The sequence below is a fragment of the Vipera ursinii genome (genome assembly GCF_947247035.1).
Source record: "Vipera ursinii genome assembly, chromosome: 11".
NCBI classification, from domain to species: domain Eukaryota; kingdom Metazoa; phylum Chordata; class Lepidosauria; order Squamata; family Viperidae; genus Vipera; species Vipera ursinii.
Genome location: NC_139524.1, coordinates 2,436,867 through 2,508,142, shown reverse-complemented (window position 1 = coordinate 2,508,142; position 71,276 = coordinate 2,436,867). Strand labels below are relative to the sequence as shown.

The 71,276-nt window shown below is 45.7% G+C and overlaps 1 protein-coding gene and 2 long non-coding RNA genes across 11 annotated transcripts; 2 read left to right on the top strand and 1 right to left on the bottom strand.

Annotated features, from left to right (window-relative positions):
* Positions 1-9,509: 9,509 nt before the first annotated feature.
* On the top strand, positions 9,510-17,500 carry LOC310645410. Its single transcript, XR_014493487.1, has 5 exons — positions 9,510-9,577; positions 12,995-13,052; positions 13,240-13,431; positions 15,853-16,500; positions 17,307-17,500. It is a non-coding gene; the product is annotated as an uncharacterized lncRNA (long non-coding RNA).
* LOC310645411 lies at positions 12,704-19,270 on the bottom strand. The gene is made up of 3 exons (XR_014493488.1): positions 19,111-19,270; positions 14,773-14,810; positions 12,704-12,769 (listed from the first exon to the last, which is right to left on the bottom strand). It is a non-coding gene; the product is annotated as an uncharacterized lncRNA (long non-coding RNA).
* Positions 19,271-40,822: 21,552 nt separating this feature from the next.
* ANP32A (acidic nuclear phosphoprotein 32 family member A) lies at positions 40,823-70,613 on the top strand. 9 transcript variants are annotated; one of them, XR_014493520.1, is made up of 9 exons: positions 40,823-41,077; positions 60,652-60,801; positions 62,585-62,707; positions 66,231-66,429; positions 67,868-67,965; positions 68,176-68,236; positions 69,037-69,105; positions 69,596-69,725; positions 70,249-70,613. XR_014493520.1 is itself a non-coding variant. In XM_083371281.1 (8 exons), the coding sequence occupies exons 1-7, from the start codon at positions 41,024-41,026 to the stop codon at positions 69,096-69,098; spliced, it is 729 nt and encodes a 242-aa protein (XP_083227407.1). In that variant the 5' UTR covers positions 40,823-41,023; the 3' UTR covers positions 69,099-69,105; positions 69,596-70,613. The 9 variants fall into 9 exon arrangements, 7 of the variants coding, with proteins under 7 accessions (XP_083227407.1, XP_083227404.1, XP_083227409.1 ...); XR_014493521.1 differs by having other exon boundaries at positions 69,037-69,725; XM_083371281.1 differs by having other exon boundaries at positions 67,868-67,947; positions 69,596-70,613.
* The last annotated feature ends 663 nt before the right edge of the window (positions 70,614-71,276 follow it).

Here is a 71,276-nt window from a genome sequence, read left to right as displayed (position 1 = left end):
TTATGAGGTAGATACAAATATGCATAGCTTGAGGTTCAATCTTCAAGTTTGGTCTTCCTCAACAGCAGTAACAGGTCAGTGATCAGTCAGGTGTAAAGCCTTTTAACAAAAGTCTGTGAATCACGACCTGACTCTTGTTGCTTCGTCATCTGGACTTCAACTTGATGAACTAGTCCATCAGAATCCCATGGGCCACGAGTTCTGGTGCGTGTCCTTGTCTCTCAGTAACCTTCTTCTAGGTTAGGCTCTTTGGTCTTCCATTTGTGGTGATCCTGAAGAGCAGACAAGTGCTTCCAGCACTTCCAGAAGGTGTTGGCAAGCAGTTGAACTTGTCTCCACTGTTGTTTATACATATTTTTGAGAACAAAGTTCCCTAATGGTGCTGGCCAGTCACCTGTCTTCTGGGTTAGCAGGCTGGCCAGGGTGAGAATAGTTGGATTTTCAGGATCCGAGGAAACTGGAACCAAAGGTCGAGCATTGATGATAGCTGCCACTTCCGCTATGAGGGTAGTGAGGATCTCATGTGTCAGAGTGGGTGTCTCTGTCAACATGGAATCTAAGATTTTGCGGGCTATGCCAATCATATGTTCCTCATATGGGATGCATGGGTAGGGTTAAATGTCCATACACAGTTTTTGGCATTTAGATATTTGTCAATTACTGAATTGAGGCAAGTGCCTTCATCAATCTGTAGTTCCTTGCAGGCTCCTACAAAGTTAGTTCCGCGGTCAGATCTAAATACCTTAACTGGGCCTCTGTAGGCTTGGAACCTTCTTAGAGCATTGATGAAGCAAGAAGTGTCCATGGATTCGTTGACTTCAATGTGAACAGCTTGAATGCTAAGACATGTGAAAAGGACAACCTAACATTTGCTGTTAGCGTGACCACCTCTGGTCCGACGAACAGTCACGGACCAAGGCCCAAATATGTCTAGGCCCAAGTTGATAAATGGCGGTCCGAGATTAAGGCACTTGGGTGTCAGGTCAGCCATCAGCTGGTGTTGTATCACACCTCGTTGTTTGCGACAGTGCAGGCACCAGTACAAAACAGTAGCGATGCATTTTTTGGCTCCCACGATCCAGAATCCAGCAGCTCCGATGGCACTTTCTGAGAAGTGCCTGCCTTGATGGTGGACGGTATCATGGTAGTGTTGGACCAGAAGGTGCATGACATATTGATGAGCGGGAAGGATGACAGGGTGCTTGATGTTTTGGGCTATTTTAACTTGTCTAGACACCCCTGTACTCGAAGTAAGTCATGACTATCAAAGAATGGGTTCAACTTCAGCAGTAAACGAGACCCCAGGATAGGCTTCTTAGCTTCCAGACACTCAAATACCATCTGATATGCATCTTGTTGCACATTTTGTAGAATTCCTCTCTCAGCTTGGAGATAGGGGAAGCTCATTTCACGATGCAGAAAATGAACGATCACTGCTACACCCAATACGAGAGGTCTCCATCTGGAGAAGCGTCCAAAGCGAGCCGAATCTAGGGGATGATTATGAGGCAGTTTCTCTGTCTCCTTGATCCTTGTCAACAAGAAGATGGCCGGGACAGTCATTTTTTTGTCCTGTCTGAGTGATTTGGTGGGCACCTGAGGTTGAACGTTATCATCTTGATCTGGGTCTAGAAGCTCGTGATGTTCTGGTGTCTGGACAAGCCAAGAACTCAGGACTCTTTAGCCAGATTGATTCTGCCAACTGTGATGCAGGAATGGACCGCGTAGCCTGGTCCGCTGGATTCTGATCTGTTGGCACATATTGCCACTGCTCAGGATTTGAAGATCTTCTGATCCTTTCCACTCTATTGCTTACACAGACGTAGAAGCGTCTGCTTTGGTTGTGAATGTAGCCCAACACCACCTTGCTGTCCATATAGAAGGTGGTGGAGTGTAGCTCAAGGTCTATTGTTTTTGTTATCAGGTCTGTGAGTTCTACAGCCAAAACGGCACTGCAGAGTTCCAACCTTGGTATGGTGTGACTTTGTTGTGGTGCCAGTTTTGCCCTTCCCATAGCAAAACCTAAGTAAATGTGGCTCTCCCCGCCGTAGACTCGGATATATCCTACAGCTGCTATTGCCCTTGTTGAAGCATCTGAGAAAACATGCAACTCTTTCTTCGTTGCAGCGCCAGGTGAAATGGGAACATATGTGTGCTGTACGCAGACACTTTGGAGACAACTTAGGGATCTACGTCATGTCTCCCAGTCTTGCTTCTGCTCTGGTGGAAGCGGCTCATCCCAGTCTGTGGTGCTTTGGGAGAGTGCGTGCAGAAGGAGCTTCCCCTGGACTTACAGGTGCAGCAAACCCTAGAGGGTCGAACACGCTATTTACTGTTGACAAAACTCCCCTTCTTGTGAAGATGGTGTTCTGTGCTGGAGCTCTAAAGGTGAAAACGTCTTTCTTCAAGTCCCAACACAGACTGAGACTGCCCAAGAGGGGCAACTGTGCCAAAATCGAGGTCCTGTAAACCCTTAGCATGGTCTTCAAGACTGAAGGCTTCCAACACTTCTTCACTGTTGGATGCAATTTAGCAAGGGAATGGTGAGTCACCACGTACTGATGTGCAGTTGACCTTGGCGGTCGACTCTGGGTGACCTTTGGAGCTATGCTGAGGCTCCTTGGTCGAAGGAGTAGAACTTGCTCGTTGTGACTGCTCAGAGTCTGGATGAAGGGCTCCTGGGTGCTTGTCACTCTTGTATAGGTGGCATTTCACCTTAGTTGTGCAAGCTTTGGCCATGTGTTCTGTAGACTCACAGCATTTATAGCAGACCTTGTACTCCCTGATCAAAGCTTTTCTTTCATCCAGAGACTTCTTTCCAAATTCTCTACACTTGTTCAGAGAATGTGAGGATTTATGGAATGGACAGATTAGGTCTTTATTTGTTTGCAGAGGTTTAGTTTGAGCTTTCTTTGCCAATTGCTTGTCTGAACTCTTTGTGGGTAAGGTAGTGACCTCTGTCTTATGCATGGATACAAGGGTTTTTCCCTTTGCAGTTTCCAATGGTGCTGTATAGGGGTTGTAGTTATTAGGAGCACGATTAATGGCTTCTCGTTGATCCTCATAGGCATTGCTTCCAAGAGTAGGGGCATGTGCTGAAAACAGCTGATAAGTTTTCTTCAGAGTACTTACTGATGAGGGTATCTTCCCATGACCCAGTCAGGGGTTGTTCTTCTTGCTGCCGATCCATTTTCGAATCACCTTGAAGGTTTGGTCGGAGTTCCTCTGCCTTTGCATTGAGCTTAGGAATCATGGCTTCTTGTGTGCCCACCTGCTGAGGAGTCTTCGTTGTTGCAGATGAGCTAATCTGATTAGCCCTTGCTTCTTGGTTTTTTGGGGTGAGTTTTACAGATCCAAGGGGGAGGTCTCATGATTCAGATGCTTTGATGTCAGCTTTCTGACTGGTTTGCACATCTGGTGGTTGAGATTCCCCTCCTTGTTCACTTGGTTTCGGGAGATTTGTGGTCAACCACGTCGCTCCTTCCTGCTCATGTCGTAGCGTGTTCTGGTTATCCATGTAGGCCTTGACGTGGCTGTATGAGCTTCCACTTTCTGTCCTTCCAAAATTGTTCAGGAAGGTAGTGCCTTCACTCTCCGCCTGTAAAGCCCTTGTTGCTATTTCTGCTGCCTCCTGTTTGCGCTGTAAAAACTCAAGGCTGGCCTGAGCTTTGGCCATTTCTTCCCTTTGCAGTTGCTCTGCTTCTGCCACACGTAGAGCTGCTGCAGCCTGAGCTTTGGCCATTTCTTCCCTTTGCAGTTGCTCTGCTTTTGCCACACATAGAGCTGCTTTGGCCACTGCAGCTTTGATTTGTGCTTGTGCCGCTTGAGCAGCAAGGCTCTCTGCCCTTGAGACTCAGAATGAATGACTGTGACGAGAAAATGCTTTAGAAGGATGGGAGGAGTCTGAGACATAAGATTGCTGTGACATGCTGGTACATGCTTCAGACTGTTGTGACTTGGGACGAAAGGACGAGGCTTTCTTAGAGAAGAGGAAGCTACATGTGACTGCTGGGATGGCGCATGCGAATGATGGTTCACTTCGGACTCGGCCTTCTCAATCGGTGTGTCCTTTGCCTGAAGATACGCTTGGAACAGGTCTTTACTACTTTGTAAGAACTTCTCATGCTTTTTGTTTATCAGCTTGAGGTATTGTATTTCCTCTTTGAATGTTGGATCTCCTAGCTGCGACTGGATGTCTATGAGGCAGCATTTATAACCTGTCCATTGAATGAAAAGCCTTTCCATATCCTCTTCCAATGAGCCAATGCGCTCGGGAGAAAGCTCATCTTTGGAAGCGTCGCAGAGTTTCTGCAGCCTCTCCCAGGATTTTTCATGACTTTGGTACAGCCTATCCCAATCCTCCATCAGGCTCAAGCGCATGGCTTCAGTAGGCTTTCTTTGTTGCCTCAAGACATGCGGTTTCTGAGATGTTTCTGCCTTTTCTAAATTTTGGACATCAGGTTCTGCACACAAGTTGAGGTTAGTTGGTTGGACCAGCCCTTCTAGCCCATTTAGAAGACTCTGCCATGACTAGGGAAAATTTCCTGAAGTCAGTGAATTTCACTCTTTGACCACCAGGGTGCGTTGTTTGTGGTAAAGAATTCAGAAAAATTTACTCTTTGAACACCAGGGAACCCTGTATGCGGGTAACATAAATACAAGCTTGTTGTTTGCAGATTAGCCACCAGAGGGTGCTGCACCTAGACTACACTTGGAAACAATGGTGGCTGCTGGTTCCCCTCTGATAAGGATTGCCAGCTGGGATGATGGCTTCAGTTAAACATAGGGTTGGATTCATTTATCTCCCTGTAACATTTCAATCCCCTTCATGGATTACTGCCTTGTCGTGGCGAAGGGGCTTGCATAATTCAATGAAGCTATGAGCTATGCTGTGCAGGGCCACCCAAGATGGAAAGGTCATAGCAGAGTTCTGACAAAACGTGATCCACTGGAGAAGGAAATGGCAACCCACTCCAGTATCTTTGCCATGAAAACCCTATGGACAGTACTAAAAGGCAAAAGGATATGACGCTGGAAGATGAGCCCCTCAGGTCAGAAGGCGTCCAATATGCTACTGGGGAAGAGCAGAGGGCTAGTACTAGTAGCGCCAGAAAGAATGAAGTGACTGGGCCAAAGCCGAAAGGACGCTCAGCTGTGGATGTGTCTGGTGGTGAAAGAAAAGTCCAAATGCTGTAAAGATTTTTTCTCCATAGGGACCTGGAATGTAAGATCCATGAATCAAGGAAAGCTGGACGTGGACAAACAAGAGATGACAAGACTGAACATCGACATTTTAGGTATCAGCGAATTAAAATGGACAGGAATGGGTGAATTTAATTCAGATGACCATCAGGTATACTACTGCGGGCAAGAATCCCTCAGAAGAAATGGAGTAGCCTTCACAGTCAACAAAAGAGTAGGAAAAGCAATACTGGGATACAATCCTCAAAATGACAGAATGATCTCAGTTCAAATCCAAGGCTAACCATTCAATATCACAGTAGTCCAAGTCTATGCCCCAACCACCAGTGCTGAAGAGGATGAAATTGACCGGTTCTATGAAGCCCTACAGCACCTTATAGAACTAACACCCAAAAATGATGTCCTTATCATCATGAGGGATTGGAATGCTAAAGTAGGGAGCCAAAAGATAACCGGAATAACAGGCAAGTTTGGCCTTGGAGTACAAAATGAAGCAGGGCACAGGCTGATAGAATTTTGTCAAGAGAATACGATGGTCATAGCAAACACTCTTTTCCAACAACCCAAGAGACGGCTCTACACATGGACATCACCAGACGGTCAACACAGAAATCAGATTGACTATATGCTCTGCAGCCAAAGATGGAGAAGCTCTATACAGTCAGTAAAAACAAGACCAGGAGCTGACTGTGGCTCAGACCATGAGCTTCTCGTTGCAAAGTTTAGGCTTAAACTGAAGAAAGTAGGGAAAAGCGCTAGGCCACTCAGGTATGAATTAAATCATATCCCTGTTGAATATACAGTAGAGGTGACAAATAGATTTAAGGAATTAGATCTGATAGACAGAGTGACTGAAAAACTATGGACAGAGGTTCGCAACATTGTACAAGAGGTAGCAACTAAAACCATCCCAAAGAAAAAGAAATGCAAGAAAGCAAAATGGCTGTCTGAGGAAGCTTTGCAAATAGCTGAGGAAAGGAGGGAAGTGATAGGCAAGGGAGAGAAAAAAAGATACACCCAATTGAATGCAGAATTCCAGAGAATAGCTAGAAGAGATAAGAATGCCTTCTTAAATGAACAGTGCAAAGAAATAGAAGAAAACAATAGAATAGGGAGGACCAAAGATCTTTTCAAGAAAATTGGAGAGATGAAGGGAACGTTTAATGCAAAAATGGGCATGATAAAGGACCAAAATGGCAGGGACCTAACAGAAGCAGAAGAGATTAAGAAGAGATGGCAAAATTACGCAGAACTATACAAGAATGAGCTTAACGTCCCTGATAATCACAATGAGGTGGTCACTGACCTCGAGCCAGACATCCTAGAATGTGAAGTGAAGTAGGCCTTAGAAACACTGAGCAACAACAAAGCTAGTGGAGGTGAGAGTATTCCAGCTGAGCTATTCAAAATCTTAAAAGACGATGCAGTAAAAGTGCTACACTCAATTTGCCAGCAAATTTGGAAAACTCAACAGTGGCCACAGGATTGGAAAAGATCAGTTTACATTCCAATTCCAAAGAAAGGCAGTTCCATCTCTCTCTATGGGGGGTGAGTTATTACCCCCCGTAGATAAGGCTCGCAACTTGGGAGTTCTCCTAGATTCACAGCTTTCTTTAGAAGATCATATAGTAACTGTGACTAGGGGGGCCTTCGCCCAGGTTCGCCTGGTGCGCCAGTTGCGGCCCTATCTAGACCAGGATGCCTTGCGTACAGTCACTCATGCGCTCGTGACCTCTCGGTTAGACTACTGCAACGCTCTCTACATGGTGCTGCCCTTGAGGACCTCTCGGAGGCTCCAACTGGTGCAGAATGCAGCTGCGCGAGTTGTGTTGGGGGTCTCCCGATACTCCCATATTACACCTCTGCTCCGTGAACTGCATTGGCTTCCGGTTACCTTCCGGGTGAGATTCAAGATACTGGTAATGACCTACAAAACCCTACATGGCATGGGTCCGGAATACCTTAGGGAGCACATGTGCTTCCCTCTGCCCAGTGTGCTCCCACAGAGAGGGCCTCCTTAGGGTGCCAATGGTCGGAGAATGCCGTCTGGTGGCCCCCAGGGGGAGGGCGTTCTCTGTAGGTGCGCCTGACCTTTGGAACCGTTTACCGGTTGAGCTCCGGATGGCTCCCGACCTTCGCTCCTTCCAACGTGATCTAAAAACCTATTTGTTTGAACAAGCTGGCCTGGTCTGATGGGTTTGGGTTTTAATTATTGTTTTAATGTAATTTATTTTTACATTTGGACACTAGGGTTTAATTTGTTTTTAATTTTGTATTTTGGTTATTTTGGTATTTATGGCCCTGTTCACCGCCCTGAGTCCTTCGGGAGAAGGGCGGTATACAAATTAAATAAAATAAATAAATTAAATAAATAAAGAATGTTCAAACTATCGCACCATTGCACTCATTTCTCATGCTAGTAAAGTTATGCTTAAAATCCTAAAAGCTAGACTCCAGCAGTATGTGGATCGAGAACTACCAGAAGTACAGGCAGGATTTCGAAGAGGCAGAGGAACTAGAGATCAAATTGCCAACATACGCTGGATCATGGAGAAAGCTAGAGAGTTCCAGAAAAACATCTACTTTTGCTTCATTGACTATGCTAAAGCCTTGGATTGTGTGGATCATAACAAACTGTGGCAAGTTCTTAAAGAGATGGGCGTACCAGACCATCTTATTTGTCTCTTGAGAAACCTATATGTGGGCCAAGAAGCAACAGTGAGAACTGGACACGGAACCACTGATTGGTTCAAAATTGGGAAAGGAGTCCGGCAAGGCTGTATACTGTCGCCCTGCCTATTTAACTTATATGCAGAGCACACCATGAGAAAGGCAGGGCTAGATGAATCAAAAGTTGGAATTAAGATTGCTGGAAGAAACATTAACAACCTAAGATATGCAGATGATACCACTCTAATGACAGAAAGTGAAGAGGAACTAAAGAGCCTCTTGTTGCGAGTGAAGAAGGAGAGTGCAAAACTTGGGTTGAAACTAAACATTAAGAAAACCAAGATCATGGCATCTGGCCCTCTCAATTCCTGGCAAATAGATGGGGAATAAATGGAGGTAGTGACAGATTTTATTTTCCTGGGCTCCAAGATCACTGAAGATGGGGACTGTAACCAAGAAATTAAAAGACGCTTGCTCCTGGGGAGGAAAGCCATGGCAAATCTAGACAGCACACTAAAAAGCAGAGACATCACCCTGTCAACAAAAGTGCGTATAGTCAAGGCTGTGGTCTTCCCAGTTGCAATGTACGGCAGTGAAAGTTGGACCATAAGAAAGGCTGAGCGCCAAAGAGTTGAGGCCTTTGAACTATGGTGCTGGAGAAGACTCCTGCGAGTCCCTTGGACTGCAAAGCGATCAAACCGGTCAGTTCTAGAGGAGATCAACCCTGACTGCTCTTTAGAAGGCCAGATCCTGAAGCTAAAACTCAAATACTTTGGCCACCTAAGCAGAGTCTCTGTTTGAGCAGGTAATTAGCTTTTCTTTCTTGGGAGGTGGTTTTATCTCTTTTAACTTAGAGCAAAGATGCAATCCACTGTTGGGAAGGCAATATCTCTCTTTTTTTACTGTTCTGGATACAGGCAGCTGCTTTTGCCTGAGACTCAGACAGTTAAAACTCCACAGAAAGGATTACATGCAGATAATTCATCAGGAATTCTCTAAACATTAACCCACAGTTATTACAGAAATTCTTCTGAGGCACATTTCAAAATACATTTCATAATCTAATGCAGGGGTCTTCAAACTTGGCACTTTAACGACTTGTGGACTTCAATTCCCAGAATTCCTCAGCCAGGCACACTGGCTGAGTAATTTTGGGAGTTGAAGTCTACAAGTCATAAAAGGGCCAAGTTTGAAGACCCCTGATCTAATGGTAACAACATGGCAATTTCCCCATGTTGTACAGAGCAGCAGAAATTAAAGGACAGCCCCCCTACAGGTATGCAGGAAAACCAGCTATCCCAGACAGAAGTCCCACCCAGTGGCCAATCCGAAACACAGATGTGACCAAGCAACTTAAAACTACATTTCCCAGAAGGCTACCCCTTAAAGGGACAGTTCTTAATTCCTAAAATTCTACTTGCTCTAACAGCACAGGGGGAAAGAACCAGCTAAAGCGGTGCCACACAGACTTGGAGATCAGCTGGAGCTGCAGAGCTTGGCAGAAGCCCCAGGATCGGCACACGTGGCAACATAATAATTGGAGCTTACAGCACACCCAGAAGAGAAAAGGAGGAGGAGGGCGGAGAGAAGGTATAAAAGGGGCAGGTTTTGGCAGGAGAGGGAGACAAAGAGCGAGAAGCTAAGAGGTTTTTCTTAGCAAAGCTGTGAGGAGAGAGAGAGAGAGCGACGTGATTTTGGAGGAAGGGTGAGCGAGCGAGCGGCATTTTTTTGGAAGGGCGAGTGGGGTGTTTTCGAAAGGGTGAGCGAGCAGCATGTTTTCGGGGGAAGGGTGAGAGTGTGAGCGAGCTGGGCAGGAGCCCCAGGATCAGCGTGCGGTTCTGTAGGGCTATGGGGACTCGGCAGAAGCCCCCAGATTGGTGTGTGCAGCTACAGCTGATCTGCTGAACCCCCCAGAAGCGCCAATCAGCTGGAGCCCAGCGCTGATCCTGGTTCTTCAGCTGAGCCCCCCAGAAGTGTCGATCAGCTGGAGCCCGGCACTGATTCTGGCGCTTCCTCTGAGCCGCCCAGAAGTGTGGATCAGCTGTCAGGGCTCAGCAGAAGTGCCAGAATCAGGGAAGGAAGGAAGGAAGGAAGGAAGGAGATGGGAATGAGGAGGGAGGCAGAGTGGAAGGAAAAAAGGAAAACACCCCCCCCATGGTAACCACAATGCTAATGCGGGTCTCAATGAAACTGAGTTTGACACCCATGATATAAAAGGTTGTTAAGTGAATCTGGTTTCCCCATTGACTTTGCTTGTCAAAAGGGGGTCACATGACCTTGAGACCCTGCAGTCATCATAAATATGAATCAATTGTCAAGCACCAGAATGTAAATCACATGACCCTGGGAATGCTGAAACTGTCATAAGTGTGAAAAATGGTCATAAGTCACTTTTTTCAGTGCCGTTGTAAGTTCAAACAGTCACTAAGCGAACTGTTGTAAGTCGTGGACTACCTGCACTTTATCCTTTTTTTCCTTTTTTTGGAGTCATCAAATTTTTGACCCCTTGCTAGGCGACTGGTGGTAGTCGGATGTTGCCATATCCTAAAAGTGGTACAATGGGTGAAAAGGTTGAAAAGCCCCGGACTAGAAGACTTCCAGGGTCCCTTCCAGCTCTATTCTGATTGATTGAATGGTTGTGGGAATTGAGTATGTCTAATAAAAAGAGAAGGACTAGGGATGTCATGACAGCAGTCTTTCAATACTTGAGAGACTATCACATAGAATAGGTGCTTGATCCATTCCCCAAAGCACCTGAAGGCAGGTCAAGAAACAATGGATGGAAACTAATCAAGGAGAGGAACAACCTGGAATTAAGGAGAAACTTCCTAACAGTGAGGACAATCAACCAGTGGAACAGCTTGCCGTCAGAGGTTGTGGGTGCTTCCTCACTGGAGTTTTTAAGAAAAGAATGGACAGTTGCTTGTCTGAGATGGTATAGGTTCTCCTGGTTGAGCAGGGGTTGGACTAGAACAGGGCTCCCCAACCCCTGGTCTGTGTACCAGTACTGGGCCGCAGTATGCCAGCAACTGGGCAGCACAAACAAGCAAAGCCCCATCTGCAAGATGCAGGCAGCACACAAAACCAGGCCCCCTCCGGTCCGTGGAAAAACCCACTCCACAGAACCGGTCCCTGGCGCCCAAAAGGTTGGGGATCTCTGGACTAGAAGAGTCTCTTCCAACTCTATTATGCCATATTCCTTATTCTTGAACTAACCTGCAAAATAAATCGAGGCTTTCAGCAGCAGAAATAGATGATGGGCAGAGGCACGCTGCTAGGGAATGGCAGAAAAAAATCTTTTATTTCTTGAAAGACAGGAAAGATAGGCATGAACCGGGGAAAGGAAAGTGGGCAAGTATGGCTGGCAGCAGTTGGTACATTTACCAAATGTGATGGCCTCAATGATTTTATGATTCCAACTTGGGAGGTCTGGTTATTCTCTTTTCCAAAAGATTCACTTCCTGATGTGCAACTCTGCAGTTCAACAGAATCCCACCCCCTTCTCTTAGTCTTCTTTGGGTTGAGATCCTGCCAGGATTCCATAAACAGTCCTCAGCAGTCTGGCTCCATGTTGCCCTCATTCAGTTTTGTTTCCTGACAAATCCCCGAAGCCTCTTCACACAATGCTTTTGCTGACTACATGCACCACGGACCAAACTAGTCCTGTGCTTAACCGTTCCATGGACTAGGTGCAAAACAAGGCACAGTGAGGTAGTGCCAGGACCAAACCTACCAAGGAGTTCACAAGAAAAGCATTTCATAGACTGATAAGCCAGTTTCTCATACAGCCTGTTTTTTGCACCCATGATTAATGAACGATCAGTGTGTTATAAAAGCATTACACAACTGCTGCTTAAGCATGGACTGTTCTGTCCTAGACTACATGAGTCCTTGTTAACTCACAAAGACTAACCCCTCTTCCAACAAGTAGGCTGGAAACACAGGAAAAACAAATCCTTTTTAATATTATTTACAGACCTGCAAAATGTCCCCAAAGCAAAGGCAAACAGAACACGATTTAAATGGAGAAATGTTCACAGGTAAGGCAATCAGAACATGATCCCATGAAACTTGAGTCCTTTGCAAACGGTTGCCTCCCTCTGTCCTGCTCTTGTTACCTGTCGGCGTTTGCGAGCGTCTATGATGTCTTCCAGCTGTGAGTACTCAGAGTCTGACTCAGCTTCCTAGCACAGCTGGGTCTCAGCCTGAGCACAAATGGAAGGACCAGGCTCTTCAACAAATTGTAAGTCCTGGAGCTCATCAAAGCCTTCCTCTGACTCTGATGGCTCTCCAGGCCCCTCCTCCTCCTCCTCTGATTCCCCGGACTCAGCTGCCGGGTACACTGGCTGGCAAGAAATCACAACATGGACATGTCATGGCAGAGCACAGCACAGCACAGGTACCTGGTCTCCATCACAGGGAGCAGTATATGTTTACTCCTTTAAATGTTTTATCTTTTTAAAGCTTGTGATGATCACACTAGCTTTCTCTTTCTTGGAAATCTATCATGGGTAGATTTGTAGATACCTGGCGGGTATCTACATTTGCATTTAAATTTGAGGAAGCCATAACACTGGTGCATCCCTTATGTCCAGAGTTCTCTTTTTCCTCACCTCCAGAAACATACTACAAGGTAAGTGTATGTATTAAACATGAATAATGACCATGTAATAAACTTAACTTGTGCAAAGGCTGAAGGAAGGAACCCAAAAAGCTAGTGCAATGACCACCGGTGCCAGTTGAGACAACATAAAGCTGTTCTGAGAAGACTTTAAAATGACAGTGCATCACATCACTTTGAACACATAATGGGAGAAAAAAAATTCTTACGCTGGACTTCAATAGTGTCTTTTCCTTCCGATACAATCTCTTCAGCTGCAGTTGGCTGCACAGATATCTGTTGAAGAGGGAAATATGAATCATTTCACTATGGCAATTAGCTTTTTATCTTTTGTTGCATGCTTAAATGGTTAAAAAAAACTGCCAGGAGAATATATTTAATCCTGAAGCTAAGAGTCCAAAAACTTTTGAACACTTACCTCACAAACTGAATCTCTAGCAACTTGAAGGTGTAAAAACAATCAGATTGATAGATTCTCAAGCATGTTTTTTTCCTGCACAGGCCCATCTGCAATTGGGAGGAAGGAGCTTCCGTTTCAGGCCCAGTGGCCCCCAAGCTGGTAAGGATTCTACACCCTTATCAATAAAATTATTTTAAGGATGCACCCCCAATATATGTTACCAATTAATCTTACAAATGTAGTACTGTACTGACATATTACAACCCTAAGATAGAAATTAAAGATGAGTTTTAAAGGATTAGATAAATCTAAGTCAATATTCTAATATTTCCCTCCCACGCAACAGTGGATCGTCTTGTGCCTCTCCCGGGGTTCAGGCAGCCCATTTTGGGAAGCACAGCTCTAGCTCCATCTGAAAGAGAGACCGTCACAAGGCCGGAAGTCATCAACTCTACATCCAGGGAAGCTCTCGCTTCGCCCCCCAGGCCCTCTGACGCAGCTGCCTGGGGTTAGGGTATTTTCAGGGGGAGGATTACAGGTAGGCCTTGATTTACAACCATTCACATTTACAATAGCACTGAAGAAAAACTGACTTATGACCAGTTCTCACACTTATGACTTCGGGTGTTTGGCAGCTGGCCTGTGTTTACAATGGCTGCAGGGTTCTTCTAAATTACAGATTGGAGTTACTGGGTCAATTTCCAATTCCTGAAAATTATGGAACATTTTGGAGCCAGATCATTATGATTGTGATTTGATAAGGAGTTTCCAAGGCCAGCTCCAATTTCTTTCAATACTGGTACAAAGGAATCCATCTCCCACAGGTGGAATGGTTATAATACATATGCTCACAGTTGGTCCGGATGGACCTTTATCAATACCAATAGCACTTAGACTTATTCATAGCCCTTTCTAAGCAGTTTAGAGTGTCAGCATATTCTCCAAACAATCTGGGTCCTCATTTTACCAACCTCAGAAGGATGGAAGGGTGAGTCAACCTTGAGCCGGTCAAAATCGAATTACTGGCAGTAGGCAGAGCCAGCCTGCAATGCTGCATTCTAACCAGTAGGGCACCAGGGCTCATTTTCCTGTCCACACTGGGATGATGCACCTTTTTTTTGGATCAGGGTTCCTCAGTTCATCCAACCTCTATCTTGTCTGGATTAAGCTCGTGGAGATTTGACTCTTTAATTATTTTAGATACCAGTTCAGAACTTTTGCTATTTCTCAGAGATACACAGCATGAAGTTCAAATGCCCAGGTGAGCTAATCCAATCACCTCTGTTATAAAGTACAATGAATCCAAATGAACCACATGGTACCTCTTAACTGGAAATTCCTCAATCACTACTTTGAGAAACAATGTCCCAAATTCATCCCTTCAAGGTGGCCTGGAAGAATTGCATGGCTGAAAGCTTCAAAAACAGCCGAGTGGCTAGGTCAAGCATTCTGGCTCATTTCTTGAGACAACTCATGAATTTTCAGCAACGTGTTTAGGTCTCCTACAGCAGAATGGATTCCGGGAATTGGTTTCACCGGAAAGCCTGACACATTCCCCATCTCATAATCTACACTCACACACACACATTCTCCCATAATGTTATTAGAGTAGAATCATTTTAGCCTTAACATTGCTTGTTTAGTTTTATCTATTGTGTGAAACCAGGTGTTGTGATTTCTAAGTTATAATTTAAGGCTTACTATCAATAAGCTATGTCTTAGTCAGTGCAATGGGTGAAGGACGCCTGTATGGGGAATGCACGCTTGGTTGCATGTGAAAAAGAGAATATTCATATTTTCTGTCTGGATCAGAAGTGATTTAAGAAATTTACGATATCAGAAATACAACTTATTTCCTGTATCTTGAAACTATCATTACCTCCACTACTTTAACATTTTCATAACGGTGTGTCACACCTAAAAAAACCCAGAAAAAGTAAAAAACAACAACAAAAAGAGTTAGTCACACAGTATAGCAATTGATTTTCATTTCATTTTATATGACAGTTATTTTTTCAGTTTATTTAAAATCATGAATAATGTTTTGTATCTATGGCCACCATCCCTTTGAAATAACTTGAACAAATCCATATGTAAAGTTAGGGAAGTCTTCTAATATAATTCCACTGAGTTACAATCTTGGCCAAGCAATGATAGCCATGTTAGGGGAGTGGCTAAGCCGCTCTTTCAAAACAAACTCAGCCAATAAAAACTGATCTCAAAAAGCTGACCAGGGTTGAAACTAGTCTGCATTTAGATGAGAACCAAACCACTTCACTCCTAATGCAAGAAAGTGAACCAGATGGATATAGTTCCTTCCCAGCAGTCAAGTTTCATTCCCAAGAAGAAACAACATAGAATGAATTTATCTTCTTCCCTTCCCAATTTGGAAGGGAAAACATTGAATGAAGATTTTCATGAAAATTAAAGAAATTAAAATCCAGCAGTCAACCACAACATCAAAAGTAGGGTGTGTTTTCCCACATCTTCATCGAATATGAAAAGCACCCTGAACAAGCACGCTTTGCAGTATTAGGTGAAGCTATAACGTGCATATAAAAAACAGCTACAAGACTGTAGTAAAAAAAACCCTGAGGAACAGCTAATGTAAAGAGAAACTTATTCTGAAAGTGGGTGAAAAAGGCAAAACAAAGAGCCTCTGGGAATAAAAGAAATTAAGAATTAAGTGATGTTGGGATAAAACAGAAGTGAAAGGAGTATTTTCAAGTTTTGAATGGGAATGATTAAGGAGAGTGGGAGAATGAAATTGAAAAGAAAATGTTAGTGATTGCAGCCTTGTTTCAAACAGCTTTGGGAATGTTTGGTGGTAGGAAATGCTGAGGTCGAAGCGCTCAATGTGTGTCAATGTGATGGCTTGCAAATTTATCTATGAATTATAGCACACACCATTAAGCACATATTTCATTTTAATCTGAATAATTTTTCAATGTACTTGCAGAAAAAAGTTCCATCTAGTAGGATTTAATCTTCACAAAGCAGCAAGACCACTGTTGTTTGAATATCATTTGTTAATTAGATCTCACAGGACAGAAGAATCCACCATCTTTCTCAAAGATTGTCATGAAGACTGCTGTCCTCATTCCTTTTCCTCATCATGCTGGTTTTCAGGAAAGGCACCAGCCTGATTTTTGCAGAGAACCTTTGAATGGAGAGGCAACAAGGGACCCTACCTATTATAGACTGGATGTTGTGGCTCTTCTTTAAGGCCATGTTGGTTTGTTTTGCTTAGTTTGCATTAATGTTGTGATTTTATTTTCTGTTGTAGACTGCTTTGAGCCTTGTTGTATTGAGTAGCATATAAAGTGGTAAATATATAAAAATACCAAAAGCAGCAAGGGAGGATGCAAAATTGTACCTCTGTGATGTGTGCCTTGGGAAAGTGATGAGAAAAAAATTGGGCAGTCTGGTTTTATACTGGACAGGACAATGAGAGACAGACAAGGGCTTTGCATTTTGGTAGAGGATTGAGAAATGTAAGATTGTAAGAAGTTTATAATGCATCTGTTCATTTAGAAAAAAGCATCTAATAGTGAACTATGGAATGTTTTATATGACCAGGGAGTTGATAGCTGGCTACTGAATTGAAGTTACTACCCCGTTGATAGGGCCCGCAACCTGGGTGTCCTCCTAGACTCGCAGCTCTCCCTGGAAGATCACATAGGAGCTGTGACCAAGGGGGCCTTCTCCCGGGTTCGACTAGTTCACCAATTACGGCCTTATCTGGACCTGGATGCCTTACGTACAGTCACCCATGCCCTTGTGACCTCTTGCCTAGACTACTGTAACGCTCTCTACATGGGGCTGCCCTTGAGATCCACTCGGAAGCTTCAACTGGTGCAAAGTGCAGCGGCACGGACACTCTTGGGAGCCTCCCGATACTCCCATATCACACCTCTCCTCCGTGCGCTGCACTGGCTTCCAGTTGCCTTCCGGGTGAAGTTCAAGGTGCTAACAATGACATACAAAGCCCTACATGGCATGGGTCCGGACTACCTACGGGAGCACCTTCTGCCAATGTCAGCACCCCACCGTCCTGTGCGCTCCCACAGAGAGGGCCTCCTCAGGGTGCCACCGCTCAAGGAATGTCGGCTGGTGGCCCCCAGGGGGAGGGCATTCTCAGTGGGTGCGCCAGCCCTCTGGAACTGCTTGCCAACCGAAATCCGGATGGCCCCTGACCTCCGCACCTTCCGGCGCGACTTAAAAACTTACCTGTTCCAGCAGTCCGGCCTGGCTTGATAGCTCTAATTGGGGTCCCAGTTTGTTTTTACTATTGTTTTTCACTATTGTTCAATCTGTATACCTACCTTACTCTGTACACCGCCCCGAGTCCCTCGGGAGAAGGGCGGTTTATAAAAACAAACAAATAAATAAATAAATAAATACTGAATGCAGTAAGTGATGTAGGATGGAAATCAAACATGACTGAGAATAAAATAAATGCTTAGCATGTTTCAGCCTTATGTGGGAAGTAAGAAAAAAGATGTGTGATGTTTCACTGAATTATAGACATATTAAATAATATTAAATACTATTTATGGTCACATTTGGGTCATGAATGTATATAGATTTCTGTACACAGAAATGCTGCTGGTGGCAAAGAACAAGATGTAAGAGAAACATGGTAATATGTGGTGTTCTATAAGGAATAGTTTATTTTTGTATGTTTGTATCCTGTCTTCCTTATTTTTAAAAATAACTCAAGGTGGTGAATATATCCAAAACACACCATGCATCCAGTTTTGATCAACTGGATCAACAGGATACTGAGCCTCTGGAAAGAATGCAGAGAAGAGCAACAAAGATGATTAGGGTTCTGGAGGCTAAAATATATGAAGAACGGTTGCAGGAACTGCGTATGTCTAGTCTTCTGAAAAGAAAGACTACTGGAGACATGACAGCAGAGTTCCAATATTTGAGGGGCCACCACAAACAAGAGGGGGTCAACCTATTTTCCAAAGCACCTGAGGGGAGGACAAGAACTAGTGGAATTTAATCAAAGAGAGATCCAACCTAGAATTAAAGAGAAATTTCCTATCAGTGAGAACAATTAGTGAAATGGCTTGCCTCCAGAGGTTTGGACTAGAACAGAGGTCCCGAACCTTTGGGGCACCAGGGATGTGGAGAGTGGACTGGAGGGGCGGGGCAGTTTTGTGTGCTGCCTGCATCTCATGGATGCTGCTTTGCTTGTTTGTGCGGACCAGTTGCTGGTCCACCGACCGGGTGTTGGGAACCCCTGGACTAGAAAACCTTCCTATCCTATCCTATCCTATCCTATCCTATCCTATCCTATCCTATCCTATCCTATCCTATCCTAATTCTATTCTAATTATTCCATTCTATTTCATTCTTATTCTTCTCTGTACTTTTTAGTCTCACCACAACAGCACCTTGTGAGGTGGAATGGGAATGGGAAAAATGAAATGGTAGAAATCACTTTTTTGCAGGAAAATGGGAGTTGTGTACATTAGGAGAAAAATTAAGTAACTGGTGCTATTTGAAATTGGGTTCTTAAAAACCCAGGAAGAAACCCAGAGTCAAGAATGGACGAATACAGACTGAAAACAAAAATAAGTCAGTTGTACAAGGAAGTACACTGAAGTGGCCTGGCGATGGAGGAACGATGGAGGATCTAAGTGATGAACAAATAGAGAAAGGAGGAAGGCAGGCAGGCAGGCTGCAACTGCAAACATCAGGACAGCCGTTAGACGGCCGCAGCGCCCCCCCCCCCTCCGGCCTGCGATCGGGCTCTCCGCCGCCCAGAGTGGATTGCGAGTCCGGACGAGCCCGGGGAAGCTGCGCTGGGACGGAGCTGAGGAGATCGCGAGAGGCCAGCAACTCAGCCACGAGCCCGGGGCGGCCTTGCGAAGGCAGGAACGGCCGCCAAGTCTCAGGGAAGCCGTGTGTGTGTGTGGGGGGGGGCTCCGTGGCCTCTTTCCTCGCCTCCTCCGGCCGGCCTCTCCCGTTACCGGCTACCGACCAGGCCGAGGGCGCCAGGAGGCGCCGCTCTCCGCCCTCCCGCCGGGCAGCCACCCAGGGCCCGTCCGCGGTGCCGCTAGGGAAGCCCCGGCGAGGGCGCGCGCGGGCCTCCGGCTCTTCCCCGGGAGCCCCGGCCCCTCCGCGGGGAGGGCCGCGGGGGCCATGGCCGCCCTGGACGGGAGCGGCCGCAGAAGCAGCTCCCCGCCGTCCCGCCACTCACTCGGGTGCGGGGTCGCCCGCGGGAGGAAGCTCAGTAACACCCCCGGGAGGAGCAGCAGCAGCCCCGCCGCCGGGAAGCCGCCGCCCGGCCGCCGCCCTCGCCCCGCCGCCATCTCCTCGGGCGGCTGGGCCGACTGCACAATCGCCGCCGCCGCCGCCGCCCCCGCCTCGGAACCCGCGCCACGCCCGGCCCGCCCCCCGGGCCCCTCCGCCGGCCAGTCGCTTTAGCTGCCCGGCGAGGAGGGCGTCTCTCCCGGCGCGCCGCGGCTTTCTTAAGCGCCCGCCTCCCTCCGAGAATTTGCTCGGGGTGCCCGCATCTGCGGGGCTGCGAAGGGCTCCCCACCCGCCCTTCCGAGCCGCCCCGGAGGCAGCAGGAGCCGCTGTTCCCCTTGAGGCTAGGGAGGGCAGGCCGGAGGAAGGCCGCGATGCTGAACCCAAGCCAGGCCCGAGGAGCCGCTTCGCTTCCTTCCAGGTGACGGGAGGGTTAGCTTCGCCTCCCGGTGCCTTCCACTCCGTGATCAAAATATCACCCGCGTTCAAACCGCTTTCCAATTAGACTCTTGCCACCCACTGTCCCTTTACACAACCAGTTTACTTATTGCGTAAAATGACATGGCTGTGAAAGTGTACGCTTGATTATACAATTCCCCCTCCCCATGATTACGTTGCACTTTTGAATGACACAATAAACTTTAATCTAACCAGCTTGGCGAGGGATATGTACTTAAGAAATTAATATCACAGTACAAGTCTTAAGGCATAATTTCTCAGACACAACAATTTTTTAGACACAGCAAAGCACCGTACAAAATGTACTAACATTAGAGGCCTGCACCTTAAAAAGGCTGCCACAAGTTGGTTTAACCAGATTCTCTGGCTACCAAAGAGAATATGCATCACACCCAAATGCCAAAAATAACAACAGCATTGCTCAGCAGTATAGTTTAATGGCTAGTTTCACTTGTAAATCATTGTTTTCATTATAATGAAGCAAGCCATAGTATGGTTCACATATAAATCATACTTTCAAAATCAGAAAGGCTCATTAGATTATCCTATAAGTATATATACAACACATGCTGAGCTACCTTTCATATTAATCATGAGACTAACCAACTTATAGCAAGAGCACTTAGACCAGAGTTCCCCAACATTTCCAGCTTTGTGGACTGAGGGGGGGGGAGGAAAGAGGATAGTGCAGTTGGCAAGTGCATGCGCAGCTCCATTTGCAGTGTGCATGCACACCTCCCGCTCATGTAAACGGAACGCACATGCGCTCACCCGCTGCTTGCACAAGCGAGGATGCACACTCACTTGCCAGCTGCAAAACCCTCACAGCTCACAGGCTGGGGACCCCTGACTTATACCACTCCATACTGCTTTCAGCACTCTCAGCCTATTGCCCCCAACAATCTCGGCCTTCATTTTATTGACCTCAAAAGGATGGCAGGCTGAGTCAACCTTGAGCGGGTCAGGATTGAACTCCTGCCTGTGGGCACAATTAGCCTGCAATACTGCATTCTAAACTGCACCATCATGTCTTCTTATGAGCCCTCCACTGGGTAACTAGGCAAACCATAGCTTGCAGTCCCTTCTCCCTTGCCAGCAACTTTTGCAATGTCTGCCCATTAAATACAATTATTAATAATAATAATAATAATAATAATAATAATAATAATAATAATAATAATAATAATAATAATTACACAATTTATATTACAATAAATAGGGCTGTACATCTGTAAATACAGTTTGGTCAAAGTGAGAGCAAGAACATTTCCCCAGGCCCGTCTATTGCGAGAAGGACTCCTCCCAGGTGCACGATCAGCATAACCCAATTTGGAATGTAGGATCGTAGGGCTGGAGGGGTCTTCTAGTTCAACCCCCTGCTCAAGGCAGGAGAGCTTATACCAGGGATCCCCAGCTCCACTGGGAACTGGGCCATGCAAGCAGCAGGTGAGCGTGTTCACGAGCTCAGCTGGATTTGTGCAAGTGGTCACATTTTATAGTGCAACGTTTTAACAGTCCTTCCTACATTTTCCATCCTCCAAAATTATCATACAAATTATCTGATAGGAGATCAAGGATATGCACCCTCTCCAATTTTCCCCCACAATCACAACCCTGCAAACTAGATTGGGCTGAAAGAGTGTAATTGACCAGACATTCAGGAGGAGAAGGGTTGAAGAAAACTAATCCTGGTTCAACAGAGCCCTGCTTGCCACATGAGCCTGAGGCAATGGCTTGGGCAGTATAATTTGCATAAATGCTCACAGTAATATCCTTCTGTACTTAATACATCCAAGCCCCCCCCAAACCTCCCCCTCCCCCCATTGATTGTTCTGTCAGGAAATTTCTCCTTAGTCCTAGGTTGGCGCTCTGTCAACAGGCTTCCATCCACTATTTCTTCTCCTGCCTTCTGGTGCTTTGGAGCCAAGTTGATCCCTTCAGTACTCGCTTTATCACTTCTGTGATGTTGATGCTATCCCCTCTGTTAATTCCGCCAAGGACTGCATTCGCTTTTTGACAGCTGCAGCGCACTGCTGGCTCATACTTAAGTGGTGCCCCACTAAGACAGGGGTAGGCAACCTTAGCTCTTTTATGACTCATGGACTTCAACTCCCAGAATTCCTGAGTCAGCTGTGTTGAAGTCCATGAATCATAAAAGAGCCAAGGTTGCCTACCCCTGCACTAGGACATCTAATCTCTCCCAGCTACTACTGCTGAGCCAAGTACCAACTATTCTCTACCCATGCATTTGGTTTTTCCTACCTAAATGCAGGACTTTACTTTTCTCACCACTGATTTCATTTTGTTAGATAGGGCCCAGGGTTCAAGTCTGTCAAAGTCCTTCTGTACCTTGAGTCTATCTTTATGTTGGCTATTCACCCCAACTTGGTGTCACTCAAATTTGATGAGTTCCCCTTTCATTCCCTCATCTAGATCATTTATGAAGATGTTGAAGACTATGGATAGAACCGTAGGATGCTCCAGTGTATGCTTCTGTGGATATAGTTCCGTCCAAGATTATATGTTGAATGTGGCTGGTCAGTGAGTTGTGAATCCTTCTGGCGCTGGTACTGTCTATCCCACATTGTTTTATCTTATTAAGAAGAAGTAGGCTGTGATCTACTTTGTCAAATGCCTTCCATGTATGCCCCGCAGCATTTCCTTGATCCACTGCTTTAGTCACTTTTATCAAAGGCAATAAGATTTGTCTGGAATGATTTTTTTATTTATTTACAAAACCCAAGTTGGTTTCTAGTTATCCCCTTGTTTCTAAATGCTTACAAATCTGCCATTTATCTTTTCCAGGATTTCCCCAGGTGTCGGTGTGAAAATGATTGGCCTATAATTTCCTAGATCCAACCCCCCTTTTTTTGTAGATTAGAACCGTAGCTCGTTTCCAGTCTTCCTGTAGTTTCCCTGAGAGATGAGATTTGAAAGATCACATTCACTGCCTCTGAAATTACATCTGCCAGCTCCTTCAGAACCCTGGGGTATAAACCCATCTGGCCCAGGTGATTTGTACTTGTCCAGGCTAGATAGGTATTCTCTTGCCTACATTTCTATCTCCCTTGGTGCTGCTTTTGATAGGTTGGGCTGTTTCTTCCTCTTGCAAAAAACAGATGCAAAGAAGGAATTAAGCAGTTCCACTTCTTCCCTGCTGCCTGTAATATTCTTCAGATTACAGCTAACCACCTAAGAAAGTAGAACTCTTGAAACAGGCATTGTCTCAAAGGACACTTTTATTAGGGGTTAGTGACAGTAGGGAAGTCAAGGCAAGATCTGGGGAAAAGCCCGCTGAAACAGTATAGTTAAGCAAGTAATATTCCTCCTTCCACCAAAGTCATAATGTCCATTTGAAATCCAGCCAATCCACAGGTGGTCTGCTGAGTGGTTAACTGGCACAGTTGGCTCTCATCTCAAGGTCTTCTTCAGTTTCGTTTCTTTGCAACTGTCTCCCTGATAAAGGGAGACACATTCCTATCTCAAGGGGATGGAGGGAGGAGGGAAATATAGAAAAGTGAAAGATATCCCAAGCACATGCAAGCTGAGGGAAGAGAGGAGCGTTTTGGGGTACTGTCATACATCCCCCCCTAGAAGAATGGGAAATCCACCTGGAAAACAAAAAGGGGAAGGGAAACAATATAACAAGTCAATGGGGTTTGTCTGGGTAGTTGGAGTGGAAACAGGGGCTTGAATATGTTTCTTATACACCCATTCATTTTGTCCAGAAGGGAGATTCTTCCAAGCAACTAAATACTGAGTCGCCCCATGGTTTATACAAGAGTCCAAAATGTCTCTAATTTCAAAGTGTTGTTTACCCACAACCATAATACGAGTAGGCACTGGGGGTACAGGAGGTCTGAGATTGCAAGTAATCTCTGGTTTTAGTAAACTGTAATGGAAAACCGAAGGATTTTACGTAGATTCTTAGGTAAATCAAGTTTAAATCTGTTCTGGGCCCAGTGCTCTTCAATATCTTTTTTTTTATTAAAGAGTTTTACAAAAACAAAATTTTACAATATATCCCCAAATCCCTCCCACCCCAAACCTGCCCACTCCGCCCCCACTTCCCAGAGCTAAATACAGGATTATAGTTACAATAATCATATTCTAAATAAAAATTATGCATAATATACAATTAACCAAATTCATAATGTGCTTTAACTCCCCTTTAACATAACTACAAACAAAGTACCAATAACAATATCCCACTAAAATCTTTTTAGTCCCATATTTGTTCTGAATATAATTTATCCATCTCCTCCAAACTGAAATATATCTTTCCTGTGAATGATCTTTCAAATAAGCAGAAATCTTAGACATTTCTGCAAGATTCGAAACTTTAAACACTTTAAACTGCATCTACATGGAAGAAAGTGTGCAGTGGAGTGCCCCAGGGCTCTGTTCTGGGCCCAGTGCTCTTCAATATCTTTATTAACGATTTGGATGAGGGGATAGATGGGGAACTCATCAAATTTGCAGACGACACCAAGCTGGCAGGAATAGCCAATACTCCAGAAGATAGGCTTAAGATACAGAAGGATCTGGACAGACTCGAACACTGGGCGCTATCTAACAAAATGAAATTCAATGGTGAAAAAAGTAAGGTTCTACATTTAGGCAGGAAAAATCAAATGCATAGGTATAGTATAGGTGGTACCTTGCTCAATAGTAGTAACTGTGAGAGGGATCTCGGAGTCTTAGTAGACAATCACTTCAATATGAGCCAGCAGTGTGCTGCAGCTGCCAAAAAAGCCAACACAGTGCTAGGCTGCATTAACAGAGGGATAGAATCAAGATCAAGTGAAGTACTAATACCACTTTACAATGCTTTGGTAAGGCCACACCTGGAATACTGCATCCAGTTTTGGTCACCACGATGTAAAAAAGATGTCGAGACTCTAGAAAGGGTACAGAGAAGAGCAACAAAGATGATTAGGGGGCTGGAGGCTAAAACATATAGGGAACGGTTGCTGGAATTGGGTATGTGTAGTTTAATGAAGAGAAGGACGAAGGGTGACATGATAGCAGTGTTCCAATATCTCAGGGGCTACCACAAAGAAGAGGGAGTCAAGCTATTCTCCAAAGCACCTGAAAGCAGGACAAGAAGCAACGGATGGAAACTAGTCAAGGAGAGAAGCAACCTAGAACTAAGGAGAAACTTCCTGACAGAACAATTAACCAGTGGAACAACCTGCCTCCAGAGGTGGTGAATGCTCCAACACTGGAGGTTTTTAAGAAGAGACTGGACAGCCATTTGTCTGAAATGGTATAAGGTTTCCTGCCTGAGCAGGGGGTTGGACTAGATGACCTCCAAGGTCCCTTCCAACTTTATTATTATTATTATTATTATTATTATTATTATTATTATTATTATTATTATTATTATTATTATTATTATTAACAGTCACAGGATTGATGATGCATTTCACAGGAAAAGGTCCTATAAATTTAGGTCCTAATTTCTTCGAAAATTGCAATGATTGTAGGTACTTTGTGGAAAGGAAAACGCAATCTCCCACCTGATATGGTTTCTGCTCCAACCTACGTTTATCGGCTTGAGTTTTGTAGGCTTCCCTGGCTTCCTCCAAGGTTTTCCTAACCACTGGCCAGGTGTTTTGCAATTGTTTGATCCACTCTTTCAAAGAGGGGATTTCAGGTTCTTTAGTGGGGAGTTTAGGCATTGCAACAAAAGTTTGTCCATTTGCTACCTGAAAAGAGGTAAACCCGGTACTGGAGTGTACAGCATTATTGTAAGCAACTTCAGCAAAAGGTAGCAGGTGAGTCCAATTATCTTGTTGATAATAAAACATCTCAGGTACTGCTCTAGAACTGAGTTAAATCTCTCTGTCCACCCATTTGTCTGTGGATGATGGGAAGGTGATAGTCCTTGACTAGAACCCATCAAATCCAGAAAAGCTTTCCAGAACTTAGAAGTGAACTGAACTTCCCGGTCAGATTATACGTTGTGGAGCCCCATGGAATCGATGTACAGTATGTTTAGGACAAAGAGTTTAGGTAAAGTTTTGCCAGTAGGAATCTTGGGGCATGGATTGAAATGAACTTGTCTGGAGAACAACTAAATTACAGTGTTTCCAGCACTTTCAGGCAGCTCCACAATGCAATCCATGGAACTCTCTCTCCAGGGTGCTGACAGACTAGCGACCAGATGCAACAATCCTGGGGATTTCCCTTGTCATCTTTTAGTTGCAGCACAAGTAGGGCAACTAGCTACATATCTTTCTATATCCTTTTTCAATGCAGACCACCTGAATTGTGTCTTAATGAGATGTAAAACCTTTACAAAACCAAAATGTCCAGTGTATTTTGAATCATGACTAGCTTGCATTATCTTAATTCTCAATGCTGCTGGAACATATAGTTTCTCCCCAATCCATGCCAATCCATCTTTCATTGCACACAGATTGTGATTGAGATACCACTTATCAGTTTCTAAGGCTGTTTTAAATTCCTGTAAGTCTTTTTAGCTGGATCTAGTGGTTTAGATTGGGCCCTGGTGATTACAGGAGCTGCTAGTTGGTGGGGTTGCAAAAACGGTTTGGCCACCTCTGCTTTCTTGCTGTTGTATTGTGGTAGTCTGGATAAGGCATCAGCCAAAAGGTTTTTTTCTCCCAGGGAGGTAATGAATAGTAAAGTTAAAATGGTGAAAATGCTGGGAGTTTCCTGGGAGTTTTCATAGCCTCTAGATTCTTAATTATCAGTCCACATCTGGAATGGTATTTTATTTCCTTCCAGGATATGTCTCCAAGTCAGTAAAGCCCATCGTACTGCATAGGCTTCTTTCTCCGAACCTGCCCACCTTTGTTCAGTCTCTGAGAGCTTTCTCCAGGTATAAGCACAGGGTTTTAATTGTCCATCTTCATTTCTCTGTAATAATACTGCTCCCACAGCAACATCACTGGCATCAGCCTGAATTATAAAAGGTTGGTCTGGGTCCAGATGTTTTAAAACTGGCTCCATAGAAAAGTCTTTTTAGCTTTTCAAATGCTGCTTGGCATCCTTCTGTTCATTTCAATGGTTGACTGGGTTTAGGCTTATCTCCCTCTCTTGTTTTCAATAGGTTTGTGATTGGTAGGGCAATTTGTGCAAAAAATGGGGAGCCCATTCTAAGACGGCCCTTACTTTCTCTGGGTCCATCTCAGTTCCTTTACTTGATATGCAATAACCCAAGTAGTCTATGTGATCTTTGTGGAATTCACACTTTGACAGTTTGGCGTACAATTTAGCATAGTTTTTTCAACACTGCTCTGACCATTTGATGTGTTCATCTTTGTTTTCAGTATAAATAAGGATATCATCAAGGTAAACTAACACCCCCCCCTTGTACAGGTGATCATGTAGGACTTCCTTGATCAGCTGTATGAATACTGCAGGGGCCCCTTGTAACCCAAAAGGGAGAACTTTAAACTGGTAGCAACCCAATGGGCAATTGAAAAGAGTTTTCCACTCATCGCCTCTCTTTATTCTTATGCGGTAATAAGCCTCTCTCAAATCTAGTTTTTGGGAAAAAGTCCTTTCGATAGGTGCGCTACACACAGTGTTCAGGGCCCTATAATGAACGCAGAGACAAAGAGAGCCATCTTTCTTTCCTCTGAATAAAACAGGAGCTGCTACGTGGGGTTTCGCTAGTTCAATAGAACCCCACTCTAAGTTCTTTTTGATAAATTTTTCCAGTTCTTTTAGCTCCCTGGGAGACATTGAATACATTTTTGGTTTTGGTAATTTCGCCCCTGGAATGATCTCAATAGCACAGTCTGTGGGTCAGTGAGGGGGAGTTCATCCGCCCTCTGCTCTCTGAATGCTTCAGCCAAATCTCTGTATTTCATTGGAAGGCTTTGCAAGTCTGACGGTCTGAGGGCGGAGGCAAACTCACGCCGTAATCCACATCTCCTGCCCGTTTCTTTACAGGTGGGCAGGGTTAGGGTTAGGAGACGCAGGCTCTGGATTTTTTCTTTGCCTTCTTTTTCCCTCCTCCTCGGGTCCCACAAGATGGCGGAGCATTCACACGCAGCGGCTCTGAGCTCCCAGTACTGGTGTGTGGTGATTGGATTAATATGCACATGGATGAATGTGCACAGTGTAGCGCAAGGGGCATCTGAAATTACTAGTGATTTTCAGCAGTCACAAAACATACCGAACTGCATAGCGAGGCCTCCAGGATCTCCATGGATTGTCTTCGGGCTGGGGAGGAGACGACGTAAGCGAAAGAGAAAGGAGCGAAAGCAAAAACGTGGCTGCAGGGCTGGGATTTTGACTAGACTTCGAAGGCAGCCTTTTAGACCAACATTGCCGAGCCTTTTTCTGAGCAATGCCAGATCCCTCGTCCATAAAACTGACAAATTACAGCTGCAGTTAGCAGAAAGCAGTCTTCCCCAGGAATGTTGTGTGATAGTTGTCATGGAGACCTGGCTGCATTCAGAGATACTGAACGAAGCTGTGGAGTTGATAGGCCGAGTTTTTCACCGCTCTGACAGAGATAAACGCTCCGGGAAGGGTAAAGGAGGAGGACTGTGTGTGTACATACACTGTGAATGGTGTGTTAACAGCAGATTGGTATACACGTATTGCTCCCCAGATGTGGAACTGATGACTGTTATATGTAGGCCTTTCTATCTGCCTAGAGAAATTACTGTGGTAATTATTATAGCTGTTTATGTTCCACCTGATGCCAATGTCAACATGGCACTTTCTAAGCTGTATGACGTCATCACCAGGCAGCAGCAAACTCACCCAGAGGGCGCTCGTCGTGGCTGGGGACTTCAATCAAGCTTGTCTGAAGACAGTTCTCACTAAGTTTGTACAGTATGTGCAAGTTTCCACCAGAGGGAAGAACACTTTGGACCATGTGTATTCCAATCTGAAACAGAGCTTTCCCTCTCCCCCACCTGGGTACATCTGACCATCTTTCACTCCTGTTGTGCCCAAAGTATGTTCCTCTCAGGAAAAGGACTCAGGCAGTCACAAAAAGGGTCAGAACCTGGTCAGTGGGTGCTCTCAGTCAGTTGCAGGACTGTTTTGAAACCACTGACTGGAGTATATTTGAAGAACAAGATCTAAATTCATATACAGATGCCGTACTCTCTTATATTAGAACATGCACTGATAGTGTAACAACGGATAAGTGCATTAGAGTTTACAGAAACTGTAAACCCTGGATGACTGCAGAGATACGAACACTCCTGAGAGCCCGGGATTCTGCCTTTAAGGCGGGGGACAGGGACAGATACAGAGAGGCCAGGGCAAATCTCAGAAGAGGCATTAGGATGGCAAAACAACAATACAAACAAAAGGTGGAGAACCATTTAGCGAACAACGATCCGAGGCAAGTATGGCAGGGACTTCAGCACTTAACCAACTATAAGGGCAGCATGAGGAGCATGGCAAACACCGATGCCTCGTTGGCTGAGGAGCTGAATATCTTCTTCGCCCGCTACGAGGTTAAAAGACCAGACCCCATAGCCTTTGCTGGCCGGCCTTCTGACTCTCAGCCACTCACCCTGTGTGAACACCAAGTGAGAGCTGTACTGAAGGCTGTGAATCCCAACAAAGCCGTATGCCCAGATGTGCTGGGGATAGTGGTCAAGAATTGTGCTGATCAATTAGCAGAGGTCCTGACAAGGATTTTTAACATCTCCTTGCAAACGGCATGTGTACCATCGTGCTTGAAAGCAGCTACCATTGTCCCAGTCCCCAAGAAAACTGCATTTGAATGCCTGAATGACTACAGACCTATTTCATTAACATCTGTAGTCATGAAATGCTTCGAAAGATTGGTTCTCCAACATCTTAGGACATGCCTTAGGACTTTGATAAACATCAATTTGCCTACAGGGGAAATAGGTCGAGAGACGATGCCATAGCTACTGCTTTACACTCTGTAGCAAGTCATCTCGAGAAACCTGGAAGTTACGTCAGGATGCTTTTTGTTGACTACAGCTCGGCTTTCAACACCATTTTGCCGAGCATTCTCGTCAAGAAGCTGACTGACTTGAAATTTTCCCCTGCCATCTGCGATTGGATTCAAGACTTTCTTAGGGATCGGTTACAAACAGTGAGGGTCAGGTCTGCTTTGTCCACCCCCCTGAAGCTTTGCACCGGCACGCCACAGGGCTGTGTGCTTAGCCCCTACCTGTACTCTTTATACACTTATGATTGTGTATCATCTGACCCATCCACTGCGATAATCAAGTTTGCAGATGATACAACTGTGGTGGGTCTTATTACAGGTGGGGATGAGACAGCATATAGGGCGGAGGTACAAAAACTATCCATATGGTGTAGTAACAACTTGCACCTAAACATTGGCAAGACAAAAGAGATGGTGCTAGACTTCCGGAGAAAAAAGGAGGAACCTGCCCCACTTTACATCGGGGAGGACTGTGTAGAGAGAGTTTCCTCCTTTAAATTTCTGGGAGTCTACCTCTGTGAAGATCTGACCTGGAAAGTTAACACAACTCAGGTGGCTAGAAAGGCCCAACAGAGGCTTCACTTTCTTAGGGTCTTGCGGAAGAACAGGGTAGAACAACAGCTAATGACCCTCTTTTACCGGTCTACTATAGAGAGCGTCCTCTCGTATGGTATTGTGGTTTGGTATGCTGGTCTGACAGCCGCGGACAGGAAAGTATTACAGAGGGTAGTGAGCACAGCACAAGACATTGTGGGCTGTTCCCTGACACCACTGGATGACATCGCCAGGGCTCGTTGCTTTGGAAGAGTGAGGAAGATTCTCAGGGATGACTCACACCCTGGACGGTATCTCTTTACTCTCCTACCATCCGGTAGGAGATATAGGAACATAGCCAGCCGTACCAACAGGCTGAAAAATAGCTTTTATCCGTGGGCTGTTAGCCTTTTAAATGGGACATAATCTTATGCAGAATTGACTTGGGAGGCCGGTGTGTGTAGTTGGTTCACATGGTGTGGTAGGATGGAGGGGGGAGAGAGCATGGGGGGAGGCTCAGCTAATCTCAATGTACACATGTTGTACTTTGACAATAAAGGTTTATTATTCTTCCAGGTAACTTTGGGGGGGGGTTTCCCTCCCATCCTTCCTTCTTACCGACCCCGAGTGACCATCTGGCTTGGTCTTCTTTGCCAGAAGGTCCAGCTTCTTCCAGGTCCGTGGAGAAGCTTTCATTGGCTTTGAGGCAGAGGAGATCTTCGGACCATTTCTCTGCCTGGAACTCTTCCATGTAGAAATCAGTTGTGACTCCCCCATTAGGGCAGCAGCTTCTCTGGATTGAGTACTATGCAGATCTCGCCTTACGTTAAGGTCCCACCTCAGCTAACCATCCAAGAAAGCAGAACTCTTGAAACAGGCAGTCTCAAAAGGACACTTTTATTAGGGGTTAGTGACAGCAGGGAAGTCGAGATTTGGGGAAAAGCTCGCCCAAAACAGTATAGTTAAGCAAGTAATATTCCTCCTCCCACCAAACTCTTAGCGTCCATTTGAAATCCAGCCAATCCACAGGTGGCACGATGTGTGGGTAACTGGCACAGCTGGCACACATCTCAAGGTCTTCTCCAGTTTCATTTCCCTGCAACTGTCTCCCTGATAAAGCGAGACACATTCCTATCTCAAGGGGATGGAGGGAGGAGGGAAATATAGAAAGTGAATGTTATCAGAAGCACAAGCAAGCTCTCCTTCCCCTCAACAATATTGACCGAGGGAAGAGAGGAGGGTTTTGGGGTCCTAACATCTATTCCCATTAGTGGACTTGTTTCCTTGCCTTTCTTCCTGTTTTATGTATTGAAACTTTTTAAAATTATTTTTGCATTAGTTACCTGTCTTATCTCATTCTGGGCCTTAGTTTTTCTGACTCCCTCATTGCAGATTCAGGCTCTTTTGCTCATATTCTGTTTTAGTTATATGCCCCTCTTTGCATTTTTTGTATGTGTCCTTTCTCTGCCCCCAGGTTTGCCAGAGAGCTCTTTTGCAACCATGCTGGTCTCGTCTGGTGTTTTTTGTTTTGGTCATGTGCTGAGTCACCTTTGGACAGACAAGGAGGCAGAGGTTCACACATTGGTTAAGGGGGAGAGGGCTAAGCAAACCCAAACAGGCCTTAGAAAGGTGTGCAAGGTGAACGTGCGGAAGAGGCGTGTTCAACAGCAGAAGCGACTGGGGATCCCCACAAAGATGGGAGCCTCAGTTTTATACTGAAGAGTTCCCTCCTCCCAAACAGAAAATAGAATAGCATATATATTCTATATTTCGTCCTCCTAAATGGATTTCCATAAAGAAATAAACTTGGTTGTGAGAGATAGTACTTAACGAGATATTAAGATTGAGGTCTCCATTCCTGTTGATCAGTGCCAGTTTTTTTTAAATGCCCTGGCTTTCGGTGTACAGGTAATCCTCAACATGACAATTGAGCCCAAAATTTCTGTAGTTAAGTCAGACATTTGTTAAGTTTTGCCCCATTTTATGACCTTTCTTGCCTCAGTTGTTACTGCAGTTGATAACTTAGTAACCTGATTGTTGAGTGAATATGGCTTCCCCATTGTCTTTGCTTGTTGGAAGTTTGCAAGAAGTGATCACATGAACTTGGGACAGCAATGATCATAAATATGAATTTTGATCACATGATCATGGGGATTTATTTATTTATTTATTTGTTTTTATAAACCGCCCTTCTCCCGAGGGACTCGGGGCGGTGTACAGAATAAGGTAGGCATACAGAATGAACAATAGTGAAAAAAACAATAGTAAAATACAAACTGGGACCCCAATTAGAGCTATCAGGCCAGGCCGAACTGCTGGAACAGGTAAGTTTTAAATTCGCGCCAGAAGGTGCGGAGGTCGGGGGCCATCCGGATTTCGGTTGGTAAGCTGTTCCAGAGGGCTGGCGCACCCACTGAGAATGCCCTCCCCCTGGGGGCCACCAGCCGACATTCCTTGAGCGGTGGCACCCTGAGGAGGCCCTCTCTGTGGGAGCGCACAGGACGGTGGGGTGCTGACATTGGCAGAAGGTGCTCCCGTAGGTAGTCCGGACCCATGCCATGTAGGGCTTTGTATGTCATTGTTAGCACCTTGAACTTCACACGGAAGGCAACTGGAAGCCAGTGCAGCGCACGGAGGAGCGGTGTGATATGGGAGTATCGGGAGGCTCCCAAGAGTGTCCGTGCCGCTGCACTTTGCACCAGTTGAAGCTTCCGAGTGGATCTCAAGGGCAGCCCCATGTAGAGAGCGTTACAATAGTCTAGGCGAGAGGTCACAAGAGCATGGGTGACTGTACGTAAGGCATCCAGGTCCAGATAAGGCCGTAATTGGCGAACTAGTCGAACCTGGGAGAAGGCCCCCTTGGTCACAGCTCCTATGTGATCTTCCAGGGAGAGCTGCGAGTCAAGGAGGACACCCAGGTTGCGGGCCTTATCAACAGGGGGTAGTAACTTGTCCCCGATGTTAAGGGATGGGATGTTCTGAGTATCCTGGCTTGCCGGTACGTACAGCCATTCAGTCTTGTCCGGGTTCAGTTGAAGCCTGTTCCTCCCCATCCATTCCCGGACCGCTTTCAGGCAGCGGGACATCACGTCGAGGGCATCACTGATGTTGTTTGGAGTTGAGACGAAAAGCTGGGTGTCATCAGCATACTGATGGTACCCTACTCCAAAGCTGCGAATGATCTCGCCCAGCGGTTTCATGTAGATGTTGAACAGGAGAGGCGAGAGGACCGACCCCTGAGGGACTCCGCAAGCGAGAGGCCTTGGGGTCGACCTCTATCCACCTGCCAACACCGACTGCGAGCGACCCTGGAGAAAGGAGGAGAACCAACGCAGAACCGTGCCTCCCACTCCCAGTCCCCTGAGGCGTCGCAGCAAGATACCATGGTCGATGGTATCGAAAGCCGCCGAGAGGTCTAATAAGACTAGGACAGAGGAATGGCCCCTGTCCCGGGCTCTCCAGAGATCATTTATCAGAGCGACCAATGCCGTCTCCGTGCTGTAGCCCGGCCTGAAGCCCGATTGGTACGGGTCTAGATAAACCGCTTCATCCAGGATCTGAGGGAGTTGGTGTGCCACCACGCTCTCAACAACCTTCGCAAGGAAGCGAAGATTGGAGACTGGACGAAAGTTATTCAATGAGGATGGGTCCAAGGTGGGCTTCTTGAGGAGAGGTCTCACCACCGCCTCCTTCAAGGCGGTGGGGAAGTGACCCTCACTCAGAGAAGCGGAGATGACTGCCAGGAACCAGCCTCGTGTCCCCTCTCGAGCTGCATATGCCAGCCAGGAAGGGCACGGGTCCAGTAAGCATGTGGAGGAGCTCAACCTCCTCATAATCCTGTCCACTTCCTTAGGAGTCACAGGATCAAATTCCTCCCAGATGACGTCGACAAGACTGTCCATGCCTTGTTCTTCCAGCTCAGCCCAGTTGGAGTCCAGGCCGGTTCGGATCCGAGCAATTTTATCCAGCAGATATTGACCGAATTCCTCGGCTCGACCCTGCAAGGGTTCCTCCCTCACCTCTTGGTTCAGTAGGGAGCGAGTCACCCTGAACAAGGCAGCCGGGCGATTATCTGCGGACGCGATGAGGGTGGAAAAGTAGTTGGATTTTGCCACCCTTATCGCAGCGAGATAAGACCTGGTGAGGATTCTTAATCGCAATCGGTTGGATTCGGATTGACTGGATCTCCAACGGCTCTCTAGGCCCCATCTCCGACGCTTCATCTCCCGGAGCTCCGCGGTGAACCATGGGGCTCGCTGGGATCTGCGCCGGGTCAGAGGCCGCAAGGGTACAACTCGGTCCAGAGCCTCCGTGGCTGCCTTTTCCCAGGCTTCCACTAAGGCATCCGCTGAGCTGTGAGCAGGGAGTGCATGTGCGTCCCCAAGCGCTGCCTGGAACCTATCAGGGTCCATTAGGCGCCTAGGGCGGTACCATCTGGTTGGCACCGCGCACCCACGGCGGGGGGTGGCAAAGGAGAAGTCTAGCCGCACGAGGTGATGATCGGTCCATGACAGGGGCATAACAGTCGTGGCACCCCCACTGATATCATCGCGCCACCGTCCAGACAAGAACACCAAGTCTGGGGTGTGGCCTCTCTCATGAGTCGGTCCAGAAATTATTTGCGACAGGTCCATGGCCGCCATGGAAGCCATGAACTCCCGAGCCAGATCGGACGATCCTCCCAGGGACGGTAGGTTAAAGTCGCCCAAGACCATGAGTCTTGGGAATTCAACCACCAACCCTGAGAGGACATCGAGTAGCTCGGGCAGGGCTGCCGCTGCACGATTAGGTGGTAGGTATGCCAGCAGCAGGCCCAACTGCGCCCCCGGGCCGTATCTCAGTAGGAGAGACTCACACCCGACCATCTGAGGGACGGTGATCTCTCGCGAGCTAAGGGATTCCCTGATGATAACTGCCACTCCCCCGCCCCTCCCATGGGTCCGAGGCTGGTGCAGCACCTGGAAACCTGGCGGGCAGAGGTCAACCAGAGGGACACCACCCTCTTGGCCCAGCCAGGTTTCCGTGATGCAAGCCAGGTCCGCGTGCTCGCTCTCCACTAGGTCACGAACAAGGTGTGCCTTGTTAGCTACGGACCTGGCATTCAGGTAGACCAGCCTTAGTATAGGAGGCTGCACACCTTCGCTCCCGGGTCCTCCGGGGAAGTACAGAGGGTCGGAGCGTCTCACCGCTTGTACAGAGCGGAGATGACACTCCCGGTGACGATACGGCCCTCTGTTTGTGCACCTTCTGCCGTTCCCCACCATCCTGGGAATAGGATGTTCGTCAGTACGCCATTGGTTATTGTCGGCGACTGGTCCTCGTTTCTCACCAATGCGAATGGTCGTAGGCCTGGCCTGCGTTATGGTACCCGGAAGGCCTGCCTTCCCCGAGCAGCCATACTCTTTTCCCGCCCCCTCCCTAACCCGACAAAAAACTTAACAAGAAACTTAACCAGAGGCCTCTTGTTGGTCTTGTGATGGAGGCCCCTGACCCTGCATGGCCATCTCTCAGAGGCCCAATGGTCGGGCCCGTCATCGAGGTTTGATGTATTGAAGGCAGGACGAACCCAGGAGAGGGGGGAACTCCTGAGGGTGAGTAGATCTATGCAAGAATATTGAAGACGCATAGGGAGCATTGGGAAGGCGGTCCCCTGGGTGGAGCATTAGAAGGAGAGTCTAGTCGGGTAGGTGGGTATCTGGACCGTCACCCAGCCACTGCCACTTGGTTGGGTGAACCCCAGAAGCAGGCCACTCCCCATCCTCTCACGATGGGTTGTGATTCTGCTTCTGGGGGTGGTCCAGGACCCACTCTGGGTGAAGCATACCCCATAGAGCTCTCACCTCTATGGGGCTGCAGGTGTAGGACAGGCCACTCTGCCACCGTGGCTTGCACCCAGGCCCATCATGTCCTGTGGGGCGAGGGAGGGCAGGGGGGTTCGGAGCTGGTGGAGGCCAGATGTTGATGGCCTCGGTGGTCTAGTCGCCGTCACCTCCAACGGTCAGCTGCATCCTGGCATCTTTAGGGGTGTTGATCGGCACGGAGATACCGTCGGCACCTAGGGTGCGGGCCGGGAACGCCACGCCGCATCTAGTGGTGCTGCTGTCGAGGGGTTTTCGGTGAGTTGGTTGACCGGGGCCTGGAGAAGTTTAGCGCCGCTGTCAAAGGCCCCTCGGTGGTGGTCGATCGGGTCCGCATAGCCGGTCTGCGGCCTCTCCTTGACCCCAGGGAGATGCCGCCGTTGTTCAGGAGCAGGCCAGGAGGTCGAAGCAGGGCAACGACTCCGGTCCTGCTCAGGGCGGTTGCTGCGGCTGTCTCTTCCGCCGCCTAGCTGATCCATTTGATCCGCGGGGTCTTTCCTGATCATCCCTGGCGCCGCTGTTGCCCAGGGAGGCATAATAGGGAGCCGAGGGTGGAGGCACCGGCCCCACTCCGGATGGCTGCAGCAGTTGCAGCGGCTCGGGGGCGGGTTAGAGGCGCCCCATCGCCACTGCCCCTGCCGGTGTTCGGGCCCGTGGGGAGATGACAGGCTAGGGCCCCGCGGGTACTCGCCGTCGCCGCTGCCGATGATGCCGCCGCCTCCGCTACCCAGCTGGTCCGCAGCGCCTCCGTTGGTCGCTTGGGGACGCCGCCGGAGTCGAACAGGTGGGGGGGTTGGGGCAGGGCAGAGATGTTGCCGCCGTCGCCCGGGAGCCGGTCAGGGGGCCGGGGCAGAGCAGAGCCTCCGGCCCCCCCTGGATGGCTGCGATGGTTGTCGTGGTCCAGGGGCGGGCTTGGAGAGGCCCTGCCGCCGCCGACACCGTCGCTGCCGGTTCCCTGAATAGGCGACCAGACTGGGAAAAAGAGTCGTCGCCGCCGCCGCTGTCATCCTCGCCGCCGGCGCCTCCGCCGCACAGCTGATCCGCGGAGACACCGCTGCCGCCCGGGAGCCGATCAGGGGGCCGGGGCAGAGCAGAGCCTCCGGCCCCTCCTGGATGCGTGCCCAGGGCCAGGGGGCGGGCCTGGGAAAGCCCTGCCGCCACTGCCATCGTGGCTGCCGGCTCCCAGGCTAGGCGACCGAACTGGAGCTGGGGAGTCGTCGCCATCGCCGCTGTAGTCGCCGCTGTAGTCCTCGCCGCCGCCGGCGCCTCCGCCGCACAGATGATCTGCGGAGACGCCGCTGCCGCCCGGGAGCCGATCAGGAGCCGATCAGGGGGCCGGGGCAGAGCAGAGCCTCCGGCCCCTCCTGGATGCCTGCCAAGGGCCAGGGGGCGGGCCTGGGGAAGCCCTGCCGCCATTGCCATCGTGGCTGCCGGCTCCCCGAATAGGCGACCGAGCTGGAGCTTGGGAGTCGTCGCCATCGCCGCTGTAGGCGCCTCCGCCGCACAGCTGATCCGCGGAGATGCCGCCCCTGCCCGGCAGCATGAACAGAGGTAGAGGCAGGGCAGAGGCGCTGGCCCCCGTTTATAACGGTTGCCAATGGCCCAGGTGGCGAGCCGGAGATGTCCCGGCACCCCTGCAGCTGTTTCGGGAGGCAGCGGGCGGTACCATTGCCCAGCTCATCTGCCCGAATTTCTGGCCCCACCCCAGGGGTCCGCTGACATCCCTGGGGGGCTCCTGGGGGGACGCCTTACCGTTGGGGGCTACGGAGCTCTCCCCAGCGCGTCCGCCATCTTTGGAGCCGGAAAGAAAAAAAAGGTCATAAATGAAAAACAGTCACACTTTTTTCAGTGCTGTTGTAACTTTGAACGGTCAGGAAATGAACTGTTCTAAGTCAAGGACTATCTTGCACATGGCTCTGAGCCATTGGGAGTAAAGCAGCACAGAATCTTAGCAATACACAAATAACTTAGCAACTTAGCAGATGGAAAACAGGCCCTACCTAGAGTCTGTTAGGGGCATTCCAATAAGAAATGAGAAATACAATGGTTTTGAATTCTAAGAAATACTTCTGCAGGCTTACAAAATTCTGCTGAAAAGCTTCAAATCAAAATAATATTGAGATCCAAAGTTCTCCCCTGAAAGGAGAAAAATAGAGGCAAAATCTTTTTTAAAAAGGCGCAGACGTGGATACAGTATTTGTGTGTGTATCCCCAGTATAATTTTAGTCCTTCCTATCAATTGTATGGCTATTCACATACTGTAAACAACATATACAGGTATTCCCCGACTTATGAATTCATTTAGTGACCATTCCAATTTCCAACAGCACTGAAAAAAGTGACTTATGACCATATTTCACACTTATTGACCGTTGCAGCATCCCCAGGGCCATGTCATTTTATATTTGGATGCTCCACAACTGATTCATATTTATGACGGCTGTCGTGTCCCGGGGCCACGTGATCCCCTTTTGTGACTTTCTGACAAGCAATGTCAAAGCCAGATTCAGTTAACAATCGTGTTAGTAACTTATCAACTGCAGTGATTCACTTAACAACCATGGCAAGAAAGGTTGTAAAATGGGACAAGGTTCACCTAACTTCTCATTTAAGCAACAGAAATGTTGGGTTCAATTGTGCTTATAAGTTGAGAACTACCTATATTCATCATTTACCATCTTTAACGCTCCCCTTTTCTTAAACTACTAGCTTTTCCTTAAGTTTAAATAAAATAAATGGTTTTAGTAAACAACAGAAATACCTATATTTCTTAAGCTGTTTCCTTTAGAAAGAAAGTATTCTATTCCTGTTTACCCTCTGGCATCTGAATTACAAAAAAAGCAGTCAGAGGAAAGCAAGACAAGGAGTCCACCTTTATCTCTTTGGAACTTAAGGATATTCGTGCAGTACAGCCTAGAATTGAAGGGCCCGTTTGGACTAGAGAGAAAGAATGTAGATTTTTTGTCACTTTCTTATCTAATCACTGGGTACGGTTAGCAATTCTTACAGTAGCAGTAGAGACAGGCAACTTTTCATGTAGCACACCAAGAACAGTTTCTGGAACTGGTGAAATGCTCAGGGGCTGCCACAGAAAAGAGGGGGTCAAGCTATTCTCCAAAGCCCCTGAAGGCAGGAGAAGAACCAATGGATGGAAACTGATCAACCTAGAACTAAGGAGAAACTTCCTGACAGTTAGAACAATTAACCAATGGAACAACCTGCCTCCAGAGGTGGTGAATGCTCCAACACTGGAAGTTTTTAAGAAGAGACTGGCCAGCCACTTGTCTGAAATGGTATAGGGTTTCCTGCCTGAGCAGCGGGTTGGACTAGATGACCTCCAAGGTCCCTTCCAACTCTATTATTCTTATTGTTACTGCTTTTCACAACCCTGGGATCTCATTCAGTCTTTGAAAATGCAAAACAATCTTAAGGATTCTCAAACGGTTCATATTCTCTACCCCTGATCTGCTTACATAGAAACATCCAGCTGGCTGACTGCAAAATACTCAGTAGGGTCAGACCTAATTAACATTTGGATGGAGATCACAAAAAATGCCAGAGCAACAGGGTAGAATGAGAAGCCTCAATTACGTGTGGGAAGAAGGCTCAGAGACAAAGTACATAGACATGTCAATCAATTAGAATGAGCTGGAACAACCCCCCCCCCAAGCAGGAGACCCTGTACCATTTCAGGCAAGTGGTTGTCCAGTCTCTTCTCAAAAGCCTGTGAAAACACTGGGAATTGTGACTTGAGGGAGTATTTTTGCCTTCATATATGCAGTTATTGGAAGTACTTTGTGCTCTCATATTTATTCTCCAGAAAAGAATCCAGCAGCCCCACCCAGCTCTTGCCAGATCTGCCCCACTGTCCTGCCGGAGAAGAGAAAAGCTGGAAGTCACACTATAAAACTACTCCTATAACAGTTGTACCTAATGCAGAATCAAAGTCTGCAACAGTAGTTAGCCTTATTAGCAAAGATTAATAGCAACGTGCACTTCACTTTCCAGAACAATTGAGCTAACCAGAAAGGTTAATAAATAAAACCCAACAGTTGACACTACTTTAAGGCAGGCAGGACAGGGCGGCGACCAGAATACCTGCGATACCACCAACGACGCAGCAGGAAAAGCAACCCGATTAAGGCGTTTCTTCTCCTCCGGCTCATACAAACGGGACATTTAAGACAAGATGCGGAAGCCAAGCTGTCCAGAGGGGGAAAGCCCGAGCCAGTCCAGCTGCTGCCGCTTTCCAAGGCCCTTGTCGCGTCCGACGCGGCAGCCGAGGAGCCCCCCTGCCCGGTAGGGTTTCCCGCTGGAGCCCTCCGGTCTCCCCTCTGATGAGCGGCAGCGGCCTCTTCCCGGCCCCTCCGCCACAGCGGTTATCGGATCCGGGAAATGCCCGGCCCGCCCGCCTTTCCCGGGGCCGGTCCGGGCGGTAGCAGCGGCACCCCGGAGAGCAACTGCGTCTTCCCGGCCGAGAAAGCCCCACGCGCTCCGCCCGCCTTCTCCGACGCTGCTCCGCCGCCAGACCTCGCCAGCAGCTGCTCCGTCGCCCGCGCCTCGGCCGCCCCGGCGCTCACCGACCCCGCGGGCCGAGGGCTCCGTGAATCGGCAGGCGGCGCCCGGCCCGCCCCCCGAGATTCCCGCCCGCTGCGCCTCCGCCTCCGCCGCCGCCGCCGCCGAGCGCCCTCCGACTCCCACCGCAGCTCGCGCCGACTGCTCCGCGTCTCCTTCGTTAGCGACCGGGCGGTGGCACCCGCCGGCCTACCGCGTTCTCCCATTGGTACGTCGGCCGCCGGCCCAGCCTCCCTCGTCCTCCGGTTGGCCTCGCCGCCCGTCCCTCAAACGGGAGCCTTTTCTCGCGGAGCGCCCGCCCCCGCGGCGATCACGCTAGTGTGCGCGCTGGTTGGCCGCGTTGGGGGATTCCGAGCGAAGCTGGTTGAGCGCTCAAAGTCCCTCTTCGCCTCGCGCGCTGGCTCTGGACGGGGGGCGGGCGGGGGGGTCGCCGCTGGAGCCACCGGTGTCAACACAAAGGAGGGAGCGGAGCGCGGCGGAGCCAGGCGGCCTCCCGCGGAATCGGGGACATGGACATGAAGAAAAGGCTCCACTTAGAGCTGCGGAACAGGACGCCCTCCGACGTAAGCCAGCGCGGGCGGCGGGGGGCTTCGCGGCGGCGGCGGCGGGAGAAACCGGGGCGGCCGGGCCGGGCCAGGCGGGGCGCGCGGGGAGCCCCTCTGCGGAGCGCCGGGCGGGCGGGCGGGCGAGGGCGCCGTCCTGCCAGCTGCCGTCGCGAGTGCCGCGCCGCTGCCCTTGAGGCGCCCACGGGGCGAGCGCGCGCGGCGGTCTGCGCCGGAGGGGGCCGAGATGGCGGGAGGGAAGCGCCCCCACCCCGCCTGCTCTCCGGAGGCGGCGGCCGCTGCTTCGCCCGGGCGGAAGACCAGGAACGCGCCGCCCGAGCCGGGCTGCCGGCCGACTTGCTCCTGCGCTCGGGAGGAGTTGGGCCGGGGCGCGCGGGGGCCGGCCGGCGAGGGGCCGGGGTCGCCCGCAAGTTGAGGCGTCCCCGGATGGGTCGCTCCCGCGCCGCGGATCAGGCGCAGTTGGCCGGGGAGCCATATTTGCAACTTTGTAGTCCTCATGAACGCGCCCTTTCTCCTCCCCCCCCGCCCCAGATGTGCGGGGCTGGGGCGGCAGCGCCGGGGGGGCGGAGGCCCGATCGCCCCCCGGGCCCCCTGCCGCGCTCGGGCCGGGGAGGGAGGGGGCGGCGGCGGGGCCTGGGCTCGGCCGAACTTGGGATGCTGCGGCGGGCGGCTGCCCGGGAGGCGAAACTTTATCCGCGGACTCGGCCGGGCCGCCCGCCCGATGCCGGCCGGAGTTGCGGGGGGGGAGCGGGGGCGCTGCGTTTTCCTCCCAAGGAGAAATTAAGGTGGCGGGGGGGGCCGCGCGGCGCGCTCGGATCTGGGGGCTTCGCCTCGCCGGGAAGCGCCCCGCGCCCAGCCCCACCCAGGGGGCGACGTCTTCCTCCGGCGGGGCGGGGGGCCTTTACGTAAGGCGGGGAGTCGCGGCGCTGCCCCCCCCGCGGGTCACCTGCCTCCCGGGCGAAGCGCCGCTCCCGCCCCTCCCCCGCGCCGGAGCGCCCACCGGCCGTTTACGTCAGGCCGCCTTCGCGCTCGGGGAGCCCGGCGGGAGGGGCACTCGGAGCCCCCCCCTCCCGGTCCGCGGAGGAGCGCGCTCGGCCCCTCGGAAGCAGCCGGCCTCCGCCGCGCCAGCCGCCCGCCCGCCCGAAGTAGGACACGGCGCCATCTTTTTCCCCCGCCGACCTGCAGCGAGGAGAAAGGGCTGCCCGGGCGAGCGGCGCCGGGCTCGGCCCCCCGGCGGCGGACGCGGACTGCCCGAGGCGCCTTCGCGGGCTGCCGGCCCTGGGGGGCGGCGGAGGCCCCCCTCCCGCCCGCTGGCCTCGCTGCGCCCCGCCGAACGCGCGCCCAGGGCGGCCGCCTCCCCTCCCGGCGGCCCGGAAGGCTGAGGGAAGCTCCGCTCCGGGGAGGAAGGGAGGCGGCGGTCGGGGGGCGCCCTCCCCAGCCTGGCACGACGGCCGCTCTCCAGGGCTGCCATTTTGTCGCCGAGGGGAAGGCGCGCAGTTAGCTCGGCGAGCCAGGAAGGGCCGGGCGCGGGGCTCGGGGCGGGCGCAGCCGACGGCGGCCGCCTGGGCTGAAGGGACGGGGAAGCCCGTGCCGGTCGCTACCCGATGGGGAGAGACGGGCGGTTCGATGCCGGTTCCGAGAGGCCCCGGCCCCAGAGGCGAAGGCTACTCTGGCCGGTTTTACCTGCCTGGCAAAGGACCCGGTGGCCGCCCCAGACGGGAAAGTCTTTTGCAAGACCCCTCCGGAGCCGCAGCTGGGGCTCGGTCGCCGTGGACCTTTCCTTACCGGAGAGGGACGATTAGGCAAATGACTGTCCTTGGAAGGGCCCCTCTCTTTTCCCCGACTCTTGGAAGCTGCAAAAATAGCTTCTTGCCGTCCCTCTGCCTGTCTTTTGCTCAAAATTTTGCAGCTATGTAATAATCATCGCAAAGAGTCATGTTGTGTCAAGATGGCTTCGCAGTGTTCTGTAAACTCCACACTTTATTGAGAGAGGGAGTTCCTTTAAATATGTTGGCAGAAAGAATGGAGCCTTGGGGATACCCCACTCAAAAAGAAGTAAAGAAATTCAGCTGTCTAGAACTTACTTAGACTGTGATTGTGCACATAAGAACAATGCAGATTTATGTCAAAATTTTCATTTATTACTCTTGAGAATTTTGCCAAATCAGAATTTGCATTTTTTACAAAAAAAATTGGCTTAAAAGTGTTAAGCAACTTAGTTAACAATTCAATAAAAAAAATACATTGAAATTTTTTCCTGGTATTCTTTGTATTATTAGATTGGAGTGTCAACTGTACAAATGAGCATGGCTGGAGTATTTTTTGCAATAATTGAAAAAATGCATGTAAATAAAAGAAAGGCGAAATCAGTAAGAAGTTAAAATTATGAACACAGTTCTCGTAAATTTTGAAGAGGATTGCACCCAGAAGCAAAGCTTTAAGTTACAATACTTAGTCTAGGGGCATGATACCTTCTGTGTTAATTTCTGGCTTTGTGGTAAATTGGTGCAATTTACTAGTTTGTTTGAATACTGTTTTATTCACAGCTGCATTCTTCATTCTTATGAGCTTTTCTGAGCTCTTGTGGGTGAAATTTGTCTCATTTCCTGGCAACAAATCTTGAATTCAGTGGGACTTGCTTCCAAATAGCTGTGTACAGGATTATCTCACCAGTCTTGTAATCGTGCTGATTTACAAAAGACATTGGTTAATTACATAATGGAAAAACAGTTGAGAATGAGGCAGGGAATTCAGGCTTCTGTGAATGCAAGTAAGATACAAACTTCAGGATCACCAAAATCAGGGACTTGTTTTTAAACATGTAGTTTCAGAAGCTTACATTCTTCTTCTTTCCACCAGGTGGACTCAGCACAGTTCACTAAATAAACAACTTGAAAACAAAGCTGTAATCTACCAAAATTAGTGTCAAAATAACATAGCAAACAGCCAGGGGAAAAGCCATTAACTATAGATCAAACTAAAAATATTCAGCAAGTGGCCTTCAGCAGCTTGATTTCCCCCCCTCAAATATCTAAAAAGGTCTTCTCCAATAGAGCCTATTTTTATTAAGAGCTTGCCTTTCTCTGTTGGGCAGGGGAATCTCTGGAAGGGCTCCAGATCTGGGAGGAGGAACATATGGTGGTCCTTAAGACACCAATGTCCCAAGTCATTCAGGCTCACTTGATCTAGTGAGAAGGTGATTTCATTCAGAGCATGACAGGGCATTATGCTTAAAAGCTTTTGAAATGCAATGGCATCGGGAGGCCTTCTGCATTCATTGGGGACTGATAGCGAAGAAGGTTTTCTAGAATTCCAGGTTCCTGTCCATTGTGTTTCTGTAGCAACACATTTCAAGCTCAGTGAGATACTAATGAAATGTCACCCTCTCTCATCTACCTTGGGGATAGATGTGCAACAATTATAAACTCTAGTTCTCAAATATGTCCATGAACTTTTATTTTATTAGATGTATCTTGCCATTTCCTCCATGAATTTAGAGAATTCTTATGAGGTTGGTAGAAGTGAAGGAGTCACTGGTCCAAAGTGACCACTGAACTTTCATGGCTGAAGATAGAACTCCCTTATCTCAGTCTAGCATTTCATTTGTTTAACCACACGTTACAGTTTTGATGCAAGAAGAGAGAAAAAAACCTTTGGGGCTACTACTAGTAATACAGAAGTAGCTTATTAGTATGTTGGGAAGTAGCCTACTAAACTTACCCAAGGACTTTTTTTTTGTCATTCCATCCCAGCTGCCTATAGACTTTTTAGTGTTTATAGTTCTGATGTTGGTGAGTTTAGACATGACAGAGCATTAAAAAAATGGATATTTTGTTTTTGACAGTACATCCAGGTGACTTGGATTCAAATCTAAATTCAACCATAGATGAAATAAAAGTGAACTCATTGAGAACTGTTATTTTGGGAAATTAATACAATATGCTTAGTGGCTTCAATCCACTTTGCTTTCAGGTTGCAGAGGAGGCCCTCTGAACAGTTTGCAAGTACAGGTTTTTTTGCTAGATTGGAATTCCTATAAAAAGAGTAATATAACTCGGCATAGAAACTGGCAAAACGAATAAAACCTGCCTACAGTTTTCAGAAAGCATCTCATATTTCATTAATTAGTTGGGACATTAATTAGTCAGAAGTCAATGCCTTTTCTTTCTTTTTTCCCTTTGCCCTTCCCCTTTTCCTCCCTTATTTTCCTACTATTTTCTTTTGTATTTTTTTAATTTTATATTATAAACTAATAAATAATGTGCTAAGCACATTGATTTGTGCTTAGATTGTAAGCCGCCCTGAGTCTTCGGAGAAGGGCGGGATATAAATGGGATTTTTAAAAAATTAATTAGTTTCTGTTATTGAATGCTTAAAGGTGATGGTACCCATAAACAGCTACGTAATCCAATGGTAAAGACATAAGCAATAGAAATGAGAGGATGAGGTAGATACAATCATAACCAAAAACCCCAGATAAAAGTATAATCTTGTTCTTATACTAAGTTATCTTACAATAAGATCTTAAAATATCTAGTTCTTATTGCAAATATGCAATGTCTCCTGCAAACCACAAAGATTTTAAAATGGTAAAAACTAGAAGCCAGCCTGAACTCATTTCTGTAGCAGCCTTTGGACCCTCATTGAAATTCATCTAAAATTGTCAGTGTGAGAGACTGTAATGCTTTAGGGTTCAAAATGAAAGTTGTGCTTTTTTGGGGGGGGTTTATATATCTTCTTCAAGAAATATAACACTTTACAAATATTTCTAATTCATGCATGGACAAGTGTTGGGGCCACAAAATTGCACATAGGGTGTGTTGGTTGATGTGCATGTAAATATCTAATACTCCTTTACACACTCAGAACCTTCAGAACAAATAACTTTTTTCTCCAGCTCCCATAACACTTCTTGAGGGCTCTTCAGCAGTGGATCAGACAGCTTCTTGGAGTCCCTGGGACTCCATCTCTGGAGCTTTTTAAGCCCAGGTTGGATAGCAATTTGTTCAGGACAGTCTGAGAATTCCTGTCTGTGGTGGGGACCTCCAACCCCATGATTCAATGAAGCCCTATAGGTGCTTATAACCACTAGAGTTGTTTCAAGAGTGTTTCAGCTACCCATAGAATCCTCATATAGGTGGCCAGAGGGGCAATGCCAGCCACCCAGGTGGAATCTCTTAGCAGCTGCGTTGCAGTAGCAGAAATAGCAGAACCAGAATAGGGAGGGAAGAAGGAGCATAAACCCTACAATTGTTGCGGAACAGGCTTTTGTAAGCGCAGGCAAGCCATCGGTTGCCCTCTTCCTTCCCACAGCTTGATTTTGGTTAACAGTTTTTTTTATACCTTTCCTGTCTAATCTTTTTTTTATGTAAATTTTATTGGTTTTTATAAGGATGGGGAGGAAAATGAAGGGATAGGGTGTAGGGTTGGGATAGTGGGAAAGTTGGGGGAGGGGTTGGGGTTTCCCCCAATTACATTCAATATTTAGCAAATAGCATATTGTCTGGGTTGCTATACAATATTGAAGGAACAAGGTGGGATTTAGCTCAGAGAAGACTAAATGTGCAGCCACTTAGTTATAATGCACCAGTGGCTACCTAGTGGTGTTTAAATGCTTCTTTGGTGCTCTTAAAAGGACTGGTAGAATGAAAGTGTTACTACTAATAGCTAGTTTTGCATTTTTCCAGTAGTATCTGCTCTTTCTTACAAGCTGACATATACTGGATTGATTGCATTGGGCCCTCAAGTCCAACCCATTGCTTGTTTGTAGAAATTCAGATTAAAATGTCCCTGACATCTGGTGTCTAGTCTATGCACATGATAGCTCTTGTTAAACCTCTCTTGCTGTTAGCAGTTTTCTTTCCTAACAGCCAGTTGGAATTATAGTATTGTAACTTTTATCCATTCCTTGTCTTTTCTCAAGAATTTTGGGAAATTGTAATTTTCTGTGTGACAGCCATTAAATTATTTCAAGAGTACTATTGTATTTTCCCTTGTCTTCTCTTTTTAAAGCTAATTACTAACAGTTGGGTTAATCTCTCCTCATGTAATTTAGTTTCTTATCTCTCCATCCTCAGAATCTCTCTTTGATCCTGTAAGTTTCTAGGCACACTTCTTTAAGCGTGGTGCCCAAAACAGTATTCAATATTCAGGTGATTTTACATGTGACTTTTTTTACAACTACCGTATATCATACTACAGATTTGAAGTCAGTCTCCAAACAACTACTATTCCAAAAAAATTTTCCAGCCTAATATCTGGTTTTTTTCTGTCTTCTCACTGTTTGTACTGTAACTGGTAAATAAAGGTATCCTTGAGTTACAAAAATTTCTGTTGTTCTTGCCACAGTTGTTAAGTAAGGCAGTAATCTGGTTAAGTGCATCTAGCTTCCCCATTGATTTTGCTCATCAGAAGTTTGCAAAAGGTGGTCACATGACCTTGGGACACAGCAACCATCATGAATATGAACCAGTTGCCAAGCGCCTGAATTTTGATCACGTGACCATGGAGATGCTGCAATGGTCATAAGTGTGAAAAAATGGTCATAAGTCATTTTTCCAGTGCTGTTGTAACTTTGAAAGGTCACTAAATGAACTGTTGTCAAGGGCTACATGTATAAGCACTTTTTCACCTAAATCCTGAATTAAAATGTTACAGGGTGTGGGATCGAATACAAAGTTCTGTGCTGGACTTTGGCACTTTCACTTCACTCCCACCCATTGAGGGAGAATTCATGACTCCTTACTAAATAAAATTTCAGGCCAGATGTGCATCTGCTAAACTGTCAGTTTATCCAGAGAAGATTTAACTACAGCTTGCTAATGATAATGTCATGGAGCATTTTGTCAAATATTTTACCAAAACTGAGGCATATTATATTGACCATGGTATCCTACTGCGACGTCTCAGGGGGCTGGGAGTGGGAGGCACCGTTTTACGGTGCTTCTCCTATCTCCTGGGCCGCTCGCAGTCGGTGTTGACGGGAGGGCAGAGGTCCGCCCCGAGGCCTCTCGTTTGTGGAGTTCCTCAGGGGTTGGTTCTCTCTCCCCTCCTATTCAACATCTATATGAAGCCGCTGGGCTAGATCATTCGTGGTTTCGGGGTGGGGTATCATCAGTACGCTGATGATGCCCAACTTTTTCTCTCCACCCCGAACCAACCCAGCGATGCCCTCGCCGTGATGTCCCGTTGCCTGGAGGCGGTCCAGGTCTGGATGGGGAGAAACAGGCTTCGTCTCAATCCTGCCAAGACTGAGTGGCTTTGCGTATCGGCATCTCGGGCTAACCAAACTATTCCACCTTTAACGATGGAGAGTGAGGTGTTACCCCCCGTTGATAGAGCTCGCAACTTGGGCGTCCTCCTGGACTCACGGCTCAATTTTGAAGATCATATAGGAGGTTATAGCAGTCATGGAAGTAACACCTTTCTGATACATATACAAAAATTACTATTGAGCTAAATTGAATACCAAGAACCCTGATGAACATAATATAAATTATTCATTGGAATTATATACTATATGTAAAGGTAAAGGTTCCCCCGCACATGAGTGCTAGTCGTTTCCAACTCTAGGGGCTGGTGCTCATCTCCGTTTCAAAGCCGAAGAGCCAGCGCTTGTCCGAGGACATCTCCGTGGTCATGTGGCCGGCATGACTAGACGCCAAAGGCGCACGGAATGCTGTTACCTTCCCCCCGGAGTGGTCCCTATTTTTCTACTTGCATTTTTACGTGCTTTCGAACTGCTAGGTTGGCAGAAGCTGGGACGAGTAACAGGCACTCACTCTGTTACGCGGCACTCGGGATTCGACCCGCCAAACTGCCGACCTTCTGATCAACAGGCTCAGCGTCCTAACCACTGAGCCACCACGCCCCTTTTAGCAGTTATAATATATGGAAGCAATTCAGTATATTTTCAGTAGGAGTGTTTTAGGTTAAAATGGGAATTCAGATTTTAAGATTTGTTCCATACTGGTATAAATCATTTCTCAGAATAACAGAATTAGAAGGAATCTTGGAGGTCTTCTAGTCCAACCCCCTGCTCAAGCAGGAGTCACCCTACCAAACTATTCCAGCCTGTCCAATCTCTTCTTAAAAACCTCCATAGGTGGAGCAACTTCTGAAGGCAACTTCTCTTCCACTGGTTAATTGTTCTCACTGTCAGGAAATTTCTCCTTAGTTCTAGGTTGCTTCTCTCCATGATTAGTTTCATCAGTTACTTCTTGTCCTGCCTTCAGGTGCTTTGGAGAAGAGCTTGACTCCTCCTTTCTGCGGCAGCCCCTCAAATATTGGAAGGCAGCTATCATGTCACCCCCTAGTCCTTCTCTTTGTTAGACTAGACATACAGTGGGACAAAAAAGTATTTAGTCAGCCACCAATTGTGCAAGTTCTCCCACTTAAAAAGATGAGAGAGGCCTGTAATTTTAATCACAGGTATACCTCAACTATGAGAGACAAAATGGGGGGAAAGAATCCAGGAAATCACATTGTAGGATTTCTAATGAATTAATTCATACATTCCTCGGTAAAATAAGTATTTTGTCACCTACAAACAAGCAAGATTTCTGGCTCTCACAGACCTGTAACTTATTTAAGAGGCTCCTCTGTCCTCCACTCATTACCTGTATGAATGGCACCTGGTTGAACTTGTTATCAGTATAAAAGCCACCAGTTCACAACCTCAAACAGTCACACTCCAAACTCCACTATGGCCAAGACCAAAGAGCTGTCGAAGGACACCAGAAACAAAATTGTAGACCTGCACCATACTGGGAAGACTGAATTTGCAATAGGCAAGCAGCTTGGTGTGAAGAAATCAACTGTGGGAGCAATTATTAGAAAATGGAAGACATACAAGACCGCTGATAATCTCCCTCGTTCTGGGGCTCCACGCAAGATCTCACCCCTTGGGGTCAAAATGATCACAAGAACGGTGAGCAAAAATCCCAGAACCACACGGGGGGACCTAGTGAATGACCTGCAGAGAGCTGGGACCAAAGTAACAAAGGCTACCATCAGTAACACACTACGCCGCCAGGGACTCAAATCCTGCAGTGCTGGACGTGTCCCCCTGCTTAAGCCAGTACATGTCCGGGCCCGTCTGAAGTTTGCTAGAGAGCATTTGGATGATCCAGAACAGGATTGGGAGAATGTCATATGGTCAGATGAAACCAAAGTAGAACTTTTTGGTAAAAACTCAACTCGTCGTGTTTGGAGGAGAAAGAATTCTGAGTTTCATCCAAAGAACACCGTACCTGCTGTGAAGCATGGGGGTGGAAACATCATGCTTTGGGGCTGTTTTTCTGCAAAGGGACGAGGACGACTGATCCGTGTAAAGGAAAGAGTGAATGGGGCCATGTATCGTGAGATTTTGAGTGAAAACCACCTTCCATCAGCAAGGGCATTGAAGATGAAACGTGGCTGGGTCTTTCAGCATGACAATGATCCCAAACACACCACCCGGGCAATGAAGGACTGGCTTCGTAAGAAGCATTTCAAGGTCCTGGAGTGGCCTAGTCAGTCTCCAGATCTCAACCCCATAGAAAACCTTTGGAGGGAGTTGAAAGTCCGTATTGCTCAACGACAGCCCCAAAACATCACTGCTCTAGAGGAGATCTGCATGGAGGAATGGACCAAAATACCAGCAACAGTGTGTGCAAACCTTGTGAAGACTTAAAGAAAACGTTTGACCTCTGTCATTGCCAACAAAGGGTATATAACAAAGTATTGAGATAAACTTTTGTTATTGACCAAATATTTATTTTCCGCCATAATTTGCAAATAAATTCGTTAGAAATCCTACAATGTGATTTCCTGGATTCTTTCCCCCCATTTTGTCTCTCATAGTTGAGGTATACCTATGATGAAAATTACAGGCCTCGGCCTCTCTCATCTTTTTAAGTGGGAGGACTTGCACAATTGGTGGCTGACTAAATACTTTTTTGTCCCACTGTACCCAGTTCCCACAGTCATTCATACTGTGTAGCCTTCAGACCTCTTGTCATCTTTGATGCTCTTCTCTGCACTTTTCCAGTATCTTAACATCTTTTTTTGTATCATGAATGGCCAAAACTAGATGCAGTATTCTGACCAGTGTGGAAAGAATACTGCACTGTACGGTCTTATCGGTGCAGTGTAAAGCAATACTAAAACTTCACGTAATCACTGAATATGAAAAAATGGTACAATGTGCATTTTCAGCAATTTCTAAAAAATGAATTGTTCATTTTAGCAATCTAATTGAGGTAAAATACCAACAATAAAACAAAGAGGTTACATTGAGTATAATGTTTGCAGTAAATATAATGTTGTTCCATTGAAATTGTCTATTACTGATTCAAATTTTGCATCAATTTAATTATAATTTTTGACCCATTTGGTTTCTGACTCATACTTCACCAGCAATGTAGACCAAGGCCCAGCAGATTGTCCTCTGAGTTATTTTCAAATTAATTCTAATCTCCTTTCTCCCCTTGTTTTTGCAATTCTGCAATAACATGTGGATACTGAAATCAGACAAACTGGACCAGTAAGAACGGATTTTATCTTATTAATAAGTAAATATTGCAGTCTGAATAAATTATCAACTATAACTGGATTCACATTTGTTTGTTTATTTCATTTATAGCTTGCCTTTATTATTTTTTACAAATAACTCAAGGTGGTGAACACATATAATAATACTCCTTCCTCGGACTTCCGGTGGCGGCGCGGCGCCGGAGACAGCCGTTTCGGGCTGCCCGCTGCTCAGCTGAGTTGTTTTCACCCGAAACAGCGCCGATCAGCTGTTCGGGTGGATTTGAAGCCCCCTCCTCGGGAGAAGAGGAGGGGGTGAGGCCCCAGGTAGGGGTTGAGTTCTCCGGGGCCGCCTGAGCTTAAAGCTTGGGTGGCTGAAGGATTGAACTCCCCCGTAGCCTGGGTTGCTCCCAGCTGTTCAGCGTCTCTGCTCCGGGATTTTTGGAGCAGAGCCAGGCGTTTGCGACCACCCCTGCCAGAAGGAAAGACCCTGGAATAAAAAGGAGCAGGCAGAGCGGTACAGGAGGACAAGGTGAAGAGGACTTTTATTCTTACTCTCTAGCTTAATGACTTTATAAACTTAAAGTGCGCAACAAGTGAAAAGATGGCGGCTAAACCTCCCTCAAAAACTTCGGAGTGCGGGAACTTCTCCGGTGCAACAGACATCGTTGCAAGCTTTGCTTCCTCCTGCTGCATTGACATCGAAGGATTTACAAGATGCTCTTGAAAAACAATCCCAGGTTTATAAAAACAAACAAATAAATAAATAAATAAATAATATTAGAAGTACTGGGTGATAAGTTGGCAAAGGTGGAGGAGAAATTGGAGGAGAGGATAGAAGAGAAGTTCAGTGCGATGAGGGTAGACATTTTGTCTACAGTGGAAAGCGTGGCTGAATGTGTGCAAGGTTTGGATGAAAAAGTGGAGGACCTGAGTCAAAAGAATGCCACATTAGAAGTAAAGGTATTGGAGAATGAAGATTTAAGGGACAAAATGGACAGAGAATTGAGTCTTGTTCAGTATCATCAGATGCAGTATGCTGTTAGAATTAGAGGCTTAAAAGAGAATATTAAAGAAGACCTAAAGCAGCTGATTTCTGAGGCTCTGGAAGCAGTATTGGGTCAGCCAGCATCTGAAATAAAGGGATGCATGGATAAAGTTTTTCGTGTAAACTCATGGATTGCTAGACAGAGAAAGCTACCTAGAGATGTGGTGGTTTACTTTACAAAGAGAGAAACTAGAGATGAAGTTATTCAAGCCGCCTATGATACTAAAGTTGTGGTTGCTGACCAAGAAGTTTTGGTTTTAAAAGAAATTCCTCCAAAGATTTTAAGGAGAAGGAAGGATTTTGCATTTCTTGTGCAGGAACTTAAGCAACGTGATATAAAGTTTAGATGGGAGATTCCAGTCGGATTGGTGGTGATGCATGAAGGGAAAAGATACCGTCTGGTTACTGTGACACAGGCGCATGATTTCTACAATAATTTTTTAAAAGCAACCCCATTATCACTTCTGGAAGCTGCAAAGGGATTTGGAGAAGGGAAATCTCAAGAGACCGAAGATGGACAGACAGAGGAGAATGGTGCTGGAGAGGATCAAATTGCAGCCTCGTCGGTTGTTGCTGGAGAGCAGAGGGTGACGCGTGACGCTTTAAAACGAGCAAAACTAATAAAAGAACAAGACCAGCAGAAGTTTATGGAACCTTTAAAGCGTACTTATAGTGAAGCAGTGGGAGGAGCGCGGCCCAAAGGAGATAGGAGGGCTATTAAAGATGTGCTCCAACAGCTTCGGGATGACATGCATGGCGACTAAATTTCTAACCTGGAACGTTAATGGACTAAATTCACCACAGAAGAGAAAGAAAGTTTTTCAATATTTAAAACAATTCAAGATTGATGTTATATGCTTGCAAGAAACGAATATTAGGGTTATGGACCAAAAGTATTTATCGAACTCAAGGTTGGGCACGCAATTTGTTGCCTCTGCAATGAATAAGAAAAACGGAGTGGTTGTTTATGTTAAAAGTGCTTTAACAGCGGACTTAATTGAAGCAGATAAGCATGGAAGATACGTTATGATAGATTTGTTGCTAGAAGGCAAAAAAACGCTTTTAGTTGGACTGTATGCTCCTAATCAACAACAAGCTGACTTTTTTAGTTTACTTCATACAAAGCTTACTCAGTTGGATTACAAATCGTTTATTTTTATGGGGGACTGGAATGGTGTTTTGGATGTACAGATGGATAAGGCTGGTTTCTTTAAGCGTGTTCCGTGTCATGCCAGATTGCCTAAATCTTTCTTTGAAATGAAGGATGATTTGGAACTGCGAGATATTTGGCGTGACACACACCTGCATGAAAAGGATTATACTTTTTTTTCTGATAGACATCAATCTTTTTCCAGGATTGACTTCATTTTGTTGACTAATGACTTTTTTTCTAGGATTAAGAAGGTAAAGATCTGTGCAAGAGCTATTTCTGACCATAGTCCAGTATGGTTAGAGATCAATAAGGACAATAGAGATAGGCGCTCGTGGCGCGTAAATGAGAACTTGTTTAGAAATCAGAAAAATGTGGAAGAATGTAAACAGCGGATGAAGGATTTTTTTGAAATTAATATGAATAAGGATACTTCTATGGACATGGTTTGGGATGCTAGCAAGGCCTATATGAGAGGGGTGTTGATATATATGAATAATAAACACAGACGTACTTTGGAAGCTAGAAGGAAAGAATTGGAGAATGAAATTAAGGAAAAAGAGAAGGCCTTGATTTTGAACCCATTGGATGTGAAGACTAAGGAGGTTATTAAGCTATTAAGAGGACAATTTGATAAACTAATGGCTGACCAGGTGGCAACCAATTTGCGGTTTGCCAGGCATAATACTTTTTGTAATGCTAACAAGCCAGGTAGATGGCTAGCTTACAGACTAAGGAAAAAGCAAAGGGCTTCTAATATAGACAAAATTGAGCATAAGGGAAAGGTTGTGTTTCAACAGGATCTTATTAAGGAAGCCTTTGTGGATTTTTATTCTAAATTATATGCTAAGGAGAAGATTAATGAAAAGGACATTGATGTATATTTGGAGAATGCTAGCATCCCGGTTCTTACGCAAGCACAAAAAGAGGAGATTAATCAATTGATTACAGAAGAAGAAATTCTTACAGCAATTAAGGAGTTGAAGGTGGATAAAGCGCCAGGTACGGATGGTTTGACTGCGGCTTACTACAAAAATTTACAATTAGAGCTGATAAAACCGTTAAAGGAATTGTTCCAGATAATTCAGAGAGGGGGAAAGGTGCCTCCGTCTTGGAGAACTGCTTTTATTTCTTTGATTCCGAAGGAAGACCAAGATGTTACTCAAGTAAAAAACTATAGACCGATATCACTTTTAAATACAGATTACAAGATATTTGCTAAGGTGTTGGCTAATAGATTGATGAGGGTTCTGCAACAGGTGATTCATGGGGACCAAACTGGGTTTATTAGTGGTAGGCAAATGAAAAATAACGTGAGGCATATAGTTGATGTGTTAGAATTTTTGGAAAGGAACAACCAGATCCCTGCGGTGCTAATTTTTTTAGATGCTGAAAAAGCCTTTGATCAACTGAATTGGCAATTTTTGATGAAAGTTTTAGATAAAATGAATTTTGGGGATAAATTTTTGCAACCAATTAGGGCATTATATCAAAAACAAACAGCCCGAATAATAGTTAATAATAGCTTGACAGAAGCATGTAATATTGAGAAGGGTACAAGGCAAGGGTGCCCGTTATCGCCTTTGTTATTTGTGTTAACATTGGAGATATTATTGGTAAAAATATGGAACTCGGAAAGAATTAAGGGTATACAAATTAGAGATCAGGATTATAGATTGAGAGCGTTTGCAGACGATCTGGTTGTTACAGTGACCCAGCCGGAGAACTCTGTTGTGGACCTGATGGACGTAATAATGCAATATGGGAAGGTTTCTGGATTTAAAGCTAATGCACAAAAAACTAAAATTCTGGCTAAAAACATGACAGTATCGCAAAAGGCCCTTTTAGAAGGGTTAACTGGATTTGAGATTGTTAAAAGGGTCAAATATTTGGGGGTGCTTCTGTCGCCCTCTAATACAAAGTTATATAAAAATAACTATGAAAAATTATGGGGAAAAATTCAAAAAGAAATGGAGAGTTGGGAAAAATTGCAATTGTCTTTGTTGGGGCGAATCGCAGCAGTGAAAATGAATGTCCTGCCTAAATTTTTATTCTTATTTCAAATGATACCGGTTCTTAAGAAAGATTCTAATCTGGAGGAATGGCAGCGAGGTATCAATAAATTTGTTTGGGCAGGGAAAAGGCCACGAGTTAAACTTAAGATTATGCAGGATACTCGTGAAAGAGGTGGTCTTAAAATGCCCAATCTTAAATTATATTATGAAGCTGCTGCGTTAGCAGGAATAAGTGATTGGATTAATTTGACACAAGAGAGATTATTAAATCTTGAGGGCCACAACTTGTTGTTTGGCTGGCATGCATATTTGTTGTATGATAAGAAGGTAGATAATGTGTTTAGAGTGCATATTTTAAGACAGGCATTGCTGAGAGTTTGGAAGAAGTATAGACATAAGTTAGACTGTAAGATACCTTTGTGGGCAATTCCAAAACACGCAATAGAAAATATAAATGTTGGTTTTAAACATGATGTGACTACGTATAAGGAGATTTTAAGCTTGGGAAGAAATGTCTGGTGTCTGAAACCATACAGCCTCTTGCGAGATGAGAAGATTGTTCAAACTTGGTTTCAATATATTCAGCTACGGGCCAGGTGGAAAGAAGACCAGAAAATTGGTTTTACAATGACTGATGAAAATCTGATAAAGCAAATTAGAAATCAGGGTCCAGCACATATTAAATGGATATATCTTGCATTGATAGAGATTGACTCAGAAACAGAACTTGTTAAGGATTGTATGATAAAATGGGCCCAAAACATCCAAGAAGTTATTACAATGGACACGTGGGAAAAGATTTGGGTGAGGAACGTAAAATTTACACAAGCTCAAAATTTAAGAGAGAACTTTTATAAAATGTTTTATAGATGGCATCTAGATCCTAAAAAGCTTGCAAGTATGTACCCGAATTATCAGCCAAAATGCTGGAGGTGTGGCGATGAAGATGCAACATATTTTCACATATGGTGGACTTGCAAAAAGGTTAAGGCCTTTTGGATAAAAATCTGGTGGAATATGCAGAAGATTTTCAAGCAAAGGATAAAGTTTTGTCCGCAACTTTTTTTGTTGGGAATAATTACAGATGCTACGGTTGTGGACACTAAGTTGATGCTGAATTTAATTACGGCAGCAAGACTCTTAATAGGTCAGTATTGGAAGAAGGAGGAACTGCCGACTATAGAAGAATGGACTTTAAAGGTTTCTGACCTGGCAGAGATGGCAAAGATTTCGGCTTATTTGAAAGATCACTCGCAAGAACGTTATATTATGGAGTGGAGAAAGTGGATTGAGTATATCCAGAACAAATATAGGACTAAAAAGTTTCATGTAGCATTTGAATAAGTCTTCCTTTCTTTTTTCTTTTTTCCTTTTTCTTTCTATATATATTTAATATTAATAGTGTTTGTAATTATCCTATATGAGCCAGAGAGTGATAGATTTTAGAGTTTATGGTTGTTAGCATATGGATGTTTATGATTGTTTTTTTTTTGTTTTTATACCTTGTACTTAGCTCTGGGAAGTGGGGGGGGGGAGAGGGGTAGGGAGGGAGGGAGAGGGGAGGGGGAGGGGGAACTGTTAAAGATAAAATGTATGCTAAAACTTTTCAATAAAAAAAAATAATACTCCTTCCTCCTCCTATTTTTCCCACAGCATCAAACCTGTGATGTGGGTTGGGCTGAGAGAGTGACTGGCCCGAGGTCATCCAGTTGGCTTCATAGCTAAGGCAGGACTAGAACTCAGTCTGCTGCTTCCTAGCTTGGTGCCTTACTCAGTAGACTAAACTGGCTATCTCTAATAACGAGGAATAATTACCATATTGTTTTCATGGTGTTTAAAATCTAATAACAAAATGAACAATTCAAGAAAGGAAAAATTCAAAACACCATGAAAACTGCATCCTCTGGAAACAAAGAATACGAACATCTTTCAGTTCATGTTAATTCAATTCAATTCAATTAGTTCACTTACACAGTTCAGTTTAATTAATAGAAAGGAGGGACCATTAAGTTGAAATAGATGAGCAAGTGAACTGTGGACGGGAAGAATAAAGGCAATAAAGTGAACTGTGGACGGGAAGAATAAAGTCGAAGAGTTGGTGGCTTCCCAATTGTTCTCTGTTCCTCAGGATCGGCAAAATCAAAAAATGGTCATCCTGTGACTTCGTAGCTTTTCAGGTGTTTTGCATTCCAAAAGTGAAATTGGGTCATTCACATGACCAGCCCACTTTACACCCGTTATGACTGTACTAGGCAGACTCCGGCATGTCTGTAATTTGAGAACTACCTGCACATTAACAATTTAGAGGTGGGCAGCTTTTCCACATACTGTGCACTTTGGTGCCTTAAGGGGAGTTTGGTTCCTCCTCTCCCATTACTATTTATCTAAATTTCTTATGCACTCAGGCCCTCCCTCAGCTGAGGCACTGCAGCCATCTGATTTTCATGAGAAGGAAGGAGGGAGAGTCATGCTCCTGCAAACATAGCGCTATTTGTTTATTGGTTTTCCATTTTTTAATATTTATCACCGTCTTCCATTTATGCACTAACTCATTCAATAAGAACTTTACACAGGGAGATATGTGCAAGAAGAATGAAGCCCAAGAATTTCAGATCCCTGAAAATATGCAAGTGTTCTGTCTGTTAGCATCTTGATAACTCCAAAATGCACAAGAGGAAGGGTGAGGAATGACCTGACATATGGAATGGCAAATTTCAGTGAGAAAACAGCTGCATTAACTGACAGAATCAAGATCACATGAAGTGTTAGTACTGCTTTATAAAGTCTCGATAAGACCACACTTGGAGTACTGCGCTCAGTTTTGGCTACCATATTATAAAAAAGATGTTGGGACTCAGAAAAGAGCAAGAAAGATGATTAGGGGTCTGGAGGCTAAAACATGAAGCATGGTTGCAGGGATTGGGTTTGTCTAGTCTAGTGAAAAGAAGGACTAAGGGCGACATGATAGCAGCGTTCCAATATCTAAGGGGCTGCCACAAAGAAAAGGGGGCCGACCTATTTTCCAAAGCACCAGAAGGCAGGACAAGAAACAACGGAGGAAAACTAAAAGAGAGATTCAACCTAGAACAATAGCCAGAGGAACAGCTTGCCTCCAGAAGTTGTGGGTGCCCCATCAGTGGAGGCCACTTGTCTGGAATGATGTAGGGCAGACATGTCAAACTCGCGATGTCATGTGACATTGCGCAATGTATTAGGACGGTTTTGCCATTGCCAGCAACGGGATGGGCGTGGCTTCTGGATGATGCGTCTGGCCTGCGGGCCAGCCGTTTGACACCCCTGATATAGGGTCTCATGCTTGAGCAGAGAGTTAGACTAGAAGACCTCCAAGGTCCCTTCCGTTATTCTGTTGAAACTGAAGTTCCAGAGAATCTAATTGTGAAATTAATTTTGAATTCAACAAAAGAACACAATTCCAGGATTTAGCATTACGGCAAGCTGTGAAGATCTGTACTTTGAAAAAAACTTAAAAAGAGCAGCTGTCGGCCAACACAGAGACTGTGAAGTAGTCCAGCTAGCTAATGATTTTGTTCAGTTGTACTCTGAACCTGGATTAGTTGAAACTGCAGCAAAATTTTCTTTCCAAGTGATTGGACAGCTCTCCCTTTCAAATTCATTTGGAATTCCTTTCCGTTCATCTGTGTGTGATTGTTTGGAGTTACAGCATTGCCAGGGTCAGCAGTTCAGCCAAGGGAGGAAGAGGGCTTATCTCATTCGTTATCTGTCTTTCTTCCAGGAAGACAAGAGGCAGCAACCACAGGAGAATTACTTGGTTTTATTGTCCTAATAGTTGGGCTTGGAAACTCTCACTGAGATGCCGCACCTAGCCTAAAAACACTTATTTTTTAATCCAGTGCAGGTAGTCCTTGACTTATGACTACAATTGAACCCAAAATTTCTGTTGCTAAGCAAGGCAGCTTTGCCCTGTTTATTACCTCTTTTGCCACAGGTGTTAAGTAAATAATTGCAGTTGTGAAGTGAATTGTGTGGTCATTAAGTGAATCTGACTTCCCTATTGATTTTTCTTGTTGGAAACCAGCTGGGAAGGTTAAAACTGGTGATCACATGACCTTGCAACCGTCATAAATACATGCCAGTTGCCAAGCATGCAAATTTTGGTCACATGACCACGGGGATGCTACAAATGGATATAGGTGAAAACTGATCATAAGTCACTTTTTCGAGTGCCATTGTAACTTAGAACAATTACTAAACGAATAGTTGTAAGTTGAGGATTACCCGTATTGCATCCAGGTCTGTCTGCTTTATTCATGCCATTAATTACAGAGTGGAGCATTGGTCATAGGTCAGTGGCCAGAATTGTGTTGAAATGAAAGCAGTCTCTCTGCTCCGACCTGAAACTTCCATGCAATTCTTTAGTCATTTTGAAACTTGGTCCTCTTAAATTTACTCTGAAATGCTGTATGTGTTTGGCTTGAAGCAAACCTGGAATAGATCAGTGTGAGCAGGTCAAGACCTCTGTAGAATCTTACGAGGGCTATATAAATTACTCTGATACGTTAAATGCCTATTTATTTATCCATTTATTTATCCTTTTAGAAACCTCCCTTCTCCCTCACAGAGGGACTCTAGGCTGTGTACAAATAAAATGTTAAAAACATAAAAAAGGAATATAACATGTGAAAAACAAGCAAAAATAGTTAAAATTCAACCTTAAAAGGGGGGAAGAGAATGTCATTATGCTAATGATGTTATATGCTAATTATTTCTGGGGGGGGTCGCCCTTCCTTCATCTGATAGTTGTAACTAAGGGTGACTGAAACTGAAGATGACATAACTGAGCCTTATTCTATATAATTTTTGTCTCCAGGTAAAAGAACTTGTTCTTGACAACTGCAGGTCCTATGGAGGAAAAATTGAAGGCCTCACAGATGAATTTGAAGAGCTGGAACTATTAAGTACAATCAATGTAGGCCTCACCTCAGTTGTAAACTTACCAAAGTTAAACAAACTTAAGAAGGTAGGTAGTTGTCTTATTTTATGAGTTGCCAGATAATTACTTATATAAAAGACCCTTGAACCCAGTGTTGAATGCAGGTTTCTCTGTGGCTAAACAGTAAAGCAAAACTTTGGATCTCTTTAATAAACATAGTATTATCTAACTGTAAAGTGCAGAGATTTCCTAACGTTTCTCGCTTTTGTTTATTATAACTCTGCAGCTGACACCCTCATTTTATACAGGCCCGTGTGCCCACCTGACTGCCAGTTCAGTCTCATTTGATAGTGGGCTCAGGACATGCAGGCTCCTGCTTTCACAGGATGGCCGAACTACAGGCTGCCCTCCTTCTCCCCCCCCCACCCCCATTGGCTCCCTTTCTTTCCTTCCTTGGTAGCATTTTCTTGGCCGAGTCAAAGCTGCCTTGCCTTTGGAATCCTCCTGGCTCTTCTCTGCTGACGATGCCCAGCTAAGAGCTGCCCTTTGGCTTCCTTGTTCTCACTCTGTGTTCAACATTTGTTTCCTCTTCCTTGTTGAAACAATTGGCTCTGCTAGCCTTTTTACACTTTGGTTTCATTGCCCCTCCGTTAGCAGACTTTTGTTTTCTCATTGGAGGTGTTAATTCAGCTGTTCTCTTGGTTGGCATCTCTCTGCCCTGCATGTGACTCTCCATGCTGCTTTAGGACATACTATCCCGTCGCCTGCATATTCTCCCTTTCCCCATTCTGCCTTCTTTCTGCTCCATCATTAGTCTTGAGATGAGATGAGATGAGATAAGATAATCTTTATTGTCATTTTACTGTGGGCACAACAGCACACATCAAAAATGAAATTTAGTTGCCCGCTCTCAAAGTGAAACACACACATGACACACAACGAAAACATACTATAAACAACATATGTATAGACCCGCACCCCTACATATGCATAACAATAAAATATTAAATACTGTCCATCTTGAATATAGAACGGAAGGAGGAAGCCTGAGAGTTCACAAGGTTAATGCTGTATGGAATGAAACTGGCTGAATCTCCTCCCAGAAGGGAACAAGGAAAACAGGTTATGAAGAGGATGTGTCGTGTCCCAGATAATCTTACAGACCCTCCTCAAGCAACGCTTCTGTGCTATATCCTGGATGGGAGGGAGGGAATTGCCAATGATCTTTTCGGCCATCCTCACCACTCTGAAGCGGCAATGCTTCCAAACCAGATTGTGATCCTGTATGACAGGATGCTCTCGATCGTCCTTTCCTTATTCTCCTTTTGAGAATGAATGAATGATTGATCATCTCACAGCCCACCTTCCCTCTCCATAGGTTGCCTGCTTAGCTTTATCTGGACTTCCAGATGTGCTATGTGTCTTCCTTTGTTCAACTGTTTTGATGGCCCTCCAATCCCACCATCATTGGCTCCCAATCTATTTTTAGTTTCAGATAAGCTGTGCGACTCCCCCTCCAAAATCTTCCACCGTTTCTCCAGGCTCCCTCTCCTCATTCGTTCTCTTGCTTCTCCAGTACCTCATTTTCTCCAAGCATCTTTCTGATGCTGCTGCTTTAACTTCCTTTCAAATCGCTCTTTAAACCCTCTGTGTCTGGAACCATCTCACGTAGCTTTACTTATTCTTTGGGGAGTTACCTGGGTGGAATTTCAGATGGTTGCTGCCTCAGGAAAGGGATGTATCCTTTGTGAAGTGACATGTGTGCACAGATAAGACTTTACTGTAGATATTGGAGAGCAAATGCTATATCAGCTTAAGAAATTAATAACAAATTGTATTTTTTTAATTGGCTCAATATTTATCTCCACAGCTCGAGTTAAGTGACAACAGAATCTCAGGGGGACTGGAAGTATTGGCAGAAAAATGTCCGAACCTCACACATCTAAACCTAAGTGGCAACAAAATAAAGGATCTTAGTACAATAGAACCACTGGTGAGTCCATATAGACTTCCTAAAGAACCATTGCTTATCAGTTTTCAATACAGGGGGTCCTTGACTTACAACCACAATTGAGCTCAAAATGTCTGTTGTTGTTTTGTCCCATTTTACGACCTTCCTTTCTACAGTTGTTAAGTGAATCACTGAAGTTGATAAATTAGTAGCCTGGTTGTTAAATGAATCTGGCTTCACCATTGACTTTGCTTCTCAGAAGGTTGCAAAAAGTGATCACATGGTCTTGGGACACAGCAGTGGTCATAGGTATGAGCCAGTTGCCAAGCATCCGAATTTTGATCACCTGATCATGGAGATGCTGCAAAAGTCATAGCTGTGAAAAACGTTCATAAGTCACTTTTTTCAATGCCGTAACTTTGAACGATCTGTTGTAAGTTGAGGACTACCTGTACTCCTGGGATTATTCCTGTAGCCCTGTCGCCCTGCAGCCTCTCTGGCCCTCCCCGTTCCTTTTTCGCCTGTCCCTCAGCACCGCCTGGCCCTTTCCAGATGGCCTGCAGGGCACAAGCCAACCAAGAGTTTGGGTTCTCTTACCCACATCCTGCGCTGTGATCCACTCAAGACCGCCTTTCATCCAGATTCCTGGGGCCTACCTTATTCCCAAGAGGTACAAAAAAACCCCCTCTGTAAGCCGGAAGACAAAGTAGACAAATGACATGTATTCAAGTATTTGAAAGGCAGTTTCAGCCAATCTTGCATTTTTATGGCCCGTCCTTTCCACAGAAAAAGGAAAAATTTCTGTCGCTTTCAGTGGAGTAGGAGTCTTTTCTAAATTAACCCAGCATATGTTTCCCTGTTTCCTTTGGTCTTCCTTGGCTGCCTAGACTTCGTACTGGTGTTGCATTTTTAAACTTTTATGGCTTTCCGTAGTCCCTTCAGTTTGCCAGGCAATAGTTTCCCCCTTCCCTCCCTTTTTAAAAACTTTTTCTAAAACAGCCTCATGGTCTCGCTAGTCTCCTTGACCCTTCACCTTTCTAGACAGATTCATAGAAACAATATTTGTGGACTAGTCAGAAAGTAAAAGAAGACCATAGAAGCAGGAGGTGCCTCAGGTGAGGGAACAGGTCAGGATAGGCAGACACTTCTTCTTAAAGGTAGAACAGCTGTCCCCCAAACTTGGCTGCAACGATTGTCCTCTGTTACCCGTTTCCAGGCCCCTTGAACGGTTGCACTGGACTTTGACTCAGTAACATTACGACTGACAACATTTTTGGATCTGCTTCTGTCACACGTCTGTGCTGGCTTTCTGCTGGGAAAGTCAACACTATATGGAAAGTCAGGGCTTTTTTTCTCATAGAACGCTCAGAACGGCGTTCCGGCACCTTTTTTTGCAAAAAAAAAAAAAAAAAAAAAGCTCCCTCTATTTGGCTTTAGGAGTAGGCAATCTTGGCTCTTTTTTATGACTCGTGGACTTCAACCCCCAGAAATCCTGAGCCAGCCACGCTGAGGGGAAAGAGAGAGGTTTCCAAGCTGAGCCATGCTGGCTCAGGAATTCTAGGAGTTGAAGTCATAAAAGAGCCAAGGTTGCCTACCCTGCACTAGAGGAGGACATTAAAATTATTTACAAGGTTACTTCTTTAGGAACTAAACTTTTAGAATCTAAAACAGCTAATTCAAAAAAGCCAACAGGAAAGAACCTCACATTTTTCATCTGCTTCTGTCTTTTGGAAGGTAAAATTAGATAACAAAATAATCTATTTCCTATGTTAACATCTCTGCAGTGAAATCAATAAAGGTAACAGGAAAGAAATGAGAAACATTTTTCTCAATGTAATATGTCTAATTTAGCTGATGCTAGAAAAAAATAGTATCTTGTACACTCTTGAAAACTATTTTGAATCTATAACCATCTATTACAACTAAACCGCTTTAAATTAAACAGTTCTTAAGAATGAAATATTCTTAATTTTTACTGTTTGGATTGTTGTGTGTTTTGAAAAATAGATTATTTAGAATCTAGTTATGTTGCACTTCAGTCTTTAAATAATTAACCTAGTATATACATAACAATATATGATGTTTCCCATGGTGAGGTTAACATCAATAACAACATTTATTAAAAAGGCTAAAATAATTTCTGGTGGTATCTGTACATTAAAATTTTATTTAGTCATAATCTTTCACTTTTCACATTCTGGACAAGCAGCTTAGCAAAAGATGTTACATATGTGCATAAGTGTATTCAGTAGCATGTGCCTTTTTAAAAATATCAAACATGCAAAGAAACAAAAATAAGTCCAAAATATCTGTATTACATCCAGAAAAGCCAACTTTGCAACCAATATTTCTCATCCATAACTATGGCACCCTAAGGATACCTGCATACATGCAAATGCTTCTCTGGGATCAGTAACGCAGCAGGGGTTGCTTTTTCCTTCCAGTAACAGATTTCTGGGAAATACCAAACATGGCCTTGAGAATTCCAATGTTTGTTACAAATTTTTCTGGATGTGGTTGGAAAGAGGCTGTTTGGCGCCAGAGACCACTGCTACGAGGAACACAGCTCTGGGTCGGGGTTCGGAGCAGCTCTGGGTGGGGGCTCAGCACGGGCCGTGGCGTGGCAACTGCGGGGAGGGGATTCCCCACGGCGGCTGTGGGGAGGGGAATCCCCTCGGCATGTGGCTCTGAGCCGCAGGGGTGGGGATGCAAAGGACGGGTGGCGATGCCATAGCAAGACACCGGCATCGCTCCCAGTGACAGCACCTCTGAGTTCCGGCACCTTTTTTTTTTTTTTTAGAAAAAAAGCACTGTGGAAAGTACACAAGAAAAAAGAGTCCCTAAGGATGAAACAGTAAAATGGTAGTGCTATGTGGTGCCTTTGGCAGCCTCTTAGCCCTCAAATGGGACCAACATCTTCCTTTTTAAAAATCTAATAGAATCCCTTTCAGTGCTGACATGAACAGAGAAAAGTCTTAGGTACTTGATATTTTTAGTTAATACACACTGATATTTAAGCCCATGAAGCCTATTCTTCCACAAGGTTTGGATAGGTTGGGGAGTGAAACTTGCCCAGTCTCCCGGGAGCTTCCATGGCTGAAGGTAGCCTTGAATCTTCCAACCCCATAAAGTACAGCTTTATTTGTGGCTTGGCGAGGGAGCATCTGCAGAATTGGTTGCAGACTTCCGCATCTCCCTCTGGTGGTTGCCTAAAGGGATGTTGTCTGTAGTCTGGAAACAAACAGGAGGCGGCTTCCTTCATGGGATTTAAAATTCCTGGCACACCTTGAGAAGATGCAGTCAGGGTTTGTTCCCATTGGACACTTTGGACTCTTGCAGAGTCCCAGTGATTTGTGGCTCCAGGTGAAGCTTAAATCCAGCCCAGCTGAACGTGGCCACTTCCAAACCTCTTGTAGGCCAATTCTGATGCTCACTAAATTGAAAGGATAGAGTGCCTGCTATTTAAGAAGCCTTTTAATTATACATTTGGAGCGTTTGTTGTTATAATTCTGTCACAATGGTGTTGGGCTGAGGGTTGGCAATGAACCCCTTCCTTTTCTTTCAGGAGAAGTTAGAAAACCTGAAGAGTTTAGATCTTTTCAATTGTGAGGTCACTAACTTGAATGACTACAGAGAAAATGTCTTCAAACTTCTCCCTCAACTCACATATCTGGATGGCTACGATCGAAATGATAAAGAGGCCCCTGATTCGGATGCAGAAGGCTACGTGGAAGACCTAGATGATGAAGAAGAGGATGAGTTTGGTGAGTGAGATTGATCTCTAGTTGAGGTTGACTCCCAAGAACAAAACTCCATATCTTTGCCTTATTTGATGCAGCAAAACTCTCCACAGAGTTATCTGTATCAGTTCATAGCACTCCAGTTTGTCCTGGAAGCAGGAGATGGAATGAATCCTGAAAAATTCCTAGATTCCAGTGCCCCGTACTTCTCATTGGCACAAAATATTGATGAACATTGGCATCTTGCATTAGAATGGTGGGGTAAATATATAACAGGACCACTGACTAGCAGAGGTAGTATCTAAACGTTGATTTTATTTCTCTTTAAAATTACTGGAAACACAACCTCTGGACATGATAATGGCCACTCCTACAGATTGCTTTCAAGAGGATTACAATGAATTGGAGGAAGAGACAGTACTCAGTGGTTAATACGTACAGTGGCTTAGTGGGACCTTTGTTTAGAAGGGACAGCAGAGGCCAGAAACAACTGCCTACAATCCACACCCTGATTCTGAATTTCCAACAAGTTTTAGGCATAATTGCTGCTTGAAAATCAGTGACTACTCGAGTAGATGGACTCCTTTGGATCTAATCCAAAGGTGGTTCTTATATTCATGCTCTTTTTAGTATCATGGTTCTCTGTTCATAAATACCTGGCTTTTGTGGCATGCCATACCATGCAGTGCAGAGGTGTGTCATGTGCAAGCAAGGAACTATTGGCCTGGGGATTGTGGGGAATCCTGTCCTCGTTCTGCAGTTAAGGTTACTGAAGAGGCAGGTTCCTTGCAAGTCTATTATCTGAAAGGCTAATGCTAGAATGTTAATGTTGACAAATGAAAAATACTCATGATAGGAATGTAAACATTGATTAAACTTCAGAAATATTTGGAACTGACCTTCACATCTTTTCTCTCATTATATTCCACTTTGTAAAAACATCAGGTGGTTTTGCTGTTTTAAATAGATTTAGCTGGTTTGGAGCATTTCTCCTTCAATTTGCATGAGATGAGAGAAGTGGCAGAACTACATGATAGGCTGCTTAATGTTCTTGGTCTTCCTTTTGGGAAACCCAAAATGGGTTCTTTATTTGTTTATTTACTTTATTAAATGCCTATCTTCTGCCTTCGAGGCCTGTCTCCTTTCTGAGCCTAAGATAGCTTGCACAGCGCTTCTTTCCCTAGTGTGAAAGAGACATTTAGTTAATAATCCCAACTTTCAGATAGCTGAAGGAGGGAGAGTGGGACTTTGGTATTTTTGTACTTGCTCAGTGATCCCCTCTCTAGATTACTCCTGCAAAAGTTCAGGGCTCCATCCTGTCCTGACTGTAATGGTGCTCTTGCACTTTGTGGCCTGGGATAGATAAAGCAAAGATTTAGGAGGAGAACTGGAAGAAAATGAAATTGACTCCTCGTTGGACAAGGTGATAAAATGGTTTGATTTTTCTGTTTTGTTTTTATAGAAGAGGACTATGATGAAGAGGCTCAGTTAGGAGAGTATGAATTAGAGGAAGAGGAGGATGTGAGTGGAGAAGAGGAGGATGTGAGTGGAGAAGAGGAGGTAAGACTGTAATAATTGGGGGAGAGAATTAGACCAGCTGTAGGCATCTTGTTTTGGAATGGAGGGTGGTGGGGTCTGTGATCAGCCAGAGCAGATAATGGCCTCATATCAAATGTGCTTTTGGCAATTCCTCTTCCAAAGCAAAGTAGTTTTTCCAATTTAGACAAGTTCTAGATGGAGTAAAACACGTTTGCCTTTTCTCTCTGGCAGGAGGATGAAGAGGGTTATAATGATGGTGAAGTAGATAATGAAGAAGAGGACGAAGAAGTTGGTATGTGCAAAACAAACCTTGAGAAAATCTCTTAAGGCTAAAAGGCTAAAGAATCAGGACTGTAGCACAGATCTGAGAGATTGACTTGTTGTGCTGAGGTGTATGTGGGGGTTAAGCTCTTGGCCTGGAAGCCAGGTTCAAGTCATCCCGCAACTAGTGGCTTGCCTCCCCCCAGAAGGAAGCTCTTTGGAGAGAAAATTAGCAGAGCCTCCAGTGACCATGCCTCGAGCTCTTAAGAGGAAGGAGAAACACGAGAGCTATAGCTTCTGTTTGGTGCGGCTGGGAATTTCTTCAGGGAAAAGTTAGTTTCTCTCTTGACTATAGCGCTTGTAGAGTGGCCTGGAACTCTTCAATATGTAGTTGGGATTAAACAGATACCAACCAGCTAATTTAAAATTAAAAGCGTGCAAAGTAGCCGCTGAGAGGATTAAAGAGTACTGGGTTAATACTTTTATTTTATTCCTCTTCTTTGCACGTATTTTATATGGGAAAATGCTTTTAATAATGCTTAGCTAACCAGTTTCCACAGCTGGGTGCAACCTGTACTGTAAAAGTGGAACTTTGCTCCCCATGGAAATGGGACAGGAAGTGCGGCTGAATTTGGCAGGTGGGGGGAGCGGTTTTCCCCCAGAGCTGCTCCGGCCTTTGTGCAGCTGGAAATCGGCCTTCAACATAAGTGGCTTTGCTTTGCCCTGATCGCAGAAGCCCTCCGTCTCCTACGGGTGGCCTGGGGAGGGGGGACAGCTTGTGGGGCAGAGAGATGTTCCTCATCCTGACCCTGCAACCCTTTCCTTTGACAGATGAAGCCCGGGGGGAGAAGAGAAAACGAGAGGCCGATGATGAAGGCGAGGAGGACGACTAAATGCAACGTAATCTGTTTTGGGGGGAAATAAGTTTCCTATTGTGATTTGACTGTTTATACCCTGTATTTTCACCCCTTCTCACCCCCCCTCCCTGGAATGTAATGTTGCTGTGAGATCAAGAAGGAAATGCTTAATTTTATGGGCAAGGGAATTAAAATAACATATTTTTTAAAAAAAACCTGCCATTCAGACTGCTACATTTTGTTTCTGGGAAAAATATTTTATCTGTTATTCCTGTTTATGCAGTAGCAAACAGAACGCAAGAGATAACTTCAGTTTTTCTTGAAGTGGCTCATCTTGGACTCTAGATTTTTTTAAAAAAAAGTTTTTTAGAAATAAATATGAGCCATAAGATTTCCACAATGATTCAAATTGATGGCTGGAGCTGGAGGGTGGAGGGATAATTTGGGCCTGAAGACTCAGTGGCTTTCCCCCCCCCCTTTTTCCCAGTTCCTCAGGATAGTGTAAGTCTTTCTTTCTTCTCTTCTGGATGCAGCAAGATTGACCGTGGGAGCATCCCAGCTGCCGCAGGGGAGCAGCAGCATCTTGATAACCAAGTGTTTCCTTGTTACCTGTTTTGTGAATGGCTGCCGTTCCCAGGAACCCTTTTCTTCCACTTCTTATCGGTAACATTTACTTGGCTGTTTGTAAATAGTGACCAACTATGTAATATCTCTCTCTCTCTCTCTCTCTCTCTCTCTCTCTCTCTCTCTCTCTCTCTCTCTCTCTCTCTCTCTCTCTCTCTCTCTCTCTCTCTCTCTCTCTCTCTCTCTCTCTCTCTCTCTCTGGTTTGTGGGGGTGATTTTGCAAATTTTTATTTTAAAAAATCTTGTAGAGCATGGCTGGGCAAGCTCTCCTGGGATGGGAACTGCTCGAGAATATGGCAGGATCCTTGTTCAGCTCCCATTCCTGGATTGTTCGTATTCTGACTATTGAGGGGGGTCTAGAGCAGTTCTCTGTAAACGGCAGTCATGGAAATATCTATAAATATATATAAAAAGTGTTCCTAATTTCCTGAGTTAACTGGTGAATTGCATTTGACAGTTGTAATAAAAAAAGAAAATGTTTGAACCCTTTTAACTAAAGTGTGTACTATTTGGTCTGTAAAATGCTATATATAAAAATATATTAACAACTCCTTGATATTAGGTGATGGGAATCTGTTTCCACGTGTGTTCTACAATACTCTGAAGATCTTTGCAAGCTTTTAATTGCCAGAGGAGACAGTACTGGACGCCTAGGCCAGTCAGCTCTCTTTTCATACACGAGCAAGGATTGCTGAAAGAAAAGTTGTATTTTCTTAAAAAGTCAGTAAATTGACTACAAAGTACCTAGTTTGTACAGATTTGATTTCATGTCCCTCTTCAGACAAGAGCTCTAGAAGCGGCTTGTATTTTCTAGTCAGTTTCTCATCTGTATATAAACAAACACGTTCCCGCTTGCTCCCTAAGAGCCAAACCTTTTGAGTTTTATGTCTTTGTTAATTATGAATTTCAATAAATCTTTTTATACAATTTTTTCCTGTGGCTTATTGAAGTAAATGGGCCACGTGGGAATTTTCTGTTTGATTTTAAAGTTTTTTTAAAGAACAAACTTGTAATTATTTTAAGAAACTTTAAACTTTTTTTTAAAAAAAGTAAAATAAAATTAATCACAATGGCTCAGTCCAGCAAACAGGGTAACAGATGTCGGGGCCTGGCTCTACCTGCAATGTCTCACTTTCAGGCTTGCCAGAGGAGCCCTCTAGGCCCCTGGAAGAATGGGAGCTACCTGTCCAGGAGTGGAACATTCCAGAACACTCTGCAATATTCTGTTTCTCCTGTGGGCCAGTGACCTGGCCATTCTAGGGAAGAAATGGGAGCAGCCCAGGGTTCTATAGAAAAAGTAGTATTGCATACCCTTTATGAGACACCCGATAGATCTGATTTTTTGTGTGTCAGGTTAATGAGGAGGGGTTTTGCAACCTCTGTAGCCTCATTGGTTTTCCATTTCCATTAGATCCTTTGGGAAGATTCTATTCTAGCTGGGAACGTTCCTCTGCAGAGACTTCTATCCCTTAAGGAACCATCTCGATTTGTCTACTCACAAAGTAGGTGGAAAAACTCAAGAGGCTGAATGTGCTTTTACTATCCATCCAGCTGTTATGAAGACTACAGTAGATAGTCGCTTTCTAAAAA

Bases quoted from the DNA above. Each gene is read 5' to 3' on its own strand.
- ANP32A (XM_083371278.1), top strand. From the start codon at position 41,024: ATGGACATGAAGAAAAGGCTCCACTTAGAGCTGCGGAACAGGACGCCC. The intron at 66,430-67,867 runs GTGAGTGAGATT...TTGTTTTTATAG, and splicing joins TGAAGAAGAGGATGAGTTTG to AAGAGGACTATGATGAAGAG. The intron at 68,237-69,036 runs GTATGTGCAAAA...TTCCTTTGACAG, and splicing joins AGAAGAGGACGAAGAAGTTG to ATGAAGCCCGGGGGGAGAAG.